At 36.0% G+C, this 68,335-nt stretch overlaps 1 protein-coding gene across 1 annotated transcript; it reads right to left on the bottom strand.

Annotated features, from left to right (window-relative positions):
- Positions 1 to 9,172: 9,172 nt before the first annotated feature.
- ETNK1 (ethanolamine kinase 1) lies at positions 9,173 to 62,544 on the bottom strand. Its single transcript, XM_043880947.1, has 8 exons — positions 62,388 to 62,544; positions 49,637 to 49,896; positions 37,490 to 37,630; positions 32,709 to 32,851; positions 23,866 to 23,949; positions 21,900 to 22,060; positions 15,244 to 15,317; positions 9,173 to 14,924 (listed from the first exon to the last, which is right to left on the bottom strand). The coding sequence occupies exons 1-8, from the start codon at positions 62,541 to 62,543 to the stop codon at positions 14,852 to 14,854; spliced, it is 1,092 nt and encodes a 363-aa protein (XP_043736882.1). The 5' UTR covers position 62,544; the 3' UTR covers positions 9,173 to 14,851.
- Positions 62,545 to 68,335: the final 5,791 nt, after the last annotated feature.

Here is a 68,335-nt window from a genome sequence, read left to right as displayed (position 1 = left end):
CAAAATAATGCTTATCTCCAGCTATCAGTGCCAAGGTGGACCCTATGTCCAACAGACATTTCAGGTATTCCTATTCCTCCTGAATACAGTTTCAAGGGCTGTCATTCCCTTTGAATAAGGTTTGGAGAATCATCGGCATTAACCATCTACTTACTATGGTGGTGCAGTGACCTTCTCCCAGAGGTCTTGACCAACTCTTGTTTACAGAATCCAGATTTGAAAAGTGGCTGACTAAAAATTGGGCAGGACTTTTATTATCCTGACTGCCATCACCCTTCTGTCCATCCAATTTTGCTTTTATTTACAAATAGCTTGCTAATCTCTTTTGCCCTGAGGGATGCTGTTTTCTATTAACCATCTCCACCAGGGCCAATCCCTTATATGTTCAGGACTCTGAGCAAATGTCTTTTGAGGACCCCTATCTATATAAATTGTTGTTGTTGTTTAGTCACTAAGTCGTATCTGACTCTTTTGCAACCCCATGGACAGTAGCCCGGCTGGCTTCTCTGTCCATGGGATTTCCCAGGCAATAATACTGGAATGGGTTGCCATTTCCTACTCCAGGGGACCTTCCCAACTCAGGGATCAAATCCACATCTCCTGCGTCTCCTGCACTGGCAGATTCTTTACCACTGAGCCACTGGGGAAGCTTGGTTCAGAGGGTATTACAAAATCCATGGGTCCTTGTGAAGTACAGTGATATTAATGAAAATTTAGAATAATGGGTGGAGAAGAGGTAATTACATATTATTTTTCTGTCCAATCAGCACCTATAATGATTCCTTGTGGTGTCCATAAACATCCTCCTTGCCTTTAGGTCCAGGAACCACCTGTTAATGTTCTTCATTGTCAAATGCATCACTACTGGCCTACTTCATATCTTCCACGACAAGAAAAATGTAGCTCTTCAGAGTGCTTGAGAAGCAAAAAGATCTTCTTGCCCCTGCCTGCAGTTCCTTTAGACCATTTTTTAATGATGTTATGTTAAATACTATTTATGGTACGTACATGCTGATGATGATCTTGCATCATTCTCTGTAGTTTCCATAAACAGTGACTTCCAGTGACATTCTCAAAGCTGTTCCTGTGCCTTTTTTAAAAATTATTTATTTATTTATTTATTTATCTGGCTGTGTTGGGTCTTAGCTGTGGCATGTTAAGTCATAGTTGCAGCATGTGTGATCTAGTTCCCCAACCAGGGATTGAACTCCAGACTCCTGGAATGGGAGTGTGGAATCTTAGCCACTGGACCACCAGGGAAGTCCCTCCTGTGCTTTTTGATGATAACCACAAATGCAACTCTTGCTCACTGTATACAGGAAAATATCATTTGTTAAAGTTAAATTTATCATTTGGAGTTTTATAGCCAAAATATAAAATACCTTCAACCATGTCTCCTCTTGAATTCTTTAGGCTGGATTCCAAGAATATGGTTTCTTCTAATGTTGACCACTCTACTGCCTTTCACACCCTACCACCAGCTGGAAGAATAGATGAGAGACCCATGGGTGAAGATGGAAATGCCAACTCACTCCCGTATTCTTGCCTGGCAAATCCCATGGACAGAGGAGCCTGGTGGGCTACAGCCCATGGGCTCACAAAGAGTCAGACAGGACTTATCGACTAAGTAACAACAAAAATGGGTAGAGTAAGGAAAATTGCCTTTTTTTTCTTATCTGCACGAGAGATGTCTGTCCATCTGACATGACTTAATGTGATTCATGTCAATCAGAGGCAAAAGGGGACTTCAATTAGAAGTACTTATTTACATCACAGAGCAATGGTCTTAAAAGCCATCAAAGAAAAGAGGAACAGTGCAGTCAGGAGAACTAGGAGAACTGTTTGAGCCTGAGAAATGGAGTAACCACTCTGGGTACCAGTGGAAGAAGGGTATGCAGAGTAAAGGGTGTTTAAAGACATGCTTACTGCCCTGAGGAACTGTAGACCAGAGCCAGTACCATGGTCAAAACATGTAGCAAATCAATGCATAATTCCACATGCTCAATCCCAGGAGTCAGCAGTAGACCACTGGTAACCCAGAACCCTAAATTCATTCTGGTCATAGTCAAGTAAGAGTCATTTCAAAACCAGAATGTCAGATCTATTTAGGCAGTGGTTTTGAATGATCCATTGGTGTGCTGCAGCTGACTGATACCAGAGAGTCAACTGTTAGCCTCTCTTCCCAGCTCTACACTTAGTGACATCATGTTAGTAACCTAAAATTGATCGTGGAGAGCATATTTATACCATGGGAGTCGGCAAACACTTCAGGGCTTTCTTGTGAGTTAGCTAGTTGTTAAACTGCTCTTAAAGGCCAAGCTACATTGGAGACTAGCATTAACTAGCAAAATTGTATCCCCCAACAGGGCCAGCCCCAGAGGCAGGAGTGGATGAGACATATGATTGGATATATTGAAGCCTAAGGATTGGCTGGATGATGGTGGGAGAAAAACAGAGGTGGCCAGTAGGTGAGGATGCTGGTCGGAAGACCTGAGGTGACATGCCAGAGTCTAAGCTAGATAACAGTAACAGGCCAGAAGAAGGACATTTGGACACAAAAGGAAGAAGTCCAAGTTCTGGAGGTTTTAATGAAGGAAGAGAAAAAGTAAGGTGGAAAAAAAGGAAATGAAAAAAGCTAGATAAATAAGAAAGCACATTTTCAAATGACAAATTAGGCACAGCCCATGACCATCCAGATAGGGTGCTGATATGAAATGGAAATGTTAAAATTTGAAAAGGGTAAAGAACTTTCAGCCTGGGCTGCTGGGGTGACATTCTCAGGTACAACTAAGCTGTCTCTGGTGATGACAGAGTGGAGATGAGAGAAAAGACTGTGCCTGCGATCCTGACGCCCCTTCATGAACATGCAGGTGTGGCCAGAAGAATAGAAAATGACAGTAAGAAGGAGAGGGTGAGCATGGCATAGTTCATCAGCTTCACATAAGGCAAATGTTTGCTGGAAAGAAACAGTAGTGGGAGGCTCAGGGCCCTAGCCACATGGACTCATGAAAGAATGAGCAATCTTTGCTGTGGGGACTCTAACTGGTATCCTCAGATACCTTGTGCCACAGTGAACATTTTTATATAATTTTTCCAAACCCCACCCCAAGATACCCACACCCATTAAGTTAATACCTACTTGCCTTACCTACTTACCACATTAAAGCCTTAAGATATTCTAAATTCCTGCCATCTGTACTAATCAGCTCAGGCTACCATGACAAAATACTGAACTTGGATATTTTCAAGTGGCTTAAACAATGTTTACTTTCTCACGACTCTAGAACATGATCAAGGTGCCAGTTGATTAGGTTTCTAATAAGAGGTCTCTTCCTGGATAGTAAATGCTCTGTGCTCACAAACCTTTTCCTCAACGCATGAAGAAAGTTAGCAAGTTCTCTAGTGTCTCTTATATGGAAGCTAATCCTCTCAGATCGGGGCCCCAGCCCTGTGAATTCATTTAACCTTAACTACTTCTTTTGCGGCTCTATTTCCATGAGGGGGGTTAGGATTTCAACATGTGAATTTGGGGAAAGGCATTCAGTCCGTAAAACCATTCAAACACTAGGCAAAAATGGCTTATTTAGCAAGAACCTATATAATATCTCAGAAAGAAAAGACTCGAAGAAGTGACACTCAAAGCCTGAGACCTCCAAAGACAAGGTTCCTCCTTGCAGTAGCCAGTGTTTAGCTAAGATGAAGCTACAGGGAGAATGAGTCCTTGTACCAGCTGCTTTTCAAGCAGGGAGCACAGCCCAGGAAGAGCAGGGATGTGCCGGAGTGCAGAAGAATACCGGAGAGTCTCAATTCTTGGACATGACTGAGCAACTGAACAACAAAATCTTTACAAAAGTATTTTGGTTATTGTATACTAGTATTTTAGAACTAAAAGTGACTTTAGAGGTAATCTTATTTAATCTGAGAAAAATGAAAAAAATTAAGCCCATTAAAACTCCTAGTCATTACTGGGAATTTCTGCCACCCGAACAGGATCTTTCCACCATGAAACACTTGCTCTCTGGTTTCTGGTTGTCTCCAAAAAAAGAGATATTCTGAATTGACAAGGAAAAAGAACAATAACTAAACTCCACTCAACCTATCCAAAGACTGGCACTATTAGCAACAACCATTAAGCAACATCCACTAAGTTTTTTAATGGCAAAGATAAATGAGCTGGTCAACACAATCTCAGGTAACATGAAGACAAAGGAAAAAAAAAAAAAACTCAGCTCCTCTAATCAAGAAAGAAACTCACTGGCTAATGTAGCCAAGTGGTTGTTTTCTTTCTTGTTGATTTTTTCTTTTGAGACTATTTCAAAGCTGGAACTCAGAAATCTTTTTTAGCAGGATTGCTTTAAGTTGTTAGGGATGTCACAAGACAGCCTTTTACAAGGCACCTACACAGCCTTCTGCTTCTATGTGAGGAAAAAAAAACTGCAAGCAGCACAATAAAATTTTAAGTTCTTTTCAAAGTGTTACAAAGAGGGAAGAAGACAACAGTTTGAGTTAGATTTTTGAAATGTTGTGAGAAGATTAAAAAGGCAATTCTTATTAACTAGATACTAAATATATATAGTTTATATAAAAGACTAAGTAATTTTCAGTTATTATAAAGATTCACAATATAAAGAGCTGAGAAAGACCAATGAGAAAAAATGTAGTAGAAATTAGAATGTATGATTCATGATCGTGTGTTAAAGCAATACAGTAAAGGTACCTGATACATCAGTGTAGTTTTAGGTTCATTCCTCTTTTGTGATATTCTGGCTGTGCTAAGAAGGCAGAGGAGACAATCCAATGCAACTGCCAAATCTTTAGAAAAAAGTAGATGGTTCCCCACATAACACATTATGAATGATGGATGCTTTAAAAAAAATAAGGTTCTGGTGTAAGTCGATGTTTTACTGACACTTGTGTGATTTTATGAGAAAAACAATACAGATTCTGACTGAAACTCATTTAGAGTGGGAAAAATCTTTCACTGCTTGTTTTAATGTTATTGGACATACATTTTTAAAAATACACACTGGGTGAGGGGGCTTGAAAAGCTGGTGGGATGCTAGATTCTAAGAACACTGAATTCTGGTCATCTGTAGGAAAGTCACAATCGTTAACAAAATATTTCTCCAAATTGGGGCTCAACTAAATAAAAAATTAAAACCAAGCCCTGCAGAAGTATATATTAAAAAAAAAAAAAAAAAAGGATTTCTAACTTCCAAAGGAGTAAAGCACAGCTTCCCTAATGAAATTGCTTTTCCTGTATCACATCAACTGAGGAAAAGCTATTCTGGAGAGCCATTTCCAAGGCTAACCTCTCTCCAAAATCAAATACTGCCTTTTTATTTCACTTAGTATTTTTTGTTTAGAAATATTTCCTAATTATTCAATACTTTGATTCATTCATTCAACAAATATAAATTGAAAGGTCCATATAGTCAAAGCTATGGTTTTTCCAGTAGCCATGTACAGACGTGAAAGTCAGACCATAAAGGCTGAGGGCCAAAGAATTGATGCTTTTGAATTGTGGTGCTGTGGAAGACTCCTGGAGTCCCTTGGACAGCAAGATCAAACCAGTCAATCCTAAAGGAAATCTACCCTGAATATTCACTGGAAGGACTGATGCTGTAGCTAAAGCTTCAATAATTTGGCCACCTGACACAAAGAGCCAACTCACTTGAAAAGACTCTGATGCTGGGAAAGACTGAGGGCAGAAAAGGGGAGTGACAGGATGAAATGGTTAGATGGCATCATTGACTCAACGGACATGAGTTTGAGCAAATTCTGCGAGACAGTGAAGGACAGGGAGGTTGGGTGTGCTGCAGTCTATGCGGTCGCAAGTTGGATACAACTTAGTGACTGAACAACAAGAATAAGTCTCATTCAGTACCTAGCACAATGTAAGGTTATACCATAAAGATAAATAAGGCTCATGTTGTGAAGGCTCATTAAATAACTCAGGAAGGCAAACATGTAACCAGACAATTATGGATACATTTGCGGATAAGAGGTATTCCTGGGCACTGCAGTGAGGTGGGCAAAAGAGCTAGAAGGGATGATTGCACAAGCATGGGGATAGCTTTCTGGAAGCGATACTTCCAAAGTAGTCTGCACAGAGATTTTAAAAGCTTTAACAAAGCCAAGCACTAACCTGGTAAGTGGACAAGAAGCACGGGGGGAAAATCTGGGGGTTTTTAACAAGACTGATATGTCCCAGAACTATGAGCAGGTGGGTGCTGCCCTAAAAGCATAAGGCAAGAGGTGAGACGAATCTGAAGCTGAAGAGCTGAGACCAAACCAAGGAAGTCTCCAGCACTGTTCAGAGAGCCATTTTAAACAGTGAAATTGTCAACGAAATGCACAAAAATGTGAAAAATGTGGCACTAAATACATGACAAAAAGAACATTAACAGTATGAGAGCTGAAACAAAAGGCAGAATATCAGCTTATCCTACCTCAGCTGGGAATTTATGTGTCAGGGAAACTCAAAAACTTTTCATTACTCTGCACATGTCCACAGAAGACAACAAAAGCAGCCCAAGAATTGACTTTGGGCATATAAACAAATGTTAACAAGTAGGCAAATTTGCCAATATGGAATTCAGGAATAATGAGGATAAATTGTATACACACACACACACACACATATACACATAAATATATATAACTCTATATAACACCACACTCTGACAATAGAGAATATATTAATACCTTCCTCAAGAATGTTTCCCCCACTGGTGGCTCAGACAATAAAGAATCTACCTGCAATTCAGGAGACCTGGGTTCAACCCCTGGATCGGGAAGATCCCCTAGAGAAGGGAATGGCAACCCACTCCAGTATTCTACTGAACAACTTCAAACAGTCTAATCACGTGTAATCAGGGACCCGTAAAGAGAAGATAGAACAGGTCTGAACTAAATACTCAAAGAAATAACAGCTGAAACTTCCCCAAACTTGGTAAAAGACAAAAATTTACAGATTCAAAATGGTCAAAACCCAAGTAGGATGATAAATAAGGAAATCACATCAAAATGCATTACAACCAAATTGCTGAAAACCAATTAAAAAGAGGTCTTGAAAGCAGCCAAAAAAACAAAAAAGAAACATACTACAGAGGAACATTCGTTTCAATGATCACTAACTCATCGGAGGTAAAATGGGTGTTCTCAGGAAATACAAGTACTGAAACATTGAGGGGTAAAGATTTAAAGGACTTCTCAGGTGGCACCAGTAGTAAATAACCTGCCTGCCAATTAAGGAGACATGAGACATGGGTTCAACCCCTGGGTTGGGAAGATACTCTGGAGGAAGGCAAGGCAATTCACTCCAGTATTCTTGCCTGGAGAATCCCATAGAGAATGGAGCCTGGCAGGCTACAGTCCATGCAGTCGCAGAGTTGGACACAAGTGAGCAACTGAACACACATATACACACACGTAAAGATTTATGTGTGCAAATTGCTCAGCTAATTCACAAAAAGAAATACCATAGAAAAAGGTACAGCAAAGGAAGTAAAATATTAATAGGGGAACTCTGGAAAGGATATATGAGAGTGCACCAAACAATCCTTGTGACTTTTCTGAAGAAAGTTAAGTGTTGCTCAGCCCTGTCCGAGTGACGCCACGGACTGTAGCCTGCCAGGCTCCTCTGTCCATGGAAATCTCCAGGGAAGAATACTGGAGTGGGTTGCCATTCCCTTTTCCAGGGAATCTTCCCAACCCAGATATTGAACCCAGGTCTCCTGCACTGCAGGCAGTTTCTTTACCATCTGAGCCACCAGGGAAAGCACTGTGACTTTGCTAGTATTTCCTAATTCTGTCCACTGATGGAATTTAGAAGCAGTAATGCCCCCAAATGGTTAAGGCTTTAATTTCTAAATATTCTCTAAAAATTAAAAAAATTAAAAATTAAAAAATTTTAAAAATTAAAAAAATGTTAAGGCTCCTTAAGTATTTGAACTGAGGGTTGGTGCAGGGAAAGTACAAATCTAGCCTGGAACACCTTACACTGCCAGAAAAGGAAGTGCTCTACAAATGATGTGGACAATGCTGAAAGAAGACAGCAGCCAATATAATGTGAAGGAGCTCTCAATCACCAAGCTGAAACTAACTGAGCACTAGAACTGAAAAAAAAATTACAGCTCACAGAACATCCTTACGTCCTTACTGCTTAGATAAATAAAAGTAAATAAACAAAGGTACAGCTGTTCCGTAAGAGTAAAATCCTCATTTATGAATGTAGAAGGAAAGAGGGAAACAGAAAAGCAACGTCATGCAAACATCACAGTACTGACAATGGATGCTGAAATTAACAGCAAAAAAAAAAAAGAAAAGAAAAAAATCCTGCACAGTTTCAAAAACCTGGCAGACATTTTAATCAAGTAACTAAGATTAAAATCACTAGTAACATACATATTATACCTCGCATAACTTCCCAAGAGGTTCAGTGGTAAAGAATCCGTCTGCCAAAGCAAGAGACCTGGGTTCAAACCCAGGATTGGGAAGATCCCCTGGAGAAGGAAATGGCAACCCTCTCCGGTATTGTTGCCTGGGAAATCCCATGGACAGAGGAGCCTGGCAGGCTGTGGCAAAAGAGTCAGATGTGACTTAGCGACTAAACAACAACAATCTCATCAGACAGACTGAAAAGGATACATTTCTATGGTATTCTTGACAAAAATACTTATCTATATTTTCAGAATAAGGAAATAAGAAAAAATATGAAATATTTGTTTGGAGAGGCAAGGAAGAACTCTAGAAAGTTGAATCAGATATTGGAGGGATCAGTATGGACTCAATCCTAAAGGAAATTAACCCTGAATATTCATTGGAAGGACTGATGCTAAAGTTGAAGCTCCAATATTTTGGCCATCTGATGTGAAGAGCTGACTCATTGGAAAAGACTCTGATGCTGGGGAAGACTGAGGGCAGAAGGGGGCAACAGAGGATGAGATGGCTGGAGAGCATCACTGACTCAATGGACCTGAGTTTGAGCAAACTCTTTCAGGAAACAGTGAAGGACAGCAGGGACTGGAGTGCTGCAGTCCATGGGGTAACAAAGAGTTAGACAAAACTGAGCAACTGAACAACTTCAAATGTACAAACAGTTATACATGGACACTGAAAAGCTTTTTCTACAAAAGGAAAACTACAAAAATAAGTTGAAGCCACAAGATTTATGGATACAAGCAGTTAGAACTCAACTTTATTGTTACAACCAATTTTTATTTACAGAATATAAATCTCTTCAAAAAGATACATTCCTTCATTTAATCAATGGTAAAAGGCCTTATTAAACAGAAATAAAGCCTAAACATCACTTGTATTTAAACAGAAATACAGATTCATTAAAAGTTTGTGAACATATAGCAAAAATGCATTTTTATTTAAGCAGTTACATGAATGAGGCTGTTTTTAATTTTATTCACTGACAACCCCATTTTAACCACAGAACAAATTTTACTTAAATTAACAGCAGTAAAAATGTAAAAATTAAATTTGAAACATGAAAGTAAGCAACAAAAAACAGGAAGTATCTTCATTACCAAACAGATTACAAGTTCTCAGACACTCAGATACTTTCTGAGGCATATCAAATACACCTACCTCAAACGCTGCATTCATTTGAGAGGTATCAATATATTTTCAGTGCTGAGACTATTTGTAGCACTTACAGTATTTACAGAGCAGCATTATACTACTATGTTTCACATTTGATAAACACAAATTTAACCTTTATGCCACAATTTCCCAATTCAACATACAGCTAATGCAATGACAGGTATGAATTTTGTTTTTTTCTTCTGAAACTGATAAGGTCTTTATCATTTAAGAACATAGAATAATGCCAGGTCTTCTTTCTTAAAATAATAGTATATTTTAAAATTCAAATAGTTCAAATCCTGGAAACTTCACCCAGCTATACAAAGGCTCCTAAATAGAACAGAGTTTAAAACTCTCCTCTTTGCAAATTCCCCCAATTTACAATTACTTTAGTACACGGAAGTAACAGGAAACTTCCTCAGATTACTGAACAATAAAAATGTCCGTGTGTCACCACATGAATTAGGTAGCAGCACACCACAACCATGCAAGTGCTCTTATTTCCACCACTGCTTTTTTTTGGGGGGTGGTCTTTTTCCAGTTCATAGGATCTAGTATTCATGGATATCATCAGATCATGGTCTCTCTCTTAAAGTCCCTTCCTTAAGAGTTTTGAAATTTAACTAATGGAACAATTCAAATCAGCCAGCTTTTTCTTACTCTTCACTAACTAGTTCAAATATAACACATAATGTTTTCAGTTTTTATAAACACCTTGTGTTTTGTCAAAATGATTAATGGTATTAATACCATTAATGGACAGGATGTAAACAAAAATATGTCTACATTTAGGGATTAAGAGCATTTTACAGAGCAACTTTTTTCATAACTAGAAAAATCATAGGATGCATAATGAACACAGATTTTAACTGGCTGTTTGGTAACATCAGTAGCATCGTAAGTGCATTAAGTATACGAAAGAAGAGAAAGCAGATTTCAGGATAGAACCCTACTAAAAGCTTGACTTCTGAATGCCTCCAACTCAAAAAGGTATTTTTCTACAAGCACTACCATTATTTTTTCTATTCAAATAGTTGAAATCTGTCCATTTCAAATTATAATCCAGAAAGGAAAACTTTAGTGTAAAACCTGTTCAGAAAAATTCAATTCATCATCTAATATACTTATTAATTTCAGTTTTTCAAGTACTCAAGTAATGCAAACTTGAGCATTTTCTTTTAGAGCAATACATTTATTTACACACTAAACTTCAAAGATGGGGGAAAATTCATTTAAAATAATCGCTACACTTTTCTCTCTGAAGACACCAAACCTAAGACAAAACACTGTAATCACACAAGTGGTATGTAACAGAAAAAAAAGGCTGTTTCCTATAACTAATGTCTTTTGTTAAAAAAAAGAAACAAAAACAAATTGCCTTAATATGTAACTAAGTTTCCAGTCAAACACATTCTAAAATCTAACGAACTATATTATAAAATTCAGAGCAAATCAATTTTGAAATAAAAATTAAAGTTGCTTTTGGACATCCTTATAATTCACTTTCCTTGATAGATAATACTTACTAGCATTTGCCTTTTGTGTTGAGTGATGCAAGTTGCTGTCAATAACAAAACTTTCCTCCTAGCATAAAGCATTGTTAACTCTATTAATTGAATGACTGACTAATATTAAAAGCTTGTCTATATCACTTTGGAATGCAGTATAAAATGCTTATTAAAAGCAATGTAAAACAGAAAATCAAAATGGTAGTTTTCTCATTTACATTATGAAGGATTTTGAAAATGGTACACAAAATGTAAGAAAGAAATACTTATATAACTTTAAAAGTGGAGGTTTTTAACTTTTAATTCAGAGCATTTAGGGGGAATTCTTCCTTTAAATCTGGAAGCTTTCATAATACGTTTATGAAGTTAAACTAAATATTCTTAGCTCCACAAAAATGGAATTAGCAGTCATTAAAAGAACAGTTCTACCTTTTTCTGTATTTTACAATCCCCTAAAGAACAATTTCATACTTCGAGAAGCCAACTGAGATACGCTTAAGTTGAACTAGAAGCTATTATTTATCATCTCCCTTGTACATATGGGACTTCAGAGTCATATTGAGATATATAAAAAATTGAAAGTGTTTTTTTGGTAGAAAAAAGTTAACAGCCTTGAAAATAGAAAAGGTAATACTTCAGTTTGGAATCATAAAACTGCATTTTTAATTTGCTTTAGTTTAGAATCGTGACTCAAAGAATGGAATTCTTACAGGGTATTAATTTAATGTTTGCAAGAATCTAACCTCCCAAAAACTAACGGCCAAATAATGAATGAAAAAAAAGTCATATTAGGCACTGAGAGGCTAAACAAGCAAGTACTGACATTAACAAAAATGGATAACCCTATTTCCAGTTCCTCTTGTTATCCCACTGTACCGCCCCATCTGTTGGTTATTTCCAGTCTAAAACCAAAGAGCTGGATCATTCCCTTACAGAAAAATGTCTACAAAAGGGAAGAGAATGCAAAAACAATACACAATCTCATATGCAAGATACAATTCACACTAATTTACAAACTTTTATTTACACTGTTTTATATACATTCCAGGCAGACCTAGTTGATGAGTTTTGTGCTCATATTGATCTCAAATGATCACGTGAACATATGATTTACTACCACATCTCTTTAATTCCCAGAAAGTGGTGGTAGTATGGGGTCTGGAGGGAAAAAAGTCAAGTATTACTGGTCAGGTAAGATCACACAAGTAGGTAAGGAACAAAGGGGAAAAGAACTGTGGAATCCTGCTTGTTTTATAAGCATCCAGGCCACTATGGTCTACTGACTAACAATGAGTGTACATGAATGCCACTTCTCTAACAACCATTTTCATATTTACAAAATGAGCTTACTATCAGTTATTAGGTAAGGCATTCAAGTTCCTTAACATAAAAAGGCAAAAGACATCTCAGCAAGCCACAGGACAAATTTTAGAGGGATGTTTTCCCTTGAGAATCCCTTAAATGATCAATTCAAACGGAAGCAATTTTGAACTCTATCTGAGGCTGAAGTATGATCCCCAAAACCTGAAAAGGAAGTGAGAACATCAAGATACCCCAAAGAGTGGGAGAAATATCTTAAGTATCTTATTTTGTTCTCAAGATTCACTGCCTAGGGCTAAAGTGAGGGTCTTTATTCCCCTTTACATTCACTTCCTGAATCTCTCTGAACCACTTACAACGGTATCACAGCGAGCAGCTATGCACAGTCTACCAGCAATGGCTCAGTGAATCTCTATTCAAAACAGTCTGAAGAATATGGAGGAAGACAGAAAAGTGATCTCCTCTCCTCCCACCGTTCTCCAAGATATACACTGCTGCACTTTTAAGAAGTCAGAAAGCAAAAAAAAAACAAAAAACAAAAAAACTCCAGTCCTACATATTCTTCATTCTAAGAAAATGTTCTAAGAAAATGTTCCAGCCAAAGATGAAAATTCCACCAAAAACAATTTCTCAAGTTCACTCTTAACATTCTATCAAAAGCTATTAACTGTTTAATTGGTTCCTTTCTTTTAGTTAATTAGGTAAAATTCTACTGATCCAACAGTAATAGGGTTTATAAAAACAGAAACGAACATTTGCAACATTGGGGAGGTAGGAAACAAATCGTGGCTAACACTGTTATAGATTCAAACAGATTTTAAGATTCTATTCATGTAACTAGAATTTACCATTTTAAATGCCTGTGTTTCTATTTAACTTTATTAGCTTTAAACATCTTGAGCTAATCCAAGTATTTTAAAGCACTTATCTGAGAGTATAAGTCATTTGGAATAATACATCAGACTCCCCAGATTTCACAGAGGATAAATTCGCAGTTACATATTCTGAATATGCAGATCCATTAAGCCAACCTTGTACATGGGCACTTATGTGACCAAAGTGTGCAAAGCTTCTCAGACTAATTTTCTAAGCAAAGTTAACCATGACTGCTCAACTCCACACAGCAGTCTTCAAAACTTGAAGTTTGCTTATCTATCCCAAAGACACAAGTTCCTTCCAAATAATAACTGTCATCCTCTCACAAACAGACAAAAACAAACAAAATCAAAAGAAATCAAAATAAACAGAAGCCCTCCTACCATGAGTATTTTTGCTTAATTCACACTGTTATATCAGATTTTAAGTATAGAGGATTGATGTTCTAAATGTTCCTTATTTAATTCTTTTAACCACCTCAACTTATTTCTCTGAAACTACATGTTATCAAGTAATCATTTACTATCATTCTAAAGACACAGAAGCCAAACTAAAACATAAAGCCACAGTGTAAGGAATGAATCTGGAGAAGTAAAAAAGAATTCATCTAAATGACATTTTCTTGTTACCAAATATTATAAGCATTCTACCTTTGTTTCAAAAATTAGTAACTGCTGTACTAGCTACTATTTAATAACAAACAAAATACAGAATATCCCAATAAGTGAAACAAAATTTTTGGTTAGAAACAAATTGATACAGTAAAACTTTAAAAACAAACTTTACCTTAAATGACCATACATAGTACATGAAAACATTATTTAATGTAGATTTTGGTAACAAAACCACCATTTATCTATTCCAGGATTATATGGTAAATATTAATATTTATTCTGCCAGACTATGTAAGAAGAGGGAAATTTAAATTCTAAGATGATCCCCCCTCCAAAATGCTTTCCAATACTTCAGAAAGATGTACTAGGAGCATAGACAGTGAATGCATTTCACTCTCCTAAACATGTTTTTCTATGAACATTCTAAGTTGTCTAAACCAGCGTCTGGCATTTCAAGAGTAAATGATTCAGTTTACTTACAGTGCGTCAGAAAGGTTACACCAAACACCAAAAATCTTTACTGAAATTAATCTTATTAAAGTAAAACGTAACAAAAAAAATTTTTTTCTCTGGAAATTTTTCATTGCTTACACTCAACAAACAGATGAAACAGATGAAAGCAGTCACAAAATTCATGTTAAATTTATAATAAATAATTCACATATAACATAGATTAAATTATAAAAGGATTAAACTGACATCTTTGTATCTTTTTGCCAATTTAACAAACTTCTAACCCACCACATACTGAAAGCAGTAGGTATATTTCTTGACATCATTCAGACTATTTAAAAAATAAATTGGTTGTTACAAGGCATAATTTGTAAAGCAAGAAAACCAAATTAAAAGAATTTTAACAAATATTGACTTTTTGGAATTTCTTAAAGATCCACAAGCATTGTTCAGCTACTTAAGAATAATTAAATGTCTTCTTTACTCGGGCACTTTTAATGCAGTAACCTCAGGCTTCATTTTAAAGTACTGGTTAAAACGAACAATTGCATACCTATCGAAAAAGGAGAGTAACAACAGAATTAGAGCTAAAAACCTTAATCCTTCCTTTATTTTCACTCACCCTTCTAAGTTGTTTTAAGTCTTAAAATTTAAAAGGACATATTTTTAGTTTATTGCACCACCTACTGGACACTTTTCTAATACTGAGAACATTTAACAGATTATACCAATTTCCTTGCAAACCAACTATTAAATGCATGCAACTCTGTAACATCTGACTAAAAATAATAGCTATATGTCCCTTATGGATTCTAAAATGAATCCAAAAAGAGTAGAGACAAATGTAATGCATACAATAAAATTAAACTTACCCAAGGAAATCAAAATCAATAGTAGAGTATTTGGCTTGAATCAAAGCCCACAATCCCCAAAAGAAATGAGAAGCCTAAAAGAAGGAAAGAAAAATTAAGAATTATGATGATGGATTTCTTTTTAAAATAAATATCAAATTGTAAGTTTTTCCTCTTTCATCAACTCCATGCATAATATTTTCTTGATGCCTTTTTAACACAAAGTATCTACAACACAGGTAATACGGAAGTGCACAATTATCTGCTGCTGCTGCTAAGTCACTTCAGTCGTGTCTGACTCTGCGACCCCATAGACGGAAGCCCACCAGGGTCCCCCGTCCCTGGGATTCTCCAGGCAAGAACACTGGAGTGGGCTGCTATTTCTTTCTCCAAGGCATGAAAGTGAAAAGTCAAAGTCAAGTTGCTCAGTCATGACCGACTCTTAGCGACCCCATGGACCCCAGCCTACCAGGCTCCTCCATCCATGGGATTTTCCAGGCAAGGGTACTGGAGTGGGGGTGCCACTGCCTTCTCCGGTATAATTAGGAGCTGCACAATAATTTTGTATCTATGCTTTACTAAAATCTATTTTCATTTAGACATGGTAATTTAAGATTCTGATAAAACTTCACTTCCCAAGAAATATTCTATTGTAACCAGAAATACCATAACTAGAAAAAAAATTACTAGGTGTGTGGCTGTAAGCAACTTAATTAACCCCTCTGCATCTTTGTTTCCTCATCAGTAAAATGCAGGTGTGATCATTTATAATAAGAAATAAACATCTGATCTACATTCACTGTTTCTGGTTCAGGGCTCCTTGGACTTTCCTAAGCATAAAGCAACTGGGAGCATTTTTTATATAATATCTGGTCTTTTGTCATTGGTTCCTAAATTAGTTCCAGAGCCATAAAAGTGAAAAGAATGTCTGGTTATTCTTAACAAGTGCCTTTTACTGAGGTATCTTTTGGAAAGATGCTACACTTGAGGGCTGGTTGCTAGGCGGAACCAACCAGGAGATTAGATGGTTGCAACTTTCAACCCATCACCTCCACACCCCTGGGGAAGGAAGAGGAGCTTGAAGACTGAGATAAATCAATGGCCAATGATTTAATCAATCTTGCCTCTGTAATGAAGCATCCATTAAAACCTAAAAGGAAGGGGTCTGGCGAGTTTCCAGATTTCACAAACCACAACCTATGCACACGCTGTGGAGGGGAGAGTTGTGTTCTACCCTAAACTCCACGGAACAGAAGTTCCTGAACCCAGGACACTTCCAGACCTCACTCTACCATACTTCTTCATCGAGCTTTCTTCTGTATCCTTATAATATCCTTAATGATAAACTGGTGTACATATGCAAACATTTCTCTAAGGTCCATGAGCCACTCTGGCAAATTAATAGGCCCCAAGGAGGGAATTGTGGAAACCTCCCATTTATAGTCAGTTGGTAAGAAGCACCAATAACACCCTAGACTTGCAAGTAGCATCTAAAGGGGTGAGGGCACAGTCTTGTGGGACTGAACCCTGAACTTACAGAATGTGACACTATCTCCAGGTGGACGTCAGTCTTGAGTAGAATATGTAAGACACCCCATCACTGCCTGCTGAGAACTGCTTAGTGCGTGTGTGTGTGTGTGTGTGTATGTGTGTGTGTGTGTGTGTGTGTTGGGGGTGGGGGAAGGGGAGAACCACATCAGAGCAGCTAATAGTATTTACACCCGGCATACAACAAACATCCAATAAAATGTTAATTACTATAATTACACAAAACCAGAACGACAAAAATGAGGAAGACTTTAAGAAATGGTCTTCTTTCTATCTAAGGATGTGTGTCAGGTATTGAAAGGTGAATTATGACATGCCCTCCTTCTTTTGAAAGTCTAAGTCAGAGGTTCTCAAAGTGGTCCATGAATCCATGGAAGATTCTGAGGCCCAAAACTATTTTCATAATAATACTAATATGTTACTTGTCTTTATGACTCTGTTTACATTTGCAGTAATGGAAAAGCAATAATGGGTGAAGCTCCTGGTCCCTTAACATAAGCCAAGGCAGCGGGTACACCAAACCGTACTAGTATAATAGTCTTATTCTTTACCACCACACACTCACAGTATAAATACAGTCTCACTAAAGAATGTACTTTAGAAGCCATTAAAACTATTAATCTTATTACATCTCCACCCCTGAACACATGATATTCTGTGAGATGATACAGGACGCACACACAAAGCACGGCTGACGCCTACCCGAAGTATGACGACTGTCTCAAGGTAACACACATATGATTGAGTTGTGACCTAAACTTGCACAATTTTAATGGAATATCATTTTTACTTGAAAGAACAACTGACATAAGAACTAGTTATTAGACTTGGGTATTTGGCAGACATTTCTCAAATATAAAAAAAGAGAACTTGTCATTTCAATGAAAATAACTGACAGTATTTGTTGCCAATGATAGACTTAAGACGATTCAACCTAAATTAGAACACTGGAAAATCTGTGTTCAACTCTGTGAGATTATCAGCTTCTCAATAAAGTGCTTAATATTTTTCTGATATTGGTGGTGATATAAATAAGTGCAATTTTTCAATATATAATGAGATGTATCAACTTTGAGAAGGTTATACAATTTAATAAATCCATATTTTCCAAATAACTAATGAATGACATTAAAATTACAAAATCACACACTGGTATAAGAGCCATTCAAAGTGTAAGATAAACTAACGGAGTTTAATGTAATAGAGTACAAAAGTTAACTGATATGCTCAGATTAACATATTACTACTACTATTAAACATTACTACTAACCTTTAAGAAACTATTACTTATTGAATTTTGGTGAAGCATCAAAAAAAGAATATCCACAATTCTCTGAAAAGGCAAAATACTTCTCCTTCCAACAACATATGTGTGTGAAACAGGACTATCTTCATACACTTCAGAGAAAACAACACATTATATGAGATGAAATGCAGAAGCAAATATGACAGTCTAGCTTTTGTCAAGTTAGACATCAGAGAAATTTGCAAAAGTATAAAATTATGTCATTTTTCTCACTGAAGTATTTTTTGCTTTGGAAAATAGTTATTTTTAATTTTTAAAATGCTGTTTATGTTAATCTGAGCTTTTAAAATATATATATATTTAGTAAATATTTTAAATTTGTTTTAATTTCCAAGATAGTAAATATTGATAACTAAACCATATAAACAAGGTCTCACAGAGGTCTTCAAAAATTTTTTTAAACTATAAAAGAGGGTAATGAGACCAAAAAGTTTGAGAACACTAATAACATAAAAAATCATCTGCAAATAGTATCATCTCTTTCTAATAGTCTGGTTCTGTAGTAGGAAAACTAAAATCAGGGAAAATTCTACACCTAAAAATAACATCAAAACAGCTCTCCCCAATGTTTCAAGCACTGTTATCAACTGTATTTCTCAATTTTTATTCATACAGTAATGTAAAATAACTAAATGATTCTATACTAGAGAAGCATTATACATAAAACCTCACTTATTTTGGTAGGTTAACACCTTTTATAGGCTGAAAAATGAAAAAATTATATCTATATTAGACTCCTATATGAATAAAAAGGAAAGTGAGGAAACAGTCCATTTATTATTTGCATTCTCAAAAATAGAAAAGTGAGAATACTGAAGTACAACTAATATAATAATCTGTGATTCTATGATTTACTATTTCTCTCAGATTTGGAAGTTACAGATATGTAAGTCTATCAAAAGGCATATTCCTAGCCTACCCACATCTGTTGCCAAGAAATATTAGAAGCTTTATATAGTGAACAAATAACTTAAATTCTCAAACTCTTTCCTGAAAACCTCATATAACTTTAATATATTATATATAAATAATACAGTTATACGTTTATAAATATATAATTATTCACAATATAACTTTACTTAGAATCTGAAGTCTGCCAACAATGTGTCTAAAAACTTGTCAGAGCTTAAAAAACCCATGCATTATCTATTTGGTTTTATAGTGCAAATACCTACTTTTGTTTGTGATCATTTCAACATTAATTAATTATAGTAAACAATCAATAACAAGTGAAGTCTTTTAATATTTAAAAGTCTGACCATGCCCTGAGGAATAAACATTGACCAACCATTTATTTGGGGGCTTCCCTGGTGGCTTAGCTGGTAAAGGATCCGCCTGCATTGTGGGAGACTTGGGTTTGATCCCTGGGTTGGGAAGATCCCCTGGAGAAGGGAAAGGCTGCCCACTCCAATATTCTGGCCTGGAGAATTCCATGGACTGTATAATCCATGGGGTTCAAAGAATCGGACATGACTGAGTGACTTTCACATAACTATTTATTTATTTAAAACATCTACACCTTGATCTGATTACTCAAACCTCTTTTCCTCCCTTATCAAAACAGTCTTATAATGTACGTCAGTGCTGTCTTCTTCACAACAAGTGATCAAAGGAGGAGGAGGAAAGATGTTTTTAAGACACATCCATAAGGAATAAGAGGAACTTGCCAGAAAATACAGGGAAAAGGGCATCCTAGGTAGAAAGAAATAATCTATACAAAAGCATACAGGCTTAAAACACCTTGGAGTGTTTAGAAAACATGATGACTCTGCCAGAGGAGGAAGTGGGATGTGAGAGATACAGTGGGAAATAAGAAAATCTGTAGATGCCATCATCTGTATGTCACTCTGTAAGTCATGGGGAGACATAAAGTAGAAAAGTGACACAATCAGATTCATAAATTAGATTCTAGTTATTAGAAAGTTCACTTTTAAAACGTAGAGTATGAATTACAGACAGAAAAAACCTCAAGGTGAAGAGACAAGTAAAGACTAACATAGGTGAGAGATATAAGTCCTTAATCATAGGTCATGCAATTAAGGAGAAAAGGGTTGGAATTGACTGAATTTCAGGCACAAAAAAAAAAAAAAAAAGAACCTGAAAATAGAAAAAGTGTGAGAAGAGGAACACTTGAAAGATAATTCCTTCTTTCCTGGTTTCAGAATACAGCAACAGAATGCACATCATTTTAATTAAGTTAAAACAGTACAGTAAAAAATAAATAATGGGAAACTGGACAGGATGCCAAAAATAAAATTCAAGTTTGGACACATTGTGGTCAAATACTAATGGGACCCTGGAGAGATAACAGTCCAGATCTGGAGCTTGATAGTGGGAGGAAACTCAACTTGTAATCATTAAGAGAAAGGGCAGGAAAAGCCAGGGAACTAGATCACTCAATAAAAGTATGTCAAGTAGGGAATTCCCTGGTAGTTCTGTGACTAGGACTAGGCACTCTCACTGCTAAGGGCCCAGGTTCAATCCCTGGTCAGGGAACTAAGATCCCACAAGCTGTGTGGCACTGCCAAAAAAAAAAGAAAGAAAGAAAATGGGGCAGAGCCCCAAATCTGAACACTAGGAAACACTTAGAAGGCAAGAGAATTAGAGGAAGAGTAAGAAGAAAGGACAGCCAGAGAAGCAGACAAGCAGGAGAGCACAAAAGAGAAAAACCAAGGAAAAATGGTGCCACAAAAACTAACAAATAAAAACCTGGGGCCAGTGGGAAAATATACTGTCAAATGCTAGGGACAGATAAAGTAAGATAAGGACTTAAGAGTTTTAACTGGATGTAGCAATTATGCCATTATTGTTAAGAAAACCCTATATTCTCTACTTTAAGATCATGCTTAAAAAAGAATAAATAGAAACAGCAGGCATCCTAGGACCAAATGAAGAATATGTCATTAATGCCCTAAAGTTGTCAGAACGGTAGGTAAAGAAGCCACATTTCAGCGCATCCTCTTAAGATATATCCTGAATGGCTCTGGAGAAATGCTGCTTTTAATACTATGGAAACAGTACACCCATGAGCCAGCACTAGGGTCTATCTGTAAAGACTACATAGCAAGCAATTCCCGTGTCAATTGTAGAGAACTGTATTAAAACTAAAAAGACATAGTAGCTAAAAGAACTGCAACCCAATATTCAAATTGTCTCAATACCTTAGCTGAAAGCTCACTCTAATGGCATCATGTCATTCTCAAAAGATAATTTAAATTAATTAAATTTTGAAAAAGTAGATGCATTTAGAGTAGAGAGAGGTGGGCCTTGAAAATAACAGAGCATTAAAATACCAAAGATGTGGGAACTACCTGCTTATCAAAAGAAGGTCATGAAGACAAAATACTGTGCAGTTATGAACACAGTTCTACTGGTTCTTCCAATCTACTTTTAATCATGTTAACGTGATAAGTTCATGCGATGATTACATGTATTCTGGAAATAACCTCACTTCTCATAAATCTATCCTTATGTTTTTTTATAACATAAATAAAGAGAATTCGGTATTTTTAAAAAGTGCTTCACACTTTAATCCTAACTCTAACTCAAATCCATTTATTGAACAAATAATTTTATTGAGCACTTAACCTGTAGTTTGGCATTGCTGTTCTAGGGGCTGGGGATACAGTAGTGAATGAAATAAAATCTTTGTCCTCAAAGGCATTACAGTGGGGGAATTTTAAACACTCTTGTTTTGTCATTAAACAACTAACAAGTTCACAAAACTCAAAATGGGAACTGCTTAAAAAATGATGGAAAACTTTTTTTACGCTATTAACATTGTATCAAGAACCTTTCATTAATTACTTAAATTTAAACTTACCAAAGCAAACTGATTGACTTGAATGAAGAGTATTTCTACTTCCTTTTCAGTAACTTCAGTCCCAAAACCTTTATATTCTTTGTAGGCTTCAAGGTAAGAACGCAGCCACTGGCCCTGTAGTTCTCTATCTGGATAAAGACTATAGTCTACATCACTCACACCTAAAATAGAAAAATACACAGAGATTTTTTTAAAACACATGACATATCTTCTGTCTACTTTAATAATGCGCACCATCTACCTGTTTTTTCAGAAAAAAATTATTAAATGTCTCCATTTTTTGCTAAAACACTAGATATTATTAAGTAAATAGCATTTATTAAAATAAGAAACCAATCATAACATATTCCTAATTAAATTCTAATACACAATACAGTTGATCACCATAATCAATTTTCACTGCCTCAATTTTTCCTCAAAATGTGAAACCTGAACCACCTACCACCAGGTGTCACAAATCATTTACCTCAGCACCTCAGGAGATTCTTGATTCTTATGCACACTAGCATCTAGAGCATTTTCTAGAACTGTGGCTCTGAAGCTTCTTTAACCATTACTCCCAAAGTAACAAATACACTTTTTTAAGTGGATAGACCTTTATATTTTTTGTTTTTTGGCCACGAAGCATGTGGTCTCTCAGTTCCCCAACCAGTCATTGAACCTGCACCCCCTACATTGGAAGCACAGTGTCCTAACTACTGGACCACTACTGAAAACTATAAATACATTTTTATATTGAAGCCTTACACACGCACCTGATACTAAATTTCATGAAACAATATTTACCCTAACTACACCTTCCAATTGTGATATTTTCTATTTCTTTTACATTCTTTGCTTTAATTAATTCCCCTACACATCTGATCTCATGATGTGCAGTTTGAAAAATACTAATCGAGTTCCTAGTATTTTGCCTAGCATTCAAGTTGATCCTAAGTTGATCCAAACTTACTTCTCTGGTCTTATGACACTCTATTCTCCTTCATGGATTTTTATATCCTACAGGAATAGGTATATTCACCTTGAAGATTTCTTCCTTCTTCCTGCAGTGCCCTCCTTTCTATTTGCATATCCAAATTCTACCTTTTTCAACTTTTTTCTACACAAAATCATATTAAGATCACTGAAGCTTCCTCTTTTGTATCCTCACCAGTGAAGCATATTCATGTGATAACTCTTTTTATGCACAACTACTCTCCCTTCCTATAGATAAATAAATAAATTCTTGAGCTTTTGAGTTAGATGGCATTCGAAAAGCCCAGGTATACAATGGGAAGTCAAAGTCACTCAGCTGTGTCCAACTGTTTAGGACCCCATGGACTGTAGCCTGCCAGGCTCCTCTGACCATGTAATTCTCCACTAGGGCTTCCCTGGTGGTTCAGCTGGTAACGAATCCGCCTGCAATGTGGGAGACCTGGGTTTGATCCCTGGGTTGGGAAGATCCCCTGGAGAAGGGAAGAGCTACCCACTCCAGTATTCTGGCCTGGAGAATTCCATGGGCTGTATAGTCCACAGAGTTGCAAAGAGTTGGACATGACTGAGTGACTTTCACTCACACCCAATGGAAACAGCAAAGGCCTTTAAATGATAAAAAAAAAAAAAAGTTGGTTTCAAATCTTACTTCTCTGCATTTTACCGTGACCTTGGTGAATTACTTTACTCATTTATAAACTGAGAACATGGATTGTATGTAGAAAAAATTAGATGAGATTTATGAAGCAACTATGTCAATTCTTAACAAAAGCCACAATCATTATTTTTCTCTTATTTTCCTTAAGAAATTAAGGAAGACATCATCATCTCTTTCCTCTAATAATAAAGAAAAATCAAAATGGTCATGAAAATAAAAATTGTTGCTCCTACCCCAAAGTTGATCTTCTGTAAAGAAAAAAAAAATTCTAAAAGCATCCTTTCAGAGTTATATATGCTACCCCACTAGAGGAACATGTTCTCTGCTGGATTTTACCTGCAAATTCATTGAAATGATTTCCAATATCATATGCCAGGTAGTTGTATCCAGAATATTCATAATCAATGAACTGTACATCACCTATGTGAGACACAAAAACAAAGACATAAGAAATCACATATAGGATAAGAAAATCCCTATGCTATTTATAATTAAATAGCTTCCAATATTTTGTCTCATTGTACGTGCTTGGTTACATGCACTTCTGAGACAATACAGGGTAAGGCTGTGAATTTTATGGCAATGAGCTTTACAAAATTCAAATTACGTACATAGGTCAACAGCTTCTTTGCGGACATCAATGTCCACTATACTAAATAAAAGTCAAAAAATACAGTCACTCTCCACATTCAAACAAAAGCAAATATGTATTTAACCACATGGGGGCATCAGTTACTGAAAAATTCAAGTTTAGTTAGAAATGAAAGCTACCTTTGAAAACAAAAATTTACGCAATTTTCTCAAAAAATTTATATTCCAACAGTGAGTTTACAGATGGAAAAAATACATAGACTTTCAAAGGTTTGAATTCTGTGAGTCCTGCACTTAATCTATAACACTTGCTGATTAACAGAACCTCCCTAAGTTAAGATAGTTGCTATCAAACTCTTAAATATTCTTGAAACGCTACATAATTAAGGTTTCCAATAGCTTACTTGAGCAGCATTAAGGTGGTCACTTTTATCATTTAAAAGGAACAAAGGTAAGCTGTTTTTTCTTCTTGAGAAATTTTTACATAAACTAAAAAGATTCCTATACTAAATTAGTGCTTTATATAGATATATATGCAAATTTTATTATAATTCTTCAGACTATCCTGTTCCATTCGCCCAAGGGACAAACTCCTGCTTAGGAAACTTCATCTTTGAATACTGAGTATTAGTTAGAAGATTTGGCTCAACACAGATATAGGTCCTATTTTTTAAAAGACAGATGAGGAAAAGAGAGGGAGGGAGGGAGGGAAGGAAGGAGGGAGGGAGAGAGAAACATTAAGAAAAAAAAATCAAAATGGGTCACTGTCTACACCAGGGGATCACAAACTCAAAAGGCTCAACAGTTAAAATGGATACATGAACACAGACGGCTGTAAGAATAGTTTCTAAGCTGCTGATACTGAGAAAATACAGAGCATGTGTCTAGTTACACTATCTTTTAAAACATCAAGCTGAGGTAATAAACTTCTGGTTTAAATACACTGGCTTTTCCCAGATGAAAGAGCCTTTTAACTATCACGTGTTGCTACAAATTTATATGTTTAATCTTGGACTGTACATTGATCATATTCCAACTCAGAAAAGTATTATATGACCAAAAAAGTATAATAGCAAGTGGAGAATTTGACACAAAAGCAAAAAAAAAATTAATATAATTGCATTTAATATAAAATCCAAAACTTTCATAATAGTCAAGTCTAGAGTAAAATAAGTGAGATCATCAAAGTATAAAAGTCCAGTTACCAAAATCTACGTGCATATTGACAAAATAAGGTTTCTAAGAGCTGGTGACTACATAAACCATTGCAACTCAACCAATTTACATTCTTGAAGAAACAAAAACTATCCCGCTGAAAGTCTTAAAGTTAACCAAATCACTTCACTAACCTCCAGAATGGGAGGACAGAACAAGCTTTAACCAAATCATTTCACCAATAAGTTGCAAAATGGAAAGTCAGAATCTATTTAAAAATTTTCTTCTAGGTACCCTTGGGAATGACAGGGTAAAGACCACCATTATGACAAAATACTTTGCAGCCATGATAAAAATTTCATTTTCAAAAATTATTTAATGGCCAGGAGAATTACAAATGTTATATGACAAAAGATACAAAATAGTAAACACAGTGATCCAAATTATTAAAAATATGCCTGAAGAGAGAAGGAAAAAAAAAAAAGCAGCATAATACATAGGGGGAAAAAGATGGTGGAAATAAACCAAAACAAAATATTTTTTTGGTTTCATTTCAGATGGTAGACAAGTGACCTTTTATCCTTTATTCTTTACAATAAACATTAAGGAGAAAAAAAATGATAGTTTAAAAAGATTAGGATGAAAGAGACTAAACATAATGATTTGGGAAATACCTATCTACCCACCCAGACTTCAAAATATGAGGATTCCAGAGGATTTACCAAGTTGTCTTACTGAGTCAACCGAACAATTTTAATAAACAATTTTTCAAATTACAGCTGTTGATTGTTTTAGCTCTTTAAATACAAATTCTTGTAGAGCTCATACAAACTGTTACATGCCAATAAAAATACACAGCCCAGTCCTGAAGCTTACTTTAGCCACATAAACAAAAGCTTCAATTTCAATTTTCAAAATCATATTTAGAATTTGGCAAATATAAATAAAACAGCAGGTAAAACATGCCTGCTTATAGAGTATATACAATTTAAATAAAGCATAGATCATTTTAACAAAAGTTAAAATCTGTTTCAGTATGAAAATTTTAGCAATGACTTTTTGTAGTAGCATTAATTCATTAAAACTAGCCTTTATTTTTAAATGCTATGTTGAGTTTATAAATAATGAAATTTTAAAAATAAGAAAATGAAGCTAACAAGATACAGATGAGGCTGTTACCAGGCTCCGTGCATGTGAACAAGTGATGCGATAAACCTCCAGTCAGTGCGTTTAAGAAGCACGGGTGCGCCGCCACATGGCAGCAACAATGGCATACCTAATCTGTAGCAGATGAAGAAAATTTGGCAAACTCACATTTTACAAGACACAAAGCTTAAAAGGAAAAAAAAATTTTTTTTAATCTGCATTAACTATTCTTTTCAAACTACTGCAAACAAAGTGGAACTCAACCTTAAATTTAATCTTCTGCAACAAAGTATAATTAAAGAAGCCTGCTTTCCTTATTTTGGGTGCCAGAAAAATCAAATTACTGGAAAATGCTTTCCTACAAGAAAAAAAAAAAAGTACCCTGAACTTTTTTCCTCTACAAATTTAACTTCTGAATTCTAAAATTTCTCTAAAAATAAATTATTTAGAGAAACATCCACATCACTATTAATAACTAATAGCTCATATGGCATGACTATCTTGTTTTTTCAAAAGCTACTTTTTCTTTTATTACTATGTTTCTTTAACTTCACAGGAACTGAAGTCCACTCTGAGTTAAATAAATTGTTCAAATCTCAGTACAGTTTAAACAATATTTAAAGTACTTTAAAACCAAAAAAAGTTAATTAACGAAGGCTATATAATTCACATGATGCATTCATTTGGACTCCTTTACTTGTTGTTGTTAAGGAAAAAAGGATTAAAAGCAAAATAATCAATATGAGAACCTGAAAATGTTTCCAATTCACCCTACTTGCTCTACAATGTTATGTAAGGCAAGAAGAGAAGAGAGAAAGAGTAACCACGATTATACTCAAATTGGTAAAATGTTTTCTCTCTTAGGCAGAAAAAGGAAGTACTCTATTCTGGGAAAGTTTCCTTTCATTTCTTTCTCTGGAGTCCAGTAACTTTACCCTGGACATGTACACCTTCACCCCAGCACTCATCGTTCTGAATGTAAACATCCGTTTTCTTATCTGACTCCTCCATCGTTTCCTGGAGGGGCAGTAGGAGGGGCAGCAGGTCCCTTCCACCTTTCTTCATGCAATCCACAGAGCAAACCCTAGCACACAGGAAGTAGTCAAATGCTAGTGAAATATTAATAAATGGAGATTTTTCAGAGAATGCTCAGACACAGTGATAACACACGTTTAAATGGGAGCAGGGGAGATAAGTATGAAACACTAAGGAACAAAGTATGGCATTTCTGACATTCTTACTCAAGTATATGGTTGAACATACAGTGGAAGTGAATGTATGAGTAAAGAAAAAATTCTAAACTAGTAACTAGTTTTTACAGTCCATTTAAGTTTTTTATTATGTGATTTAGGGATATTTTATTTTTTGCTAAATAGTGATTTAGACTACAAGGTAAAACAAGGTTAAGGCTATACTTCATAATATTCTACCCTGGAAAATATATGCTAACAAATTTTAATTTAAAAATAAAACTAACAAAAAAAAAACCTCTTGTTAAAAATCAATAAAATAACCACCACCATGCTTTTTCATGAAATAATAATAAAGTAAGTAAGTTTTAGAGTCAATCAAATGACTACAAATGGTGACTCACCCATTTTCTAATTATATTGTTTAAAACTCTGAAAACAAACCTAGCTTACTCTGTAATTGCCCAAAAAAGCTTTGTTTCCTTAAATAGTTATACATTAGCTTCCTGCATTTGCTGACAGAAAAAAATAATCAATGACAGCCATTTAAAGTTACATATTAGGTCTTAAGCTTTTTATGAAGTTTTTATGAATGGGGGGCTTCCCTGGTGGCTCAGCTGGTAAAGAATCCACCTGCAGTGCAGGAGACCTGGGTTTGATCCCTGGGTTGGGAAGATCCCCTGGAGAAAGGAAAGGCTACCCACTCCAGTATTCTTGCCTGAATTCCATGGACACTATAGTCCATGGGGTCACAAAGAGTCAGACACGACTGAGCAAATTTCACTTTATGAATTGGGAAAAAGAAGAAACAAAACAGCCACCAGTAAACATTCTGACAGAGGATCAAGACATGAGACGACAAACTCAAAAGCTTTAGTGATTACTTCTGTCAGCAGTTAAAGGATTAGTTGAAACTAAAATACGAGATTTGAAGCAGTTAATAAGCAATATTGAAATTTGTTCCACTTAGTATAAATTCTTTTTTAATTGCTGATTAATTTAAAAGAAGACTGATAAGTCTTATCATACAGTTCTGGAGCAAGAGTCACTGCTTTTGGTTTTATCATTATATAACAAATTCTATCATCATGTCATCAAGTATACTTTTCTTACCTTTTTAAGATGTCATTTCACTGAAGCCAAGGAATGGGATGCTGTCTTACCAACCACCTAATTCCTGGCACTGACTAACATTTCAAAAATCTTGACAGCTACCATCAACTTCAGAAAGGAAGCTTACTCTTCTCCCATATTCCTGAGTCCTGTCAACTGACATGATGAAAACAGGTAGAAGCAGGATTTCTTCTGTGATGCCTACCAGTTCCTGTAACATTCGCAGGTGAAAATGCCTACAAACTGGAGAGTGCTCATAGTCTGTTTGTGTTTGTGTGCGTATGAATAAGTACAACACACATACATATATATAGATATATATATACATTTTTAACTTTAAATTAATCACTCGAATTGGTTAAGATAAAATCTGCAAATTGCATTTAAAGACAACCTGAATTGTCATCTCATACTACTAAGCCATAAATCCTTCTGGCTTACAGTTACCATTTTTACTTTTTCAGAATCAGATACACTTTGTATAATACATCTCCTATGAACATAATACAGGGGTTGGCAAACAATGTGTTCTCAAGCCAAATTCAACCCAGTGCCTAACAATATATGGCTGTGTTTGTGCCACAACACAGAGCTTAATAGTAGAAACAGAGACTATAATATGGGATGAAAAGTCTGAAGTATGTACTACATAGCTCCTTACAGAAAGCTCCTTACAGTTTGCCAACTCTATCACAGTATAATAGTTGCAACTGAGAGCTGTTAAGTACCTAGTCTGGTGCAATATATGTTATATGCCTCACCTAAAATCTTGTCAGGAACCATCTGGAGTAGCTATTATCTCTAGTCTCAAACAGAGCAAACAAAATTTCTAGACTATCAACAGTATAAGCAGCACTTCCTAAAGTCTTAAGCCCATCCATAAAAATTTTTGTTCAGACAGTCTTGGATGGAGCCCAGATACCTACATTTTCCCCAAGTATCCTAGGTGACTCTGGTGCAGACAGTAAAGGATTAAATATAAACACTTAATGAAGACATAAAAATGACTTAATACCACCTACTTCCATATGTGATTGAGCAGGGATCTGCACACAAGAGTGCTTGGTTCCAAAATCTATATTCCTTTTGACTTCTCTTTCAAGTTACTCAAGAGTTTGATTACTCTTTTAAGAATAATATATCTGCTGATAAGAGTTACTTAAGAGATTTTTAATCTAGTTATACCATATAAAAATCTAAGTTATTATAGCTGAAAAGTACATGCAGAGACCAAGATGATCCAATATACATTCATGAAGTTTAAAATTTGTACTTTCAAGAAATTAAGGGTTTCCTGAAATACACTATGTTTTATTACTTTATTATGTATCAATAGGTGGGTACAAAATGGTGAAGCCCTGAGCTCAAATCACATGAACGACTTAAGTGATAACAAATCAAACACATTTGTGAACATAATATGTAGCTTAATCATTTATTCTATGTAGAAACCATTTTAATTCTGAAAGACTTAAAACTTGGGATTTCAGATGCTACAAGGCAATAAGTTAAAGAACTCTGCAGTCTATGTTTCTAATTTCAGTGAGCCTCCTGACAGTACAATTAAAACTACTACTGCTATGCTATAGCTCAAATACATATATTCTTTGCTTATTAAATTCACTAAATTTATATAATTTACCTTTTTTAAAAGCATGAGGCAAGTTACTTCTCCTTATAACTAAAGATAACATGTCATAAGCACATTACTTCAAAACCATTAGCTCGTAATTCGAAACAAGTAAGATAATAGCAGAATAAGATAATAAAAAATAAAAACAAGCTTCTTGCCACATTTCCATGAGTTTCAGATTTTACCTGAACAACATTCCAACCATGTTTTCTTAATGCTTATGTATCAACTAATCACATAGAAATTGATTTTTTTAATGGATGCCGCAAAGTCCAAAGTAGCCTTCCTAATGAACAGTATAAAACCATTGATAAGAAGAAAAAAAAAACATTGTAAGAAAACATAACAGAATATTTTCATAACTAACACACAAACATAACTACAAAGACAAGAAACAAATGGTATGTAATAGACTCCTATGACGAATGGGAAACTAAAAACTATATACTTGTTAAACTGTGAGTTTTATTCTCCAATGTAGGGAAGAAAAATTAGACACAAAAGTATGATTTAGGTAACTCCTGGTAAAACAAAAAATGACAAGAAGTTTGAACTTTTAAAGCCCGGATGAAGCATATTTTATTTGAAAATAGGAGAACTTTTCATATCACTAATCAGTAGTTTAGATAGCCAATGAGTTAAATAAAAAAGCAAAAATTCATGTTTTATACCTAAGACATAGTAATCTGATTTTTTTGGTCCCTTTTATTTTAGATATAAATTAAGTTTGTTTGGTGAAATGAATATGCAAAAGAAACTTATAAAATAAAAATGTGAAAAGTTAAAATTATATTCCAAAGGAAATAACATATTCTCTTAATTAACTTGCAGTTAAAAATAAAGCTGAGTGTCCACTTCAAATGTAAGATGAAGGCCCTTAGTTGAAATTCCATTATATAATATAATGTGTTATTAGATCTTGCACTGAACTTAAAATAAAAGATAATACATCGCTTTAATGAATAACTAATATTCTTGTTTCACAAATGGCATTGAGATTTGGTTACTATTACACAATGTAGTACAAATATACTGTAACAATTATAGGTAATAAGTAGATAACAATAAATTAAAGGACACTGTCAAGTACTTAACGTTTTAGGGTACACTGGAAGTTTTTAAAAAAATTATTCCACAGACTTCAGGACATTCAAAATAGAGATGTTAGCTCAAAATTTTTTTTAAATAGACTCTCTAATCCAGATTAAAATATCAAATATAAAAGGGACTTAAGCATGTTTTTGAAAACATGTGCTTCAGTCTACCATCCTTGACAGTGTTCTTTGTTTTTCTTCAAGTTGAAGTCAGTTATAAATATTACAAGCTTTTGCATTAGAACAGTCTCAACTTATAATTTGATAAGAATGGTCATAAATAGTAATTTGACATAATATGACCACTTAATTAGGATTCTTTGGCTTCAGTATCTTCAAAAAGCACACTTGTAATTCAAAATAATCTTCAAACTGTAATATTTATCTTCAAAACTGGTTTCCTACAAAATGCAATAGCTTCAAAGTTTCAAACAAACTTTTTGAATTAACACTAATCTTTCTACCAAAATTGTGTCTTTTAAATTTCATCGTAGTATATTGAAGGGCATCTACCATTTTAGCAACCAAACCTCAAACCACTTTATCCAATATTATACAATCATGTGTTTCTTAAATATGAAAACATAAGAGAATTTGAATACAGCAAGATAAAAACAATCCCCAAAAATATTTCACCAAAAAGTATCACTGTCCTCCTCAAAAAATGTTAAGACAATTTACTAAAGTGTCTTGATTATTACCTCAGTAGATAAAATTTCAACAACTACAAACAAAATTTCCTCCATCTGTGGCTTATTTTCTTAGCATCAAAATATCTAACAAGTCAGTAAAATAAACAGGTAATAGGAAACTTGGACACATTTGTTTTTAATACTGCTGTCCCCGCCCCCAACACTCAGAACATTTCTATATTTATAAAACAGTGCCATGTCAGTTGGTTTTTCAAAAACCCTCATTACAAGCAGGTGCATTTTCAAACCATGAATTACCAAATATTTACAATTAAATTTATAAACAGTCATGTCATCATTTTTCACTTAAAACTCTAACAGAAACCAAAAACTATTTCTAATAAACCAATTCTAAGAAACATATTTTATACAACTATGCAGAAAATATATATTCCTAATATAGCACAGTTACCATGAGTTTGTAACCAAAATAAAACACTTCAGTCTTCATACATGTTTTTAACCCTTACATTTGAATTAAATTTATTGATTGATACAAAGATCAAAAGACTGTTATAAACACAAAGAAAAAAAACTTTACTTACTGCTAAAGTCAGATACCTACCTTGTTTCTCATTGTAGATTATATTCTTACACAACAGGTCATTATGGCAAAGCACAACAGGTGAGCCCAGGCTGGAAAGAATCTTCTTCATCCAAGTCATTTCTTCCTGAAGAATCTGAGAGCTTGGGATATCACTTAAGAACCTTTCAGTTTAAAAAAAAAAAGTTACATCTTGTTTATATTAACGACAACAGGTTTTTTTAAGTTTCCCTAAGGAATAAAACCTTTCTTTTTCTTTTTGGTCATATACAACTTAAATTTTTTCCTTCCAGTTTTAAGATATAATTGACACACACAGCATTATACAAGGTGTACAAAATAAAATTTGACTTACATACATAATGAAATGATTACTACAATAAGGTTAGTTAAGTATCTATCATCTCATACAGATACAAAATAAAAAGAAATATTTTTCTCTTGTAATGAGAACTCATGTTCTTAACAACTTTCATATTTAACAATGTAACAATATAACAAAAGTTGTTATAACAATACAACAACTTTCATATATAACATAGCAATGTTACTTTACCATGTTGTATATTACAGCCCTAGTGCTTATTTATTTTATATCTGGAAGTTTGAAGCTTTTGCCTACTTTCATCCAATTCCCCCTTCCCCACACCCTACCTTTGGTAACCACAGATCTGATCTCTTTTTCTCTGAGTTAGTTTGTTTTTGAAATATAAATGACCTACAATACTGTTACTTCCTGGTGTATGACAACAGTAATTTGGTATTTCGATACATACCAAAAAATCTATTTTTAATAAGTTCTTCCATTTAAATGCAGACTTCTGAATTAAAACAGGCCAATTATTCTAAGATTAGAATAAAGAAAATTCATTATAAATAACTTTAGTATGAATAAAAGGAAACTGAACAAGACACCTAAAATTCAGGGCATAAAAGTAAAAAGTGGATCAGTACAAAACAGGACGAGGGAAGAATATACATGTCTAACAGCTAACATTTACTAACACTATTCTCAATGTTTTATATTTATCTCCATTTTACAGATGGGGAAACCAAGACATACAGTTTAATAAAAAGAAGTTTAAGTATTTAAAGTCACAAAGATAGCCTATTAAAGAACTAAAACATCTATCTCAAGCCTGGAAGGGTGAATGTAGTATAAATTAGTTAAAGTCACATTTGAAAGTCAACAGATATTATTCGGGCTTCCAGGTGGCTCAGCAGTAAAGAATCCACCTGCAGTGCAAGAGCTGCAGGAGACTTGGGAAGATCTCCTGGAGAAAGAAATGGCAGCCCACTCCAGTATTCCTGCCTGGAGAATCCCATGAACAGAGGAGCCTGGCGGGCTACAGTCTAAAGGGTCACAAAGACAGACCCGATTGAAGCAACTTTGCATGCACGCATGCAGATATTATCTATTGCTGACAAATCAATTCATTATTATATGATAATCATCACTCAGATAAAGATGATGATGCTATCATATGATAACCAAATCACAGAATATTCATCTTTGCAGAGAACTGCCTCAGTAGTTAGACTGGGAAGGGGTGAGAGTTAGCTTGGCAAGAAGGAGTGGCGATTACGGCTCTTTATCCTGTACTCTTTTCTGTACTATTTATTGTGCCATATTTGTAATAATAAAAAGACAATGAAACAAAAATAGTGTGCTGCTACTATTTTTGCAAAATAGTAGCTTACAAAATTGCTGCTCCTCCTTCTCTTCTTCCCTGAAACTTCAAGACAAGTTCTCTTCCCTCTTTCTCTATACAGTCTCTCAGATTACCCCTTTCATTTTACAATACAATAAACAGTCTGTATCAGGGTTTACTTTAATGAATCTGCCTATTCACTGTTCTCCCAACTGCTGCATTCTCTTCTACACATAGCTTCCAATAGAGATCCGCATATGTGCTTTTTAAAATGGTGTAATTATTCAAGAATTTATTTTAAAAGTACCGAGTTGAATGGAAATAATAGGACTCAAAGGATTATTAACATAATCATAATCATGCACAGACAAAAAGGAATGAAAGGAAATATGAAAAATATTTTTAATATTAATTATTTTTAATATTTTAGTTGTGTATTTTCTATTGGGGCAAGGATCTTTTGCTATCTACCATAGGGCATCTCCAGATTTATCACTAACCTCAAGAATTTAAAGTAACCTCTGAATAATAATTTTTAAAATAGCAGCTAACATTTATTTAGCACTTACACGCACAAACACTGTTCTAAGATACGTGTATATATTGACTCAATCCTCACAAAACCCCTAAAACGTAAACATCCTACCCTTGTTATTTCCACTTTACAGAAAAGGAAACAGGTAATTTGTCCAAGGTTGCACAGCAGAACCGAGACTTGATCCCCGCAGTCTGGCTCCGGAGTCCTGTACTCTTAATTCACACATCATACTGCCTCTCAACACTGCACCACTGCCATCGTCATTATCTTAAAGTGATTTTTTTCCTGAAATCTTTCAATAAAATCATTATTTCACAGGTGGATTTTTTGTTTGTTTGTTTTCATGTGATCACTTTCTGAATATCCAGCACCGTGGACACCCTTTCAGATGTCTGTCTGTCCCAGTTTACAGGGTATAATACCCCTGTCCATTCAGAGTCTGACAAACTGTGCAAACAAAGCACACACAGTGAGTCAAACTAATCTTTCAAAATAATCAACTGTAACACAATAGTTATTTTTTCCTAATGAATTATAAAAAATAAAACCAAACAAGAAAAAAAAAATCCACAGGTCCTGCTTACCTCTGTCGTTCTTAAAGACTTCCTGAATACAAAAGTGGAAATCTTCGTGTACATTTTAGATATAAAGACAAAGTTAGATTTGCAATTTCTGTACTAGTATTAATAACACTATGTAAAAACATGCTCGGTGTAGTTTCAGAGGCATGTGTCACAGAGTATTTCAGAGGGTCCCAGCAGGACTGTGCCTCTCTTTTTTAGGAGCAGTCAAGATGGTAAGTAGGAAGACTGAGCTCACCTGCTCCAGCGGGCACATCAAAATTACAACTACCAACAGAGGTACTAATGATGAGAAAGACCAGAAGACTAGCACAAAAGATTTTTTAAAGGTAGAATGGAGAAGCCACAGTAAGACAAGTAGAAGGGGCAGAGATGCAGTATAGTGAAGACCCACACCCCCTGGGTGGGCGACCCACAAATGGGAGGATAATTACAATGGCAGAGGTTCTCCACATGGAAAGAAGACAAGCCCCATATCTGGCTCCCTAAACCAGGAATCCTACACTGGGAAGGCTGGCTCCTAGAACATTTGGCTTTTTAAGGGCACACTTTCAGGAGAATCAGAGGGCTGTGGGAAGCAGAGACTCCACTCTTAAAGGTCATATACAATATCCCACATACTCTGGGATCCAGAGCAGAAGCCATAATCTGAAAGGAGCCTGGGTCACACCCATCAGCTGATCCTCAAGAGCCTCCTGGAGAGGCAAGAGGCAAATGAAGCTGCCCCTGGGCTCACAGGCACCGGCAGCAGCCATTCTGGGAGCTCATTCTACCAGCAGGACACTGGTCCTGGCAAGCACCGCTGTGGAATCCTCCCTCTAGCTCACTGGCACCAGGACGCAGCCCCACTCTAGCTGATCAAGTTTTAGGACACCTTGGGAGCCATCCAGGGATCTTGCCCACCCACCAGCAAGCTGATACCAGCTTCCAGGACACCTTGGACCCCAAAGCCAGCTATGCTTGAACCAGCCCTGCCCACTGGAGGTCTGACACCCACTCTGGGGAACCCCAGGGCCCTGCAGAAAGAGACCCTGGGCCCTGGCTCCATCGAACAGCAGACCAGCTCTAGGCCCAGGAAGCTCCAGGACCTGGGCCCTGCCCACCAGCAGGCCCACACTAGACTGAGGATCTGTAGCCCCACAACCACCAACCCCAGACCCAGTTCTGCCCACCAGAGGGCCAGCCTGGCCCCCTAACACTGCTGTATGTTATACGCGAAAGTTGTTAAAGAGAGTAAAACCTGAGAGTTCTCATCACAAGGAAAAAAAGTTTTTTTCTATGTCTTTGTTTATTATGAGATTACAGATGTTCACTAAACTTAACTGCAGTAATAATTTCAAAACATATATAAGTCAAATCATTATGCTGTATGTCTTAAAACTTATTCAGTGCTGTGTGTCAATTATATCTCGATAAAACTGGAAGAAAAAAACTTGTTTATATAATTTAGAATCTAAATTCTGATTTACACATTTTTCTATGTAGGAAATGAAATATCTTAGTTACTCTGAACCTGAAGTCCTATAAAATCTGAGACTCCAGTAAAAGAACTTTCAATCTCATTATATGAGACTTTAAAAGTCACAATAAACTAAGACAACCCAAACCTTTTCACACTTCAATATGACTACACTGCCCCAATGTAGATCTCTAGGCCCATTCAAAGCAGCTTTCCTTTGGACAGAAAGAATTGCTTTAAAAAGGTCTCTATGGTCAAGTCACACTATGAAAAATATACCCAATAACAGTAACCTTTATATTATGTTTACTGCCAAATAAATGTTCTATATTTGTTTCTTGGCTCCCCACTTCCCCACTTTTATAGGGACTGATTTTTCTTTTGAGCCAACTGGGGAAGACAAGCAGATTTCTGTAGTGCCTTCTGAGAGTCAAATGGATTAATGCTTATTTTACTTAAGTGCAAAGATAAACAAAATCAGACTTTATACACCTTACAGTTATCTTTGAAACCCTATATATATATAGCAAAACAATGTAAAACATAATTTCAAATGAAAAAAGTAATTCTACCTTTTATTAATGTCTTCATCTGCAAATCCTGTGGGAATGAGAGAGAAATATTTTCCCATCTTTAGCCACAGGTTAGATTTGGGAATCCAGCCATTGTGTGCATGAATAGCATGGATTTTAGCAAGCTGACGAGCTATTAGCCTGTTTAAAAACAGAACAGCATAAAAAGGAAAGTGTTATGCACCATACAGTTCATATTTACTCAAAGGTAAACTAAAATAATTAGGGTGCCTTTATCTTATAACATGATTTCTTTTCACTTTACATAAGATTCAAAATAGTATGGCAAGTCAACTCTCACTAGAAAGGGTAAACATTTAAAACATACGTAGGAAGAAATATCTAAAATTAATACAGCAATTATAGTCCAAAAGGGATTGACTGGCAGCCTACTTTGATTATACAATGTCTGCAACCAACAGAAGAATACACAACTATAAATGATTTCAAGGCACATATTAGACATTAATTACCGATGCATTTAAACTACACTGAGTCATTTTAATTTTGAGCCTTTGAAGTCAATGAAGTTAAAGGGCAAAGAGGACTAAAAGGTAAATGGACAGATAAAAAGGTTCTATGAGTTAATTTCTGTAAGTGTGTTAACAAATTCTCTGAACAAATGTTAGGATTTTATGATGTCAATCAATCTTGATATAATGACAAAATAATTTGAAGCTGTGTGTATTTGTGTCCACACTATCTTTTTATCTGTAGAACCTAACCTAGTACAGCAAATGCTAATGGAGGAATAAGCATACTACATTAGAAATAAGAACTAAATTAACATCCAGTCCATAGAATAGTAGGTAGAAAAGTGACTTAACAATAATCTACAAAAAAAGAACTTAAAACTGGCAAATCTTCAACATTACAATCTAATGTAACATCCCTCAAAGTGAAGTCCTAGGACTTACCATACAGCACCACCAAGGAATTTCTGAAGTTCTACCCTGCATCTACGGAATCACAAACTCTAGGGGTAGGCCCTAGCACTCTGCATTTTAAACAAGATTTCCAGGTGATTCCAATTCACTGTGTAATTTGAGAAGTACTGACTTAACTTCCAATTCTGCTTTTGAAGTCACTGAGGTTAAAGGGCAAAAGAGACTAAGGTAAAAAGGTAAGTGGGCAGATAAACAGGTTCTATGACTTAATTTCTATATCTTATGTTAACAAACATTAGCTGGCCTATGTACTAAAATCGATCTTTGGAAACTTAAAAAAAAAAAGAAAAGAAAGGCCTGGGTATTACCCCAGAAATTAAATGGTTTGGGGTGCAGCCGCAGCATCAAGGTATTTTAAAAGCTTATCAGATGACTTGGATACACAAAAATCACTTTAAGCACACAGGGAAACCAGTATTGTAGTTATTGTTCACCAATCTGTGATAAAATAACAGTTTTACTATGTTTTCATACTACAGTGAATATTCTTATCTACTTAGTTTTTAATAAGATTCCTGATTTTCCTTAGGAAAAACTTCCATCCCTCTCACTTTTAGTTCATGTGGTTCCTTCAGAGCTGATCTCCATCCTAACCCCCTATCCCAGTTGTACCACTAACTTCAGGAGTGAAGAGATGACACAGACTTGCCCAGAGCACTCCAACCTGCAGGCCAGAGTGATTGGTTCAGAGCATATTACTCAAGCCCGGGCTAAAAGGATTTGATCCCAAGACTTCTACTGAAGCTACTGACTTTGGGTGAAGCCATCAGAAAAAGAGGAACACACCCCCCCACCACACACACACGCACACTGTGCAAACTGATTAGATAAGTCTGCAACTGCTAGTAATTATAACTGTCACTCTTCAGAAAAGTTTGCCAGAAAAAAAAAAGCTAACATACAATAAAACAGACAGCGACACTCCTAATGACAGACACTATTAGAGCCCCTGGATCCACCCATGCCTGAACTTGTATTCTCAGATACAGACACCAACAAATTCCTTCTTCTTTGAGCCAAATTATTATTCTCAATAAGACTCCTGATGCAGCTCAGAAGTGTTTAGGCGTGACTGCAAATGAGTTCCAGTTCTACTACAAGAAATATTCGATGCTTTGTTTGAAAGAATATAGCGTTAAAGAACCAACTAATATTCATCTTTCCATTTAGATGATTATAATTCAGCTGACCACATCTATTTTGACGTTCGATGATCTGAACAATAGTCCACAGTGGGGGTAATGCTCAATGCTTGTAGGAAGCAGAAAATTGTTACTGGTCTGACAGTACTTGAAGCAACAAAATGAGGTCTATGGGACACAGCCCTCACAGACCTGTCTTTGATGCACAATGCTATAACTGAATTCACTGTTTCCCTATTGATTCTCCCTTGAATTCAGACACAGAAATTGGTCAGTTTCTCTTGTCTTCAGAGCACTACTGGATTTTACTATTGAATTAAAAATGAGTAACGAAGTATTTGTAATGCTGTTCTTTAACCTACCTAAATTTTTAAAGAGAAACCTCCTAATATTGTTACTCTGAAGCTTAAAGATTACATGTAGATCACATCCAGCCAGTTCCGCAGCCTAAAGATGCTGCAAGTGTCATGTCTGACACATTCAATATTTTTCTCCTTCTACTGTTTTCTATTCTGAAAAATAAGTATGATGAGGTTTCACTGTAACTGAGTAATATTTGCTTTTGGCCTTTATTTTGATGATTAAGTTACGGTTCTACCTACGGATGCCGATGTTATTTAAAAGGAGAGGCAAAAGGTATCTTATCTGAGAATATCTTTTGCCTTTAAGGCGCTGCATCCTTGTCTAAAATGGAAAATTTTGCTGATTTGAGAATAAAACTAAGTATGCAACCATGTGAAGAATAAATCGTATTTTGATGGAAAAAAAACAAGAATCCTAATGCATTACCAAAATATTAAAATCTGTGCTCTTTTTAGGTATGTGTGTTTTGGTTCATACCTCTCAAATTACCAAATAATCATTGTTTATGAATAATTATTGTTTGAATGACCTTAAGACAACATATTCTATAAGAATACAGAATAAAAAATTTATTTTTATTATCAATCTCTCATACAGTATTTGCATTAAAAAGCTAGGCCCATAAAAGTGCCATAAATAAACATATAGCACTTTAAGCACTAAGAAACTTCATTAAAAAAACCAAGTAATAATTAAAACAAAGAGCAAATAAACACAAATATATATTTATATACATGTGCACACACATATATGTATATGTAAACTGGTTTTAAACTTTAAGCGGGGGAGTTGGGACAAGAGGTCTGAAGAAAGGTAATCCATGTTACACAAAACTCAAGGAGAAATCTACATCAACAGAACATTATGACCTAAAACTGTTTACCCAACAAATGAAACCAATGATTCCAGAGAAGGGTCACATATTAGAATAGAAACTTAATACCAACAAATTTTTATTTGCTGTTTTAAAAATAAATAATAATGTCATTTTTCATTGTTTTACCCGAGAGTTTATATGAGACTCTTATTTGAAAACCACAAAATGTAGTTTCAGAAGTTCTCCAAATATAAGTTATTCAGCTACGAGTGACTGAAATGACAATTATACGGTAAAGAGAACGGCCACAACTCCAAGAGGCTCTTACATGTTAATAGAATCTGTTGAACATGAATACCTGCTACGAGAAAAAGCACCTACTAATTGTGAGAATCTTGACTTCTGAGGCAAAAAGGTAGCTAACTGGAGCTAGGTCAGGATTTGAACTGATTATGTGATGCAAAGGCCAAGGTCTTTCCATCACAGTATACTGCAGTTAACACTGCACAGAATTAGCAAATCACTCCATTTCTCTGAGTCTCTGGGTTCTTACAAGGAAAGCCAAATTACTCATATAATCTTAAAAGCTCTCCTTCAAATCTAAGAAGGGATGTCTGTGAATAAAAGAAAAAATTTACATAAATATCTACTCAGTTTAGAGATTTAAGTTCAATAATGACAACAGGAATTTCACATTCATATTCATATACAAGGCTCCTATACACTAACTTCCCATCTCATACCAATTTCCTACTAGTCATAATAGAAATATTAAATATACATGAACTATGGACTAAAAGAGGCAAAGTTTTCCAAATGATACTGATTTTTATCAAAAATCAGCAACTATTTTCGCCTTTGAGTAAATTTCTGAAATTACAAATGAAATTATAAAAATTATTTTATATGAAATTTAAAAAATACTGTTGCATAATGAGATACGTATCTACTCAAATGGAAAACAAACTATTAATTACCAACATACAAGAGCAAAATTAGTATTTTCAAACAAAGTTATATCAAAACTTAAAAGCTAATGATTAGTATCTTCTAAAGTAAATTATAGATGTATTTGTCCTTTCTAAAGGTGCACTGTCAAAATAGTATTTGATTATATAAAGGACAATGTTAATATTAAATGATAACATCATGTTTATATAACAGGTAAAACTATATTCAGAATATTATTTAAATGTTTTATAGTATTTTCCAATGTAATTTTAAAAAAATAGCAGCAAGTAATAATAGTATAGTTGAGATTGCTTTATTAATACTACTGATCAATACTATCACTAGGTTATCCTACAAGGGGCAAAGACCATGCCTTATTCTTCTCTCTTAGCATTCAGCACTAAGAGGAGGTACTTAATAGATACTAGATGAATAAGAATCATCATCTTGGTAACAGATTCAGGGTACATTTAGAAACTTACCACAGGATTCTACCACTATTAGAATTATTCTCAGGTGGATTAAAATCTATCCTGGATTTTTTAAAAATCTCATATGATACCAGTTGTGCCAAAATTAACAGAGCTACAGAAAGACAAAGAAACCATCCATTTGAAACACTGCCTGTTCTTTGACAAGACATAACTTGTATAATAAGCCTTTTTTTTTCCCTCAAAATTTAGAATTCAAGCCAATTTCTGCAGGTCTTAGAACTACTGGTCTATCTTCTCTGTAGCAAAATTAACAAGGAAAGGAAGAAAATCTATTACACAAATATCCTCATGGAAATAACAAATATAGTTAAACTGCAAGCACAGCAACTACATACTTAAAAACCAGACTTTGCTAAGAGATTTTAAAAATTAAATAAGTCCTATGTTTATAAGTTCCATACTCGTCTGAAATTTTTGATAAATTGGTCTTGAAAAAAATCCACGCAATTTGTGAAGGATGGCTTTGTTAGGAAATTTTATGGTTTTCACTTGTAACTGAATTCAACACAGTTGCAGAACACAAAATCAACACATAAAATATGTTGCAGTTATACATTATCAATGAACAATTTAAAAAGGAGATTAAGCAAAACAACTCCATTTACAATAGCATCAAAAAGAATAAAATGCTTAGAAATAAATTTATCCAAGAAGGTGAAAAAATTTCTATACAAAATGTTGCTGAAAAAAATTAAATACAGAATTAAATGGAAAGATATCCCTGTTTGTGGACTGGAAGACTTAAACTGCTAAAATGTCAATACTACCCAAAGTGATCTATAAATTCAATACTATCCCTATCAAAATCCCAATAGCAATTTTTACATTAAATAGAAAAAAAAAAAAACCCAAAATTCAAATGTAATTTTAAGGAATCCCAGACATAAAAACAAGTTAAAGAAAAAAGAATAAAGTTAGAGGTCTCACATTTCCTGATTTCAAAACTTATTACAAAGCTACAGTTATCAAAACAGAGTGGTACTAGCATATCACCAGACACACAGACTAATGGAAAAGAGCCCAAAAATAAACCCCCCAGTTTATGAGCAAACAATTTTCAATAAGGATGCTAAGACTATTCAATGGCAAAGGAGAGTCTTCTCAACAGCTGGTGCTAGAAAAACAGAATATCCACATGTAAAAGACAGAAATTCCTTAATCCTTTCCTTAAATCATACATAAAAATTAACCTGAAGTGGATCAAAAATCTAAATGTAAGAGCTGAAACCATAAAACTTTTAGAAGAAAATACAAGGGAAAAGCTTCATGACACTGGACTTGCTAACAATTTCCTGGATATGACACCAATAGCACAGATGACAAAGGTAAAAACAAACTGGACTACATACATCATTTTTTCTCCCCCCACATGGGTAGGTGGCAGGTTAAATAAGCAAGAGAACTTACATATAAGGTTTGTCTTGGGTAGCTGCAGGAGAAATAGATCTACCTGCCTGTCAGAATCTTAGAAGTTTATATATGTCTTATGGGGTTCAGTAACATATGCCATCCAGATAGTCTCAACATCACCCCATTCTCTCAAGGCTCCATCCTCCAAAATAGCTTCCACTGGGGGAACGGTGAGCAGACTACACATTCCAAGGGCAGGGGAGGGGCTGAGGAACCTCCTATTGTGTGAGTCCAGCCCAGGGGGTCAACTGGTGGTCACATTCTCTTGATGACCTCTTCCAACAATTGCAGAGGTTGTTAGTGATCAACAAAACAATCCACGTACATTAAAATTTAAAACTGTGCATCAAAGGGCAAAATCAACAGAGTAAAAAGGCAACCCATAGAAAATAAAGTACTTGTAAGTCATATATATGATATGGGGTTAATATTCAGAATATATAAGTACTCTTACATCTTGACAACAAAAAATAATCCAATTAGAAAACTGGAGGAAAAAAAAAGAAAACTGGAAGAGGACCTGAATTGACATTTCCTCCAAGAAGATACACAAATGGCCAACAGGCATAAGAAAAGATGCTAAATGTGACTAACTATTAGAAAAATAAGAGATCAAAACCACAACGAGATACCATCTCCTTAATTAGGATGGCTACTATCAAAATACTACTAATGAGTCAGCAAGGACTTGGAAAAACTGGACCCCTGTGCACTGCTGGTGAGAATGTAAATTGGTACAGGTGCTATGGAAAACAGTACAGCAGTTTCAAAAAAAATTAAAAGTAGAATGACTGTATGATCGAGCAATTCTACTTCTGATTATATATCCTAAAGAACTGAAAACAGGGTCTAAAAAAGCATCTGCTCACCCACATTCATAAGAACATTATACATAACAGCAAAAAAGTAGTAATAACCCAAATGTTCATCCACGAATTAGTGAGTAAACAAAACATAGCCTACACATACAATGGAACATTATTCAGCCTTAAAAAAGGAAGGAAACTCTGATACATGCTACAACATGGATGAAGACATTACGTTAAGTGAAATAAGCCAAAGACAGAAGTAACACTAATATAAGGTATCCAGAGCAGTCAAATTCATACAGACAAAAAGTAGTATAGGTGCCAAGGCTGGCGGTAGGGAAGAAAGGGAAGCTGTTGCTTTTGTATATAAAATTTTAGTTTTGTAAGACGAAAAGAACTGTGGAGATTGTTTGCAAAACAATGTGAATGTACTTAACACTATGCAACTGCATACTTAAAAATTAAGATGGCAAATTATGTTACATGTGTTTTATTGCAATTAAAAATAAAAATGTTAAATAACATAATCGGTCATAAAAAAGAATACAGTTCTTAAAAAGACTTGATTAGAACAATTCAATTATTTTCTATTAGCAAATTTTATATACAACAGGAAAAACAACTCGGTAATAAAAAATAAAGATTTCTTACTTTCACTATCACAGATGGTCCTTCTTCTATCTAGTCTCAATAAGATAAGGTTTTACTGCGCTAACATCAAAGCAAATGCTACTTTAAATTCCATACTCAATAAAGCCAAATGTTTGAAAATCTCAAGGCTGCAGATAATTTCTTCAAATACCCACTAATACTCACTAGTTGCTCCTTTCTTGGAAGCTTTTAAAAAACTGTAACAATAACAGGCATTTTTTGAAATTGAAAAAAAAGATCCCCAATCCTACCTTCCCAACAGAATTTATTTCTTAAAAACTCCTTTCAGTTTTTTATATAAACAAATTGCTGCCTGATTTTAGCCACAGTTCAACTAGTAAGCTGATATTTTCTTAGTGCTGCATCAGACATTTTGTATGCTTTAGACAACATTCAACAGTAACATAACATTTATTTGTGCTAATGTACCTTTGTTATATTCAAATATGACTTGTTATCACACAATCAAGTCATATGACTTTCTTTTATGACTTACTATATATCGCCGTACTGATTTCCAAAAGAGAACATTACCAATTCTATTTGCAACCCATAGTTTACCAGTCCCACTACAATAGGCTCAGCACTGGGAAGTTGGTATTTTTTAGTTATGTTTATTGATAAATGTGCAATAACTCACTTTAAACTGCACTTCTCCCTGTATGTCTGTTGCTGAGTGGTTTTAATTACACTTCAGCCAGTATTCCCAGCAAGAGGCAAATTTTAGAGAAATACCAGGTAAGAAAACTCCTAAACACCTTAGAATTTAAAAAATAAATAAGTAAATAAAGGTTTCTGCAATACTTGACTGCTGTAGAGAAATTCAAATAAAAAAGGCCATGATAAACTTGCATAGGCTGAATTACTAGTTAAGTACTAGCATGATGTAATTCATCTTTACCTGTCATCTCCCTCAGACTCCTCCATGTTCTGCATCACCTTTAGGGTCCAATTCAAATATCATCTTAGTTAAACACTGCTTATTTCCCAACCATACCACAGTAAATTAGTTCTACTTTTTTTAAAACCTTTTCTACTCCTCTGTGTATACTATTTAGCTTATTTTCCCCCAAGGCTATTGTCTATCACAGACTGTAAATTACTAGGACAGCAGCTGACTGTTTGAATTACTTTTCCTCCCCTAGATTAGATTAAATATAAATATATTCCAATGCCCAGTATATCCAAAGTAGGTTCTCTTTATTATAATCATAATACAGGTGAGTAGCTATGTCTGAAGAAGTCAAAGCAAGAGAATACTGTGGACTTTGATCTATGGCTCAAGACCCTTTCAGGAGGTTTGTGAGATTAAAACTATTTTCATAAAGTGTTATTTAGCTTTTTTACTCTTCTAAATGAGTGGAGAGTACAATTTTGAGAAGTTACATGAAATGGTGTGATGTTGTCATCATGTTGACTGATAGCTAAAAGAATATGCACGTTGGTAATCTTCCATTCTAAACACTTTGTTTTAATTTCTAACATAGTTCAGTTCAGTTCAGTAGCTCAGTCGTGTCTGACTCTTTTTGACTCCATGGACTGCAGCACACGAGCCTTCCCTCTCCATCACCAACTCCTGGAGTCCACCCAAACCCATGTCCACTGAGTCTGTGATGCCATCCAACCATCTCATCCTCACTCATCCCCTTCTCCTCCCGCCCTCAATCTTTCCTAGTGTCAGGGTCTTTTCAAATGAGTCAGCTCTTCACATCAGGTGGCCAGAGTATTGGAGTTTCAGCTTCAGCATCAGTCTTTCCAATGAACACCCAGGACTGATCTCCTTTAGGATGGACTGGTTGGATCTCCTTGCAGTCCAAGGGACTCTCAAGAGTCTTCTGTAACACCACAGCTCAAAAGCATCAATTCTTCGGCACTCAGTTTTCTTTATAGTTCAACTCTCACATTAATACATGACCACTGGAAAAACCATAGCCTTGATTAGCTGGACCTTTGTTGGCAAAGTAATGTCTCTGTTTTTTAATATGCTCTCTAGATTGGTCATAACTTTCCCAAGGAGGAAGCATCTTTTAATTTCATGGCTGCAATCACCGTCTGCAGTGATTGTGGAGCACAGAAAAATAAAGTCAGCCACTGTTTCTACTGTTTCCCCATCTATCTGCCATGAAGTGATGGGACCAGATGCCATGATCTTAGTTTTCTCAATGTTGAGCTTTAAGCCAACTTTTTCACTCTCCTCTCACCTTCATCAAGAGGCTCTTCAGTTCTTCTTCACTTTCTGCCATAAGGGTGGTATCATCTGCATATCTGAGGTTATTGATATTTCTCCCAGCAATCGTGATTCCAGCTTGTGCTTCATCAGCCCAGCGTTTCTCATGATGTACTCTACATATAAGTTAAAGAAGCAGGGTGACAATATACAGCCTTGACGTACTCCTTTCCCTATTTGGAACCAGTCTAACTGTTGCTTCCTGACCTGCATACAGGTTCCTCAAGAGGCAGGTCAGGTGGTCTGGTATTCCCATCTCTTTCAGAATTTTCCACAGTTTATTGTGATCCACACAGTCAAAGGCTTTGGCATGGTCAATAAAGCAGAAATAGAAGTTTTTCTGGAACTCTCTTGCCTTTTCGATGATCCAGCGGATGTTAGCAATTTGATCTCTGGTTCCTCTGCCTTTTCTAAAACCAGCTTGAACATCTGGAAGTTCACAGTTCACGTATTGCTGAAGCCTGGCTTGGAGAATTTTCAGCATTACTTTATTGGCGTGTGAGATGAGTGCAACTGTGCAGTAGTTTGAGCATTCTTTGGCATTGCCTTTCTTCCTAAGAAGAATGAAATGGAATGAAAACTGACCTTTTCCAGTTCTGTGGCCACTGCTGAGTTTTCCAAATTTGCTGGCATACTGAGTGCAGCACTTTCACAGCATCATCTTTCAGGATTTGAAATAGCTCAACTGGTATTCCATCACCTCCACTAGCTTTGTTCGTAGTGATACTTCCTAAGGCCCACTTGATTTCACATTCCAGGATGTCTGGCTCTAGATCAGTGATCACACCATAATGATTATCTGGGTCATGAAGATCTTTTTTATATCGTTCTTCTGTGTATTCTTGCCATCTCTTCTTCATATTTTCTCCTTCTGTTAGGTCCATACCATTTCTGTCCTTTATTGAGCCCATCTTTGCATGAAATGTTCCCTTGGTATCTCTAATTTCCTTGAAGAGATCTCTAGTCTTTCCCATTCTATTGTTTTCCTCTATTTCTTTGCCGTGATCGCTGAAGAAGGTTTTCTTATCTCTCCTTGCTATTCTTTGGAACTCTGCATTCAAATGGGTATATTTTCCCTTTTCTCCTTTGCTTTTCGCTTCCCTTCTTTTCACAGCTATTTGTAAGGCCTCCTCAGACAGCCATTTTGCTTTTTTGATTACTTTTTCTTGGGGATGGCCTTGATTCCTGTCTCCTGTACAATGTCACGAACCTCCATCCATAGTTCATCAGGCACTCTGTCTATCAGATCTAGTCCCTTAAATCTATTTCTCACTTCCACTGTGTAGTCATAAGGGATTTGATTTAGGTCATACCTGAATTGTCTAACATAGTAAATATTGATAAATATAATTCACAATAACAAAAGCTCTTTAGGTCCTCAGTAAACTTTTTTTTTTTTAATTGTTAACCTTTTGGGGTATTTATTTACAGAGATACTTAAAAAGCACAATTCACTTGTATATTGATTTTAAACATCAGTTACATGGATACTTTCATACATGCTAGATGAAAAATGATAAAAGAAAAAGTGTAATGATAGCCAGCATCTGGCTTATTATTCTTTACCACTTAAAAATGCTGCAGGAGTTTTGTTTTGTTTTTTTTCCCATTTGTTTTTATTAGTTGGAGGCTAATTACTTTCAAATATTGTAGTGGTTTTTGCCGTACATTGACATGAATCAGCCATGGATTTACATGTGTTCCCCATCCTGATCCCTCCTCCCACCTCCCTCCCTCCCATCCCCCCCACCCCAGTAAACTTTAAAAGTTGTAAAAGAGTCTTGGGACCAAACTGAGAAGTTTAGATTTAAACCATAAATGAACTTGCAGTTTTCAAATCAAGCCCATTTATTACAGTTTTCAAGAGCAGAAAACAAAATTTTATCAATTTTAGAAAATGTTTACAGCATTTCCTTATAAAACACAATACACTGAATATAGAAGTTTAAAGAGTAACAAAGAAGTGTTAACAGTATTAAAAGGATCTTAGTGAGCAATAACTCTGAAACTATGAGCAACTGAGTGACAAAACAATAATAAGAAATGTGTAATGCTTTGATTCAAGCACTACTTTAAAAAATTAACAAGAAACCTTGACCTTCTATAGCAAGCTAATCTAAAACCTCTCACTGTTATTTCTTTTGTAGAGTTAACTATGAGAATTCAGATAAAAAGGAATGCTTTTTCTCTAGCAAAAACAAAACAAAACCCGAACAAGAGAAAGTTTCTAAATTAACCAAATAGTTGCTTAAAGAAAGAAAAGGCAGTTTCAAAAAACATTTCCATAGTGCACTTAACTTTTCAAAAGGATAAATTATTTAGGAAAAGAAATGTACCTGAAAATGGCGGGGTTGCATACATGCTTTGGATCCAGCGCTTCCCCCTGTATGAACTCATAGCACAGTCCATTGTTGAAGGTGCAGTAGAGCTGCGGTGCACAGCCATGAGCCTGCAACACTCGGAAACTCTTCACTTCCTCATCGCGGTCGACTAACAGCTCAGTCTTATTGCCATAAATTCGCACCAGGACGACATCCTCCATTGTGTTACCCACATAACAGCCAATAAGTTTATTTGTGATTCCATCAGTGAAAAGCTGCCCCAAAAGAAAAAAAAAGGGAAAAACAAGTATTCACTGTTAAGGAAGGATTAGGAGATAACTTGAAAAACATTAAATACTAATTGAAAGAAAATATCTACTTAATTTTTTAATATAATTTTGCCCAACATGTCTATAACTTTAATTCTAAATGTAAACAAAATGGAATGCTGCTGTTTAATATATTGTGTGGTACAACACACACACTCTTTCTCTCTCCTATGTCTAAAAGATTGGAAAATCTCTGAAGATAGGGAAAGTCACTTTCTTGCTAGCATAATATATGATATAAAAAAGTCTTTGATAACATTTACAAGTTTAAATTTACAAATATAATGTACCATAATTTATATTATGGTAAATCTTCAATTTATAAAAAACTTAATTTTAAATGTTATTTTCAAAGATTACTTAACATAATATACACTAGAAATTCTTCTAAGTATTCAGGTTATAATAATTTAAACTTGAATGCTACAGCTAAATAAGCAGCAGCAGCACAATCCTAATTAGACAAAGACAGAGAATTAACTAGAGATTCCACAGATATTTTCTAAAAGGGAGTTTGGGGACTTTTCAAGATTATTTTTTTGCTGCACCATGAGGCATGAGAGATCTTAGTTCCCCAATTAGGGACTGAACCCATGCCCCCTGCAGTGGAAGGGCAGAGTCTTTATAACCAATAGACCACTAAGGAAGTCCCCTCAGGAGTTTTAAGTACTTAAAAGTCCTTTTTTAGATTTGAGTATAATATTATATTAAAAACCAAACATGATTAGCAATATTAGTTCTCTAAGTCTACTCAAAAACTACAACTTTTGTCTTCCTCTACATTAATTTGACACTCAGTTCAGTTGCTCAGTCGTGTCTGACTCTTTGCAACCCCATGGACTATAGCCCGCCAGGCCTCCCTGTCCAACACCAACTCCTGCCTGCAGCTTGCTCAAACTCATGCCCATCGAGTCAGTGATGCCATCCAACCATCTCATCCTCTGTCATCCCCTTCTCCCAAAATTGACACTAAAACTTTCTATTTACCCAATTATAACTCAGAGCTTTTGAAGGCTCTCAGGTGGAATAAAGAGATAAAAGTGAAAGCAAGTGTTAAGGACATTTTTCCTAAGACAACTGGGAAAGAACAAGAATAATGGACAAAGGAAAAGTTTTAAATGTATACACATTTAACTAATGCCTAAGGGTAATCATTTTTATTTTGATAAGACTGTTGTAATGATAAATGATACCTGAAAAGGCTTTAGATCTTCAGGTGAAATTTTAAAGAAGTATTTACTTATCCTTATTCACCTAATGTACGTAAATTTAATGAGCTAATGTGAAAAGATTTATTTTGAATATCTATGTTTTGGGGGTATGCAGAGACATACAAACTCTGCTTTCCACCTAGATTTCAAAAAGCTGGTAGGTAGGGAGACAATGACAAGAAGCATATGCCCTATACTAAATTCCAATCATTATTTTCTTAAAACTTATGTTGCAAGCTTGTTATTTCTTATTAAAATATCAACTCACACTTATTACTGTGTAACTCCTCCAAATGCCATGTAGAAATAAAATATTTCAATTATTGTAATAAAGTCTGAGAAACTAACATTCTGAAATGCTTATGATGAATGACACTCCACACTTCTCAAAAGCCAGGAGTAAAATCTATGTTTTCTACATCCTCCCAACAAATATTTAGTAAGGACTTAAATACCAGCTTGTCTTCTTGATCTAACTTATAACAAATTCATTCTTTCACTCTTGCCTATAATAAGTTTCTTTAATTGTGCACGCTATATTGTACATTTATGTGTACACACAGAAACACACATTTAAGATGCATGCACTTAAAAGGGATAGAAGCAGATAACATTACTGGATAAGATTACTGAACAATATACACACATTTATGAGGATGACACTGAGTCACAACTCCAATGACACTAACCCTAATATACTCTACTATACAAAACAGCTACAAATTTACAATAAAATGATAGTCACAATAAATTCCTGGGGCAAAAAAATATTACTTCATTTTGCTTCCCGGATGGCTCAGCAGGTAAAGAATCCACCTGCAATGCGGGAGACCTGGATTCAATCCCTGGGTTGGGAAGATTCCCTGGAGAAGGGTACAGCTACCCACTCCAATATTCTGGCCCTGAGAAGTCCATGAACTGTATAGGCCATGGGGTCGCAAAGAGTCGGACATGACTAAGAGACTTTTACTTCACTTCATAAGAGTATTTTATGTAAAGTATCACTAAATTTATATTTATGTATGAATAATTATAGAAATGTCTACAAAAGTATCCAACACAAATATTAGGTATTTTAAATCCTATCTCCTGTTTCCCTGTTTTAAACTTTTTTTTCTTTTGGCTTATGCATGTTTTCTTTTTTTCTTCCACAATCAATCCAGTTTAAATGTGAAAAAATTAAATTAGTGAGAAAGACAAAAGGAGCCCAACAGCCAGGAACAGACCCAGCACACACGGCAAGGCCTGGAGATTCAGTTGAACGTAAGTAATTTCACAGAACCTCAGTATGAGATGAGACCACTCTGTGACCATAATGCATCAAGACAAAAACAAAGCCACTCTGTAATCATGTGTGAACACAGACAAAACTATGAATTTTTTCCAAACCACAAAAATGACCAAGCATCCCCCTACTCTGGCTAATGTGAGGAACTGCTGTTCCTTTTCACAGCTCTGGCCCCACTTCATTCCTCCAGTCCTCTAGGTAAGGTAAGTTACCCACAGCCACAGACTTGCCTCACTTCCTTTCTGAGAGCACCCAATCCACAGGAAAGCCTCGCTTCCTTGAAAGTGACAGTCGCTCAGTCGTGTCCACCTCTTTGTGACCCCATGGGCCACACAGTCCACGGAATTCTCCAGGCCAGAATGCTGGAACGGGTAGCCTTTCCCTTCTCCAGGGGATCTTCCCACCCAGGGATTGAACCCAAGACTCCTGCAATGCAGGTAGATTCTTTACCAGCTAAGCCACAAGGAAAGCCCAAGAATACTGGAGTGGGTAGCCTATCCCTTCTCCAGGAGATCTTCCTGACCCAGGAATCAAACAAGGGTCTCCTGCATTGCAGGCGGATTCTTTACCAACTGAGCTATCAGGGAAGCCTCCTTGAACCCTCTCCTAAATTTTTATACTGATTTTCATACTAAGTCCTTTCTAATACCCACATACCAAGAGCCCCACCATTACCCATGGAATAAGTCTTCCTCAACTGGAAGGAGTAATAAATCCAATTTGTTCAGCTATTCAAATGACCTCTTGATGGAGATTTCTGACTTTAAAGATGTATGGATAATGCTTTTTTGCTCTTGGATGGTTCCTACCTCATGCATAAATCAACAATTAATTCAAGGTACTTCAGCTTTCCAAAACAGACCAAAATATACTAGGTATATGCTAGGTATGAGTACTATATCAGATATATACTAGAAATATAAAATTCCACCTCATTGGAGGGGGTACAAAAACAACAGGAATCTCACGGAGCTCCTTTTTACAGGGTTTATCCTACACTGCTTGTCAAGTATTTAAGATAGTACTAGTTCAGAGAACGAGCTCAGAGCAAGACTGCTCTGCCTGACTGCAAATTCTAGCTGTGTTCATCTATAAGTTGAGTAATCTTAGGCAAGTCACTTAACTTGTATGTGCTTTATTCATCTCATGTTTAATATAAGCAATTAGAATCTACTTTATAGTTTTAGTTTTTGTTTTTTTACTTAATAGGTTTTTATGAGAATTAATAGCTTCCCTTGTACCTCAGCTGATAAAGAATCCGCCTGCAATACAGGAAACCTGGGTTCAATCCCTGGGTTAGGAAGATCCCCTGGAGAAGGAAAAGGCTACCCGCTCCAGTATTCTAGCCTGGAGAATTCCGTGGACTGTATAGTCCATGCGGTCGCAAAGAGTCGGACACAACTGAATGACTTTCACTCATGAGAGTTAATGACTTAACATATACAAAAGCACAAAAAACATTTCTGACACAAACTAAGTTCTTATCAGGTATGCAGATTACTACATATTTAAATTTCAACACAAGACAGCAAAATGATTCATGATGAGATCATAAAAGTTAATAATTATGACAACATCTACGTTACAGATTAGCCCTAGACTCTATGCTGCTGTACTGCCCAAATCTGTACAGGTTGCCATTTGAAGTAACACAGAAAACCTGGCTGGCAAAAAGAAATTACAGTTTAATGACACCTTAGAGGTTAAAGTGACTATCAGTGAACCTGAAGACCTTCTTGAGACCCCCAAAACATAATCCAATGCCTCCTTTCAGTACGTGACACTATCTGGCAATGACAAACTCTAAGATGGTAAAAGCATTAAACTCTCTATCTTAGCTACCACGAAATTTCTTTAGTCCCTAAGATGATTAAGAAACCAAGCAGAGTTTCGATATTTATTTATGGTTTAAAATGACCAATTAACTACTGAATTCAAATGAATAAGCTTCCATGGGCCAAGATAATGGGAAAGACAAGTTTCAATTATTCTTTTAGAGTATGACTACTAGACAAGACCAGAAATTTACAAAGATGGAATTAATTTGTGTCAGTTAACTGTTTTGTGGAAGAAACTATTGTGATTCGACAGTCTTCCAAAATGACAGAATTAAAAGCAATGTAAAAAGAAAACAAAATACTATTTTCATGTATCTAACTGGCAAAAATTTTTTTAATTTAATATCAGAGATTGGACAAGGTATAGAGAAAAAGATACTTTACAATACTGTTTTGAGGAATAAAAAATTACATAAACTAAGAAATAGCATGACAGTTTTATGCCAACTTGGACTGGCTATAATGCCCAGTTATTCAATCAAACATTTAGATGCTACTGTGTAGGTATTTTGCAGACTTATTAACCAGATAACTTCAAGTAAGAGATTAATCCCCATGAGTGAGCCTCATTCGATCAGGTGAAAAGCTGTTAAAGCAAAACTTAGGTTTTCCTGAAGATACTCTGCTTTAAGGCTACAGCATCAATTCCTGTCTTAAGAGTTTCCAGCTTACCAGACAATGCCCTACAAATTTCAGATTTACCAACCTCTTCAACTGTGTGAGCCAGTTCCTTGAAGTAGATCATATATATATATATACATGTATATGTATATTTTTTTTCTTTAAATTGAATTTCACTAAGAATTTACTCTATGGATATACTTAAAGAAGTTACCCAAAATATATGCATAAAAGTACTTCACTGCAATACTGATTTCAATATCTAAAAAATAAAAACAAAATTAAAAAAATACAGAGCAGATTACATACACTGACATGGAGATATGGAAGATATATTATTTTAAAAGCATGATATGGGATAATTTAATTATACTTACTATATTTATAAATGTAGGTCGATGTTTGCTGGTAAATCCATACATAAATTATTTATGCTGGTAAATCATCAGACAATTTTTTGTAAGTCAAAAGAAATTGTTCACAAAATTACCTTTGAGGAGAAGGACCTGGTGTTGAGGGATTTAGGTTTTTTACTTTCCATATTATAGCTTTATTTATGTTTTAAATATTTTATTAAGAGCATGAATCATTTGTATTTATTAAACAAAATCAACAGGGTTGGATAGTATTCTTTTATGAATGTGATGAATGCCTATGTGCGTGTATAGTCGCTCAGTCATGTCCAACTCTTTGCAACCCTATGGACTATGGTTCGCCAGGCTCCTCTGTCCACGGAATTCTCCAGGCAAGAATACTGTAGTGGGTTGCCATTTCCTCCTCCAGGGGATCTTCCCAACCAAGAGATCAAGCCGTCTCCTGCAATGCAGGCGGATTCTTTACCTGCTAAGCCTTTCTAATTTTCCTCTTTATACTCTTTAGAATTCTTTCTAAAACTTCACTTTAAAAGTAATTAAGTCATGTGATCTTTAACATGATCAAATATTATGTTTCTAGCTATCAAAAGTTGTGGTCAATACCATAAAAACATGAAAATATTTACAACAGACATGAGTTTGAGCAAACTCCAGGAGCTGGTGATGGGGAAGCGTGGCGTGCTGCAGTCCATGGGGTCACAGAGTCGGACACGACTGAGCAACTGAACTGAACTGATGTGAAGAACAGGAATACAAAAGTGTACATAAGATTCAATAAAACAACTGTAAAATATTTAAGGGAGAAGTAGATGGTAATAAAATAGAACAGTTGATTGTTTAATAAAATATGAATAGGGAGTGGGGGTTTAAATATGAATAGGGAGTGGGGGTTTTTTCCTACTCAAAGTTTTAACATTGTGTTACATCTTTTCAGTAAAACTAAATTACTTCATGATCATATAGTTCTTTATTTAAAAAATTTACAGAGTATATTTTCTCAGAGTACTAGAAAAAATGACTAATTCAATTCAAAAGTATTGTTCTATTAACTTTTTTTAACTGTTATTGTGATTACCACTAGAGGGAGGGAAAAGTTAGGAGCACAAAGGGAAGTGAGAGATATTCTGGGTTGCTGGTTAATATTTTCTCTCTTTCCCTTAGCGAGGGCTACAAAGGTATTTGTTCTACAACAATTTATGTTTCACTTTTTCTGTAGGCTTGTTGTATCTCACAATTTTTAAAAGGGTGACAAAATTTATCTATAGCCCATAAGATGTATCAGAGTAAAATAATTTCTAAGAAAAAATGCTGGGGACTTCCCTGGTGGTCCTGTGTAAGATTCTGTGCTTCCACTGCAGAGGCTTCAGGTTCAATCCCTGGCCGGGGAACTAAGATCCCACCTGTCACGTGGCAAGGCCAAAAGATAAAAAACAATGACAGAATCCTGAAAAATACAACTTGATTCCTTAAATAAAGGCCTTTCATTACTGCCCTATCTTTGTCAGCCACAAAAAGAAACACAAAACAAAACAAAGCCCTTAAGCTTCCCACTTCCTCCCTGACCTGCAAGCAATTAACAAGTCCTGCACATTTATTTTCTGAAATGTCAAATTGATCCCTTATTTCCAGCTTCAAGGCCACTGTCCTAATTTGGATCCCAGAACCGCTTATCTAACATAACAGTCTCTCCTCAGTTGTCTTTCACAAACAATTTTTAATGCAATACACAGGGGGAAAAAAAAGTATTTATCGTTTAATTCAACACATATATACTTTTATGTAAAACTAAAACAAGAAATACTTAGAAAACTAAGAAATACTTAGCCGTATTACTTGCAATGCTCTCTGATCTATCCTATCACATCTTAACTCATCTTTTTAAACTGTAGTGGTTTAAATCCACTATACTAATTTAGCATCCTCTTAGTAAGCAGTAACCAAGAGTTTCAAAAATGTCCTTTCTAAGTGATCACTCATTTCCCAATTCAAAACATTATCTTCAATGGATGCTGCCTAAATAGTAATCTGCCACTTCTCTAAAAAATATGTAACATACCTGCTTAAAAACATTCACCAACTTCCCACTGCATCCTAGATAATAGAACACCACCTCCTAATGAGGCATAAATACTTCATATCTAACCTCTCCCTTGTTTGGAAATCATTTCATACACCATTCTACCCAAGACACTCATAGTCTACGAAACACTCATAGTTTACAAAAGTGGTTTTTCTATGCCCAGAAATACTTCCCCATCTCCTATCTTTCCTTCCAAGCTGAATTCAAGGTACCCCTTGAAGCCTTTCTGTGAAGCCTTTCCTCCTCCATTCTCCCATGCCTACCTTCTGCTACAAGAAATGCTGCTGAAAATTAGCATTATGCCAGTACAAAAAAAAATACATGTCAAAATTACTGAATTTTAGGAGCTTACAATTCTTTTAGAACAACTTTCTACTTGCAAAGGCTGGGGACTGAGCCAGGGATGGGGGGTGGGGTAAAGTAATAAAACATACTGTGCATAATTTTTACCTATTTCATTTAATTCTCCTGATACTCTACTCTTAGTAAGGTAGTAAAATTAGTAAAAGAATAGTATTAAAATTACTATTTGTAGTAGTGTAGTAGTTAAAAGTGAAAGAGGAGAGTGAAAAAGTTGGCTTAAAACTCAACATTCAGAAAACTAAGATCAAGGCATCTGGTCCCATCACTTCATGGCAAATAGATGGGGAAACAATGGAAACAGTGACTGACTTTATTTTTGGGGGCTCCAAAAATCACTGCAGATGGTGACTGCAGCCATGAAATTAAAAGATGCTTGCTCCTTGAAAGAAAAGTTATGACCAACCTAGACAGCATATTAAAAAGCAGAGACATTACTTTGCCAACAAAGGTCCATCTAGTCAAACCTATGGTTTTTCCAGTAGTCATGTACGGATGAGAGTTGGACTATAAAAAAAGCTGAGCACCGAAAATTGATGCTTTTGAACTGTGGTGTTGGAGAATACTCTTGAGAGTCTCTTGGACTGCAAGGAGATCCAACAACTCCATCCTAAAGGAAACCAGTCCTGAATATTCATTGGAAGGACTGATGCTGAAGCTGAAACTCCAATACATGGCCACCTGATGTGAAGAACTGACTCATTCATTTGAAAAGACTCTGACGCTGGGAAAGATTGAAGGCGGGAGGAGAATCGGACAACAGAGGATGAGATGGTTGGAGGTATCACCGACTCAACGGACCTAAGTTTGAGTAAACTCCGGGAGTTGGTGAGGGACAGGGAGGCCTGGCAAGCTTCAGTCCATGGGGTGCAACATAACTGAGTGACTGAACTGAACTGATAGTAGTTAAATTCTACTGTTTTGTACTACACAACTATTCTCCAAGGTAGATAGTAATTTCTTTTTATAGAGATTTTTAAACTTGCCAAAGGTGACAAATGGCTGGCATCAGGATTTGAAACCATCCTCTTTCCACTACACTATGCTGAGGCCTCAAAGAGTGGTGAAATGGTTGCTCAGTCCAAAACACATAGCTATTAATACCTGAAAGTGAACTAGCACATTAGGCCCCTGACTTTGTGGTCACACATTATCAAAACACATGGGAGCCTATTAAACATTACATATCCTTCACAGGAGCCTATTAAATATCCCATCTCTCTTAGTCATAGTCAAAATACTCTTAGGTATTATCACCCACTCAAATACTTTCCTATTAGATAGTAATGATTTTAAAAGAAAGCAGAAGTGAATCCCTTTTCCAAAATAATGCCACATGTGGAAAAAGTATGAATTTTTATTTGTAAGGAACTTAAGGCAAAATTTTTCTATGAGCCAAAGATTTAATTTTTTAACAAATTACTAATTTTGCAGAGAAATGGCTTCCCTGTCTTAATCATAATATACAAACTGCAGTCCGTGGGGTCACAAGGAGTTGGACACGATTGAGCAACTGAACTGAACTGAATAAACATAAACTTTTATCAGTCAAAGAGCAATAATTTATGAGTTCTCATCCCAGATTTGCCACTACTAACTTCAAGTTCAGTATTATTTAACTATAAAATACATATTAACAGTCTACATTATCTCACAGGATTGTTGGGAGGAATGTATGCCAAAGTGCTTTCTTTATAAACAGTAAAATATTATTAAATAAAAAACACTCTGATATATTGTTTTAGATCTACTCCACCTATTCTAACATACTATACTCCACAAAGCTACTTTTATATTGTATTCTTTTAATTTGGCAGAGATAGGGAAAAAATAATTCAACTTTTTAAAGCTCTATCTAAAATGAGATATATTATCCCCTATGTCCATAATTTGTGAGCAAAAACCAGACCCTCTATCATTTTGAACACACTAACGTGTTTTTTTGCTTGTTTCTGGATTTTGTAATGTGCTCTCAAAGTTCTGCTGGCAAGAGTAAGTGCCGGGTAAATAAGTATTATTAGAGAAAGCTTCTAAGGTATGTTTAAATAATATTTTATATCACATAAGAATTTGAGAAAAAATCTTTTAAAAATATGTGCTATTATTACTGATACTTGTTTTAGTCTTTTGACTATATGTGAGGTATGACTTTTATCTTTATACTTCAAAGGAAATAAAAGCAAATCTCAAAAGATAATATTCCTGTCCATATTTACTGAAGAAATCCTGAAGCATCATAAAAGCAGAGTTTATAATGACCTAGAATATGGGAGTCAGATCTACTAAATTGAGAGATGAATAACCATCAACGCAGCTTAGCAGTTGTCCCAGCTTCTGGATCAAAAGCTTTGCTTGCACATGGAGGGATTAGATTTCTAAATAACAATCATCAAAAGAGCAAAACAAATGGTAGTATTTACCTTCATTTACAAATAAGCACACTGGAAGTTTGGATAATGAGCACAAAGGTCTTAAAGTCAAAAGTTGATACATGGATATCAGGTAAGACTCAATATCAAGTACTTTTCAACAACCAGAAACAGTCTGAATGTTAACACATTTTATCCTTTTTTTCAACCTATATCCTGACTTTACTTCACAGAGCTACCTAAAAAAATGATAGTACCCATCTAAAATGGTTGTCTGAGGGATTAAATGATTTTTAAAAAACACCTAATGTACCTCTGAAATTCCAGTCATCAAAGCTTCAAACTCTTAAGTCTCTGCTTAAAAAGTAATACAGCTTATCAGAACCAGAGTTTACCAGAAAATGGCAATGTCTTTAATTAATATGTTTAATTAATAATTGACGGCCAGAACATAACTTATTTTAATAAATGTAAGAAACTTCTATAATAAACTAGAATAAGCTAATAAATAATAAACTAAAGAAGTGTAGAGTTTCAACTTGGAAATTTCAATTAAACTAATTTTCCTTAAAGAAAATACGTTGTTATTGTTCAGTCACTAAGTCATGTCGGACTCTGTAACCCCATGGACTGTAGCACGCCAGGCTTTCCTGTTCTTCACCATCTCCCAGTTTGCTAAAATTCATGTCCCTTGAGTTGGTAATGCTATCTAACCATCTCATCCTCCACGCCCCACCCCCTCCTTCTCCCATCAATCTTTCCCAGTATCAGGGTCTTTCCAATGAGTCAGTTTTTCAAATCAGGTGGCCTAAGTATTGAACTTCAGCTTAAGTCCTTCCAATGAATATTCAGGACTGATTTCCTTCAGGATTGACTGGTTTGATCTCCTTTCAGTCCAAGGGACTCTCAGGAGTCTTCTCCAACACCACAATTCAAAAGCATCAATTCTCTGGTGCTCATCCTTCTTTATGGTCCAACTCTACTTTTTTTTTAATTACACATGAAAATCACTTTTGATTCACTATGTCCTACATATCTAGCTAACAAACACTCCCTTAAATTTTCAAAATTTTTGTCTGATAACTTTTTTCCAAAACATATGGGTCCTTTTAGTCTGCTCAAAACTCTTCCAGACAGTAAGAACTGAAGCCAACATTTATGAAACTGAAGTGTCAAGAACTGTTCTGGGCCCTAGGGCACTATTCATGTTTTATTCATTTTTGTATAGGTGACTACTTTAGCAAAGCACCTGAGATACTGTTAAGTCACCTAACTTTGCTGAAACAGTCAACAAAATAAGGCAGATGATCTGGCTACTTCAACTGAATACTCTTATATTATTGTTCAGATTTGAAACAAACCTCAAATATGCCAGCCTTTAAAATTACTTTGTGTTTGCAAGGGAAAAGGAGGTTCATTTTCATATATAGTACCTAAAACTCCAAAAGTTAAAGAGAAATAAGTGCTCAAAATACATTTCCTGTATGCTGCATCATAACTTATTAAAAATAAGCTATTCAAAAACGCATAGGTTCTCCAAGACTTTTTCTCCCAATTTCTGTCTGTGAATACAGTGGCTCCGGAAAAAGAAATATTCACAAGCCACCTATCGTTCTACCATCAGATAGTGTTAGTTTCACTCACATGACTAAAACCTTCACAGAAATACTGATACAAATAAAATAACGTGTTCAGGGCTACCTAAGAACCCAATCTGATAATGCATGATGACCATGGTCATTACTTTGGGATACAGGGCTGTCTCCAATCCCAGGATTTGTGAAGATAAAACGCAGGGTGAGCATCAATGGGTTACACCGACAGGGGGAGGGTTGAGAAGGGAAAGGAAAAGATGAGAAAATTCATTACTGCATTATTTGTGAAAGGAGAGGCGACAGTGACTTAGGCCGACGGGCGAGGAACCCCTTGCAAGGAGAGTGAACAGGGTTCATTCCGCAGTAAGAAGGGATAGAGGAGGGGGAGGAGGGGCAACTATCAACAAGAACCTTCCTGAGGTGGAAGGGGTGCGTCGCTAACGTTGCCGCTTCGGGAAAGAGGAAATCTGCCCTCAGGACAACCTCAGTAAGCAATGATGAAAGAAGGGGGAGTGACCTTCCTAGGTGTGACGGAGGAAACATAGGGTCACTTCCCAAAGAACGGAGCGAGAAGACGTTCCCGGAGCTCCTCCTGGGTCCCCGGAGACTATAAAGGATGGTGAGGTAAAAACCCGCCACTCCCTTCCCCCCTGGGCCGCGTCAAGGTCGGGAGAGACCCGGGGCTGAGGTGTGGGCGTTACCTGCAGGGTCACCTCCTGAGGGTCCCAGTGCGGCCGCAGGTGTTGCAGGAGGCTCAGGGCCCCCTCCCGGCAGCGCTGCTCCTCCTGATCTTGCACCGTGACGTCCAGCTTAGGGACCTCCGGGGAGCCGGGCGGGACGTGGATGTAATTGGCCATGGCCCAGGCGACGGCAGAGACTACCACAACGACGACGGCGACGGCGACCACGAGAACGGCGGGCGCCGACAGGCTGCTGGATCCTTCCGTCCCGGGGCGCCCTCGCGGGAGGGCTGGGGGCGTTCAGACTGACGGGCTAGCGGTAGGAGAACCGGTGGAGGCGGCACTCTCGCCGACCCGGGTCTGGACAGCGGCTGAACTGAGCGGGGAATGCTCACGGGAAAAAAATTCCTCTCGTCTGCACTCGGCCGCCGGCGGGCGCGGAGCATGCCGGGACTGGCCTGACGCTGGCGTCACGCGCGGGGCGGGGCCTCGGCTGCGTCAGGCTCACGGCCGCGTGTCTAGCTCCGGGGCACAATGGGCCTGGTTCCCGGGGCTCCGTATCTCGGCCTTTATCAGACTCTTCCTGGCGAGCTGTTAGTCGGATAAACGCGGGGCTCGCCTTCTGGAATGAGGCTGAGCCCTGCCAAGTCCCGAGCGAAAGGCAATGAAGCTTTAGCTCACCTTTTGGGCGGAAGGGGTGGGTCTTGGGATCTGGGTTTTGAGGTAGGGCTGACTTTTTCTGGAATGCCAGGGACGCGTCCTGAAATAACCTCAGGGTCAGCCTCTGAGTTTGGCCTGAGTCTGGGCAAGCTGAATTAACTGGGTCGCCTTGATCTCGGTGCTGCTGTGTACTGACGTCCACATAGGTGGGTTGACGACTAAATTACCATCAGCAGTATACTGAGCTCATGGTATACTGGGACAGTTAAGATAATTGGGTAAAACGGAGACTGCACTTCAAGATGTATTTTTAAAGGTCGGTTATTTGACTGTCCTGAGAATTATTTAGAGTCAGGAGGAACAGGTTATAGTGTAGGATGAAGATGAAAGGGAAGGGAAGTAATTCTGAGGCTCAGCGATAGAGGTGCTGGGTGGGCCTTATATCGTGGTCTTATATCAGCCAATACCACTGCTAAGGGAATACTGGAAACTGGGTAATCCACAAGTAATTTACTGCGACTTCCTAATTTTTCTTAAAATGTGAGGAAATTGGGTTTAGATTTGACCTCTTAATCTGTCTTCTCTGCAACACTTGGTGAATATAATTGTTAGTGGTGAATTACATCACTAACAACTCAGCTTAACAGTTAAAATGTTTAATTATCTGATTAACATCAGTTTACATTCTGATTGTTCAGAACCTACTTACCTTTGTAAATCACAAAATAGCTTACTGTCAATAAGGGTGTGTGTGTGTGTGTGTGTGTGTGTGTGTGTGTGTGTGTGTGTGTGTGTGTGTGTGTGTGTGTGTGTGTGTACACATCAGTTTACATTCTGATTGTTCAGAACCTACTTACCTTTGTAAATCACAAAATAGCTTACTGTCAATAAGGGTGTGGGTGTGTGGGTGTGTGTGTACACATCAGTTTACATTCTGATTGTTCAGAACCTACTTACCTTTGTAAATCACAAAGTAGCTTACTGTCAATAAGGGTGTGTGTGTGTGTGTGTGTGTGTGTGTGTGTGTGTGTGTGTGTGTGTGTGTGTGTGTACACACACACACGCCAAACTTCATAAACTAAAAACAAGGAAAAGAGAGTGTTATAGACAGCAAGAAAGTTGATTCAGCATATTCCAAACTTAGGCTTTTTTAAATCGTATATTGCAAGGAACGCTAAATTACATGTTCTTCCAGTTTGGGTGGTAGTAATATAATTTCACATTTCAGGTAAAATCTATTTTATTTTTGTATAATTTGAACTTTTATTAAACAGTTGGAATTTTAAGAATTTTGAAACTGTTCTGAATTGTGAAATGATTTTAAAAATTATTTCTGGAATTACACAAGTTTGTAATTTTAAAGAAACATCCATTAATAATTAGACCCCCCCCCCCAAAAAAATTATTAGGTGCCTAAGAATAAAACTAACAAAATATGTGTACTACTTTATGGGTGAAATTATATTAATGGAGAAATGAACCACATCCATGAATAAGAAAGCATTTTATTATAAAGATCTCAGTTTTCACTGAACTAATCAATAAGCATGCTGCAATTACAATTAAAATCTCAACTGAGTTTTTCACAAACCTTGTTAAAGTGACATTAAAATTCACAACAAAACTTAAGGTCAAACAAAAACTGCTATGATGCTTTGTGGAAGAGGGAGTTTGGAGAATAAGTTGGGAGAACACATCCTACCAAGATTTATTATATAATGGTTTAGGAGTGGGCAAACCAACCAGTAGAACAAATAAAGATTCCAGAAAAAGATCTACACATTTATGAGATCTTTGAATATGATGAAAGTGGCATTAAAAATTAGGAAAGGATGGATAAATACTACTGGAGTAATTGCTATTTGTATGGGAAATTTTTTTTTGATCCCATTGTTACTGGAAAACTGGGTTTGCCAGTTTTGAGCCAAAACAGGTTTGCCAATGTTGAGCCAAAAGACACAACCAAGGCAAAGATCTGGACAAGGTAATATTTATTACTTGCAGCAAGTGAAGAGAACACCAGGGAACATCTAAGCAACATCTAGAACAGCAAAATTGGAGAGGTTTTAAGCTAAAGGAGCATGCATATTCATGAAGCCAATTGGGAGGAATATGCATATTTATGAAGGAACTTGAACAGAGGATAATTCAGCATACTACTGGGGCAAAGGTCAACAGAGTCCAGGCTTTAGTTGATGGAAGTCATGAGGGTCAGAAAAGGTCAGTGTCTTCATTCCTTAGGTTGTGACCAGTCTGGGTCTTCCACCTGGGCGAGGGGCCTTACCATCTGTAGAACAGTTCAAGGATTTGTGTCAAATTATATAGATAGATAGATATACTTTGAGAAAGAACTAGGAATATTTTATAGCTTAACTGTTGTTTCTTGACTGCTTTTTGTTTGTTTCTAAACTCCTTTGTTCCCTTGAGATCGTTAATTACTGAGACCTGTGCAAGGGCAAGCATTGCAGCCAAGCTCAGATCACAAAATGGCTTAGGCCAAAAATGGCTTCTCTTATGTCAAGAAAGCCATGCTTGGTTTTCTTTCTCTGGAGACCCTCTATACTATCTGCTTACAGGCTTAATTAAAATTAAAAATTTCTGCTCTATGAAAAACATCTCTGTATTTAAGAGAATGCAAGTCCAAGTCATGGACTGGGAGAAAATATTTGCACAACACATATCTGATAAAAGATATCTATCCAAAATATGCAAATAAATTTTAAAATTTACTAATGGAAAACAAACAATCCAATTTAGAAATGGGCAAAGGATCAGAACAGTGACCTAACCCCAATTCCATACACAGACAGCAAACAAGCATATGAAAACATTCAACATCATGTCATTAGGAAATTGCAACTTAGTACAACAATGCGATTTGACTACACACTTATTAGAATAGCTGAAATCCAAAATACAAAAAATGCTGTTGAAGATGTAGAGAAACAGGAACTCTCATTACTGACAAAGTGATAATGGTGTAGTCACTTTGGAAGGGAGTTTGGGAGGTTCTTACAAAGGTAAACGTTGTCTTACCATAAAATCAGTAATCATGATCCTTGATCTTTACCCAAATGAGTTGAAAACTTACATCCATACACACACAAAAAAACCTGCATATGAATATTTATAGAATTTTTATTCATTTATAGCATTTTTATTCATAATTGCCAAAACTTGGAAACAAGATATTAGTGAATAGGTGAATAGATGAATAGATGGCATCCAGTCCCATAACTTCATGGCAAATAGATGGGGAAACAATGGGAACAGTCTCAGACTTTATTTTTTGGGGCTCCAAAATCACTGCAGATGGTGACTGCAGCCGTGAAATTAAAAGACACTTACTCCTTGGAAGGAAAGTTATGACCAACCTAGACAACATATTAAAAAGCAGAGACATTACTTTGCCAACAAAGGTCCATCTCATCAAGGCTATGGTTTTTCCAGTAGTCATGTATGGATGTGAGAGTAGGACTATAAAGAAAGCTGAGTGCCGAAGAATTGATGCTTTTGAACTGTGGTGTCGGAGAAGATTCTTCAGAGTCCCTTGGACTGCAAGGAGAAACAACCAGTCAAACCTAAAGATCAGTCCTGAATATTCATTGGAAGGACTGATGCTGAAGCTGAAACTCCAATACTTTGGCCACCTGATGTGAAGAGCTGACTCATTTGAAAAGACTCTGATGCTGGGAAAGATTGAAGGCAGGAGGAGAAGGGGATGACAGAGGATGAGATGATTGGATGGCATCACCGACTCAGTGGACATGAGTTTGCGTAAACTCCAGGAGTTGGTGATGGACAGGGAGGCCGGTGTGCTGCAATCCATGGGGTTGCAAAGAGTCGGACACAACTGAGCAACTGAACTGAACTGAACTGATCACGCTGAACTTTCCTGTCTCTGACCTCTTCCTAGGTCATAAGCCAGCCCATAAATTATCTTTGGCTTTCGAAAAATTCCTTAGCTTCAGGGTATCATTAAAATTGTTCAGCATCTTGCTTGTAAAATAGAAGTGAAGGTATAACAGCAATATAACATTCCAACAAACTTTAGTCCCCTTCCAGTATTTAGTATTACATCATGGCCTTCCAATACTTGGGAAGATCTGTCTTCCATCTCTGCTTCTTGAAATCAGATTCATCCTTCAGAGCTTAACCTCCAGCAGCCATCTTCACAGAGTTTAGCTAGATTTTCCCAATCTAATTTTACTTTTATCCCTTTTATACATCTATTAGAACACTTAAAAAAATCTGCCTTGTGCCACCCATATTGTAGATTTAAGTCATAAAGATTATGCCACACATAAAAGACTAGTAAAATATTTATACCTTGCTACATAATAAGTATTTTGCATGAGGGAATAAAAGGGCCACTGAATACACATCCAGAGGCTCTAGTCATAAATATTTTAATTACAGCGGAGTTAACCTTAGTTACCTGAGTAATAACACAAAGAATTCCCAGAAGAAAATTTTCTGTGAAACAGGATTATGTGGGCATGTCTAATAGCTAGATCCTCCACCAGATTCAACATGTGTTTAAGAAGAAATCACTCTTGTACACCTACCAGAGAATCAGGGTTCATTAATGCTATCGTAGACTGAACTGAAAATTCAGAAATCCAAAACATCTCTGATCCCTCCTTCATGTTCAAGGACGTGCATTCTCCACACACCTGCTCCCTCTCTAAAAAAAAAAAAAAGAAAGAAAGAAAGAAAAATAAGACCCTCTAGGTGTTTAGATTTTCAGATGCTGCGTAAAAATTAAGCTGCCCCTGTTCTTCACTTTACAACTTTAAGGTAGCCTAAGGGAGCTGACCATCTATAAAACCACTGCAACAATCACATGTGTGCTCAGTTTTAAGAGCTAATAAATATTTAACTCTATAAAACATGTCTATTGGTGCTTGTTCTAGCTTGCTTCTTTTTCCTGTTCTTAGAATCAGATTATAACTATTTCACATAATAGGTTAATTCCTTAGTAGCAAGAATTCCATCATTTTCCTCTTAATAGCCTCGATGGTGTGAAGAGTGTCTTGCATACTGTAAATTACAATTGTGGATTTAGTAGAACAGAGAAATATTTCAAATGATTCCTAATTATAAGAATCTAGAATATGTAAGAGGGGAAAATATTGTTAAAGATATACAGGTAATGAGAGGGAATGCACCTTACCAAATGTTGAATCATATTGTAAAGCTGTAAGTTGTGAGGCTGGCACTGAAATAAACAGATCCCAAAAACAAAAATCCATGTGTAAATGGGTATTTAGATGTAATAAACTTTAATAGTTTAAATCAATGGGAAA

Source organism: Cervus elaphus, chromosome 22, assembly GCF_910594005.1.
Source record: "Cervus elaphus chromosome 22, mCerEla1.1, whole genome shotgun sequence".
Taxonomy (NCBI): Eukaryota; Metazoa; Chordata; class Mammalia; order Artiodactyla; family Cervidae; genus Cervus; species Cervus elaphus.
The sequence above is the reverse complement of the archived record's forward strand: the minus strand, read 5'-3'. Positions and strand labels throughout refer to the sequence as shown.

Bases quoted from the DNA above. Each gene is read 5' to 3' on its own strand.
- ETNK1 (XM_043880947.1), bottom strand. From the start codon at position 62,543: ATGGCCAATTACATCCACGTCCCGCCCGGCTCCCCGGAGGTCCCTAAG. The intron at 22,061-23,865 runs GTAAAATCCAGC...TTTCTATTTTAG, and splicing joins TCATTTCAATGAATTTGCAG to GTGTGAGTGATGTAGACTAT. The intron at 15,318-21,899 runs GTAAGTTTAAAT...TCCTTCTTTTAG, and splicing joins AAGTCAATCAGTTTGCTTTG to GCTTCTCATTTCTTTTGGGG.